Source organism: Panulirus ornatus, chromosome 10 (assembly GCF_036320965.1).
Source record: "Panulirus ornatus isolate Po-2019 chromosome 10, ASM3632096v1, whole genome shotgun sequence".
Lineage (NCBI taxonomy): Eukaryota > Metazoa > Arthropoda > Malacostraca > Decapoda > Palinuridae > Panulirus > Panulirus ornatus.
The window spans coordinates 63,085,622-63,157,710 of NC_092233.1; the positions used below are offsets into that span (position 1 = coordinate 63,085,622).

A 72,089-nucleotide genomic window follows, 5' to 3' on the forward strand; every position below is an offset into this window, starting at 1 on the left:
TTACAAACATATTAGTAGAGTTCATTGTTTATATGCTGTATTGCTAACTAACCACATTTCTCCCTCCTCCACATAACACTTCACACTTTACAAGTATTTCATATAAAAGTAATAAAATGTACAAGTGGAACAAAAAACCTACACTGTTAAATCATTATCTAAAGAAAATAATAAATCCATACGAGTAAAACAAAGCCACTAAACAAAGAAAAGTTGTCTTGTCTTTATGATAATCTCAGTTACAAGAGACCTGGCCAGTAGGGTTGGGCCAGCCTGTCCGAAATTCTACTACTCCCTATTTAAATACTATCCTACGGCCACAAAGATGCAATTGCCCTACAATATAATGCGGAGAACAATGAACATGTAAATGTACACTTGAAGACTCACTTTTCTGACATTTAAAATCAAAATCCTGCGGCCGACCCCTGGGCAAGTCCATGTTTTCCCGAGTGTAATGCCTCGTTACCTACCTTCCAGGGTCAGAGTATCTGGGTCCTTCTTGTCACCTTCACTATCTTTATCTTTATCAGCGTTCACAACTTCCATGGCCTCGACTGTCATTGTGGTGTTGGATTTTCGTAATTCTAAGCGACTCAAGAAATTCTCCAGCGGTGAAATGACAACATGAGACGCGGGACGTCGACTTGCTAGGATGATTACTGCAAGGTTTTCACTCCTAAACTCATTATCAATGGCAAAAAATAGAAAGACATATATACAAATTTATACCTCAAAAATAATGTGATTATTTTCTACCGTACGAATTAACTAATTTTTTTTTTTACTTTTACTTTCAACCTTTTATTTATCATATTTCGTAATCGTACCTAAAACTTATTATCTTCTCTGAAAAGTATGCTTTAAATATATCAAGGATATAAGAATAATCAGTCAATATATGATTCAAGTTCAAAATCTCAACAAAGTCAAGATTCTAACAAAACTTCGTATTTTTTTTCACAGTGTAAGCAATGACCAGCTCACTGTACGACATACGTAAAAATAATAAAGTTATCATGATAAATTAATAAACTCTCTCTCTCTCTCTCTCTCTCTCTCTCTCTCTCTATATATATATATATATATATATATATATATATATATATATATATATATATATATATATATATATATATCAAATGGTGAAGTGAGACAAAGTGAGACAAAGTAGTATCAAGATGGGCATGAAAAAAAAGCAAAGAAGGTTGAATGGAAATGGTCTAGACATTTGAAGATGAATAAGGGGAGGCTAGCGGAAGTGGAGGGAATAAGGAGTAAGGGGAGACCGAGGGTGAGTTGGAAGGATGGAGTGAGAGAAACTTTGAGTGATCGAGGCTTGAACATGCAGTTAGGCGTTAGTCGTGCCTGATATAGAACAAATGAAAGGGTTGTGGTATACGGGGGATATGTGCTTCCACTAGGTTGAACTTGGGTAGATGAAACAGGGCTTTCTGTGGACCGGGGGCATTGGTTTCAGTGCTTATTACAATGAAATTAAGGGAGGATGTGAGCAAATAAAGACGCTCTCCATCTGTTCCTGGCGCTGCCTCTGTAGGACACGGTGAACAAGACTCTGTTACACTCAGCTTATATCCGTTATTTACGTCCCTTTGATCTATTCTTTGACACACATCTTCACTTGTCCATGTTGGCAAGTTTGTAATCCTGCGTGACTACGTCTTGGCTACACAACTCCATAATACTGAAAGTTATCATTGTTAGTCGTTCCTGTCTTGGTTGCATATAGCAATTCTCTTTGTTTCTTTATCTCATGACATACATTCTGTATTTCATACATCCTCTGATATTTTTCTTATCTGTATTTTTGATTCCCTGCTCTATCTGCTATGTTTGCTGAAATGTGGTCTTCAAATCCGGACGTCTTAATGATATTCATTTCTCTACCTTCCATTTCATTCCCATTTCGGAGCTGGACGTTTGTCCACTAAGCTCTGTTGAATTAATTCGTCTACTTTCATGTCTTTGGTTCTTTCTAAAATCTCTATTTCAGCTTTCGTGCACTGATCCTGAACACTCAGAACTTTATAACAAAACTTTCGTCGAACTCTCCATAAATTCCAAACTAATATATGTCACCATATGATATTGTCGTCTTCATAGTTTCAATTCGTATTTCATTGTCATATTAATCTACCCAGATCCCTTTTCCCCAAGTCATAGTCAATTCCCCCCCCCCCTCCCCTCCCTCTCAGCCCCAGGATTAACTTGTATATTCTACCTTCAACTGTCTCTTATTTCCATTTGATGGACATTTCAGTGATAGTCTCAGTCTTCCGCTAAATGCACCTTCATTCCTCAGGCCACGTCTCTGAACTCCCCTTATTTGTTTTTATAATCATACCTTTTGGTGATATTTCTTACTTTCGTAACTTGTTAACCTACTTGGTGACACTTTTCATGATCTTTCATTACATTTCCCAGTTTCTAAATTTCTTCAATCAATTTTTTAACTATTCATGTTTCTCGTACACTGATGATATTCTTTTTTTTTTCTACGTTTCTGGTCCCAACTGATTCATCTAATAATTATTCTGTACTACTAATTTTCAGCTTCGCCTTCAAAACCCTCGAAATCTCCTTCATCCATCCTCCAATCTAACCTGATAAAAACTGTGGTACAAATGATCTACCTTGCCTTTGATTCCTAATTTTTTTCTAGCCTCCTTCTGTGTGTGTATAATATATATATATATATATATATATATATATATATATATATATATATATATATACATATATATATATATATAAATAATAAGCAAGACATATGGCCTTTAAATATCTCATAACATTCCATACTTTACTCTCCATCTCTCATGATGTTCTTGCTGTCAAACAAAATCATTCTTCATGCAGATTTATTCTCTGTTGTCCATTATCCTCTTGTTATATGTCTCATAATTCTCCTTAAAACTGATCTATCACCTAACCATTGAATCCCACCGCGTTTTTTCTTCGTTTTAGCAACACCTTATTTTCATATCACGTTCCCGTGGGTATATATATATATATATATATATATATATATATATATATATATATATATATATATATATATATATATATATATATATATATCATGGGTCTGCCACACTTTAGCTTCTTTTTTTGTAGATCTTTGCTGAAATCCGGCATCCATTTATCCCTATTTTGAGCATTCACTTTCAGAGTAGAGCAGAGATTCCATAAAATCCTTCCCCTTCACAAGGATCATATTTAGCAATTTGTTTCTCCTTTGGATTAAATGGTCAACTCAATCATTGCTACAAGGATGTGTTTCCATCACCAATCGCCATCAAAGATAATAACCTATGCCTCTGCCTAATATTTTTTTAAACAACTTGAAAATTAGGATGTGTTGAGCCATCGGTTACATAACAGCCTAGTTATCCTGGTGAGGTCATGGTGATTTACCTGGACGTACCCCTCACAATCCTTAGCTTGTCAGTTTGAGCTGATAAGAGTGTAAACGCAATTTGTGAGGAAGGAATGGTTATGTCACCCCAATGCTATGGCCTGCGAAGCATGGCAGACATTTAAGGGTTGTTATAACTTCTGTACATCGTCTGGGGTTAACTTCAAAAATTTATTTCACATATGTAAGATGATATATTCACTGCATCTTAACTGAATGGTATAGGACCTATAACTCTGGATTTTGCCGAGCTAAATCTGAGGAACATAAAGTAAAACAGCTTAACTCGTAACCTGAAGAAAATTCTTACCTGGCCACGAAAGTAAACTTTTCTTTTTTATGTATTTCTCAGAAAATACTCCACATTTCGTTAAGTATACTGCACTAGGGGGCCACACTGGTATTCAATGGAACATCTTTCGAGTTACCTGTTCTAGATCAAGAAGAATAACGTCTGTACCAGTTTAAGAAATGACAATTTAATCTCAACTAACATAACAAGCTTTGGGTAAGCAGGTAATATACCTGCTGGTAGCGTCGTCACACCTTACATAAAGCACCGGGACTACGGGATAACGGGTATTAATTCTGTGATACCAACCACCACCAACTATGTGTGTAACTCGTGTTTCAACACCTCGCCAACTGGGAGGACTAATGACCATTGGTCTAAGTTTATCTTAAATTTCCAAGAACATCAACCGTATATATTTTTTAGCTGATAAAGTCAACAGAAAGTTTTGTCCTCGAGATATCAGGCAGGCCATGGTTAGACTGCAGTTAATTTCTACACATTCATCAGGTTAAAACTGCACAGTTTTGACCTGCACAGATAACACTCAGTGGTCAACTGATCGTGTAGCAAGCAGCCTTAAACAATCGTGAAGAACTTTATATATCCCCAAAGGAGCCCAGCCCACCTTACCTTGTTCTTGCTTGGATTGCAGCCTCGAAACTGCGAGAGCCCCATAATAGGGTATCTAGGGCTACGTAATGATAGTAAAAATAATGATAATGGTAATAATGATAATGGTAATGTAAATGTACAATTACACACGCCTTTTCTGCTTTAACAAGGTTGCGCGAACAGGCGACAGAGCCTTCGAGGTAGAAATCACTCCTTTTTTCTCTCCTTCTTTTCCTACTTTTAGAGTGTGATAATACAGAATGGTCGGTTGGGGAAGATTTCCCACCTCCTGATGCAGCGGCCAAGTGAGCTAGCGCCTCAGTGGCTAAGTTCCCCTTCCTAACTCAGGTTGCTGTCTTTACCTTCCTGCCTCATATAAACGTGGGTAGCTGGTACTCAGTTCACAGACAGAGACAGACCCTGGCTTACACATAACACTCGACCTTACAGAAGAAACTTCAGTATTATCCCTACATTTTCCTGCGGTGAATGCTACGCGTTAAACCCGACCGATGACAAAATATCGGCCTTGGTAATGAGGATTTGAGAGATGGGGAACCACACATGCATAGGTTAACACAGTTAACACCACCAAAATTACCTCCACCACAATCAACCATCGTTACCACAATAATTTTCATCACTACCACAAATGTGCCACCACCACCAGCTTTTCTTTCTACTTCTAATATGATTGTAATGGATCCGGAAGACTTATAGATTTTAAAAGTTGAATCTGAATTAAGTGCTACAGTTAGTGTACTTCAAAAGTAGTGTAGCGATACGTTTATACATATGTAAAATATGTAGTATGATGCACACTACGCTAGTCTAAATATCATTTTCTTCATAATGTCATGCATGGACTAAAGATATTAATAATAGAGACTGTACTGAAGATAATTATAACATAGATTCCGTGTAAATGGTGCCTAAGGAAAGGGTCCTTATGTACTCTGTCTTTTGTAATTAGTTACGTAACAGAAGTATTTGATGAACAGCTTGACGATGAACAACACTCCCTCTATCGCTCCAGGTGATACCAGGAATATTACGAGTTCGTTTACATAAAGGAGTTCAGGTGAGGCGTTAACCACGGCTTTACCGTCACAAACATTTTAAATCACATTGTCACGTTCCATTGATAAGGTTCACCAGTGACGTCATTCTAGGATAATTCTAGGATTGGTCAAAGTTTGGTTTACATAAACCGATGATTTTGGGAGGGAGTGAGAGGGAATTATATATGTAATTGGTGTCCATCTTATTGAGTTCTGGAGGGATTTTCATCATTCTTTCCCATACTCGATCGCAGTTTCCTGCTTTAACGAGGAGCGCCAAGAACAGACGGAGGCCACATACCTGTTCTCTCTCGTCTCATGATACACTAATGACATCCCATCTTTATCATGCCACAAGAAAACTAATACAAGATTTAGACTTGTGGGTTAGTGTCTCTCATGGACGTCCTCACAATCCAGGGTTTTTCAGGATTTATCATGATATTTTTCAATTTACTCTTTTTATCTCCACGGGGATAAGTGAATATCATAATCTCTTATATCCTTCCCCGATTTGTGTGGCTTTTCCTAATCACAGGTTTCGCCCGTTTACATCGCCTTACCTCAACACTTAGCTATAAACTTGCATTTCTCTAAAGCGAGACAGGCTTTCGTTGAACTAAAAGCTAGACCTTTGCGAAAAATCAGTCTCCTTTGTGTCATAGTACTGAACTATAGCTAGATTGAGCCCTTATATTGTTTTTTTTTCAAGAGAGAAATCAGATGATATGTCTCCAGGAGACGACGTGGCATTGATAAGAAAGACTGAGTAAGGAAGGTATATAATGCTCGGCGACCTGGAGTGGGTCGCACTGCCATCGAGCTCGAGACACAGTCGCCACCTTCACTCCAGCTGTGTCTTGGGTACTTCAAGTACCAGAACAGCATTTTTTTGTTTCCTTTACAACGTGAAGAATATCCCGGAGGTCCTTGACTACATCATCTCGGCAGTAAGAGAACAGCTCGGGAAGACACTATGGCGGGCACAGACCAGGTCTCCCGATATCTTTGGCTCTTGTTGGTAGGAACAGCTTGCCTCTCTCATGGGGCATTGGCAAGTGAGTTATCTTATTTGAATATCATTATCGTTCTTGTCAATAACTATCTACTGCCTGATGGTCGTGAAGCCAACGTCCACACACACACACACACACACAGTTGTTATGTTCTATGAATCATGAAATCAAAACTGACGTTTTTTTTTTTTTTAATTCATTCTTTCATGAATCGTGTCAAAAATCTCATGGCCAAACTTACGGTGGTGTTCCAGGAACGCCGCTGAACACTTTGAACGACAGTGTGTGCCTCACCCTCAAGTGTGGCGAGACCGATGCCTTCTACGCTCATCCGTCATACTGCAGCCTATACGTCCATTGCGTCAGCGGCGTACCTCACATCAAGGTAGGAGTGGACACAAGGCAAGGACAACAACGTGGGGAGAGAGAGAGAGAGAGAGAGAGAGAGAGAGAGAGAGAGAGAGAGAATTAATAAGGGGAAGATGAGCTTGAATTGTCTGGGAAAGTGTAAGAGACTACATGGGTGTTAAATGTAAAATATGAAACCTTTCTAGGTACAGACAAACTTAGATTAACTACACAAAATTGGAGTATAATAGGACATTTCTTTTGTGGATGATGATGTAAACATCAGGATAAATGTCTCCTAACATCAAAATCTAGCAGGGTTTACTAAATACAAAGTTACTTATGATCATTAATTGATCGACCCTATCCAGAGGTGTCCGTCCAACCTGCACTACAATGCGAAGCTGGGCTCATGTGACCTACCTGAAGCAGCTCACTGCGTCCCTTTCAAGAAGCCGTGTGAGTTGGATCACCCTTATGTAGCAGGTGGTCAAGAAGACAGGAAGGTGTCCTGTGACTGTGTGGGCACCTGTACTAAACCGCATCCCCACAGCTGTCATGACTACTATCACTGTGACATTGTGAGTCTGCCCGTCTTGGGTTACAGTATCCGTTAAACATTATCATAAATTGAAGATTACAAATTTCTGAGCTTATGGGTGAGTGAAATCGACTCAATCGAAATTAAAACATTCAAACAAGCTTACTTTCCGTGGTCACTGCTGAGTCTTGAGTTCACCTTGTTTTTCCAACTTTATGATTTTTTTTTCTACCTTTCGTCTGTGCTTTGCTTCTATTCCCCCTCAGCTATTAACATTGAAGTTTATCTTATATAACAAAATAAACACACGATGAAATGAGTGTCCTCGCTTCCCCTTTTCCATTGGTAACAGATATACATGCTTGTTTATGAGACCTCTGGAAGCAGACCTACGACATTTCTTTAAAACATTTTGGGAAGAAAATTAATTAAATGAAGTGATATAACGAGTTAGATACATCACACATGAAGTCGGAACATGCAAAAAATTATTAATTTCATTGCAATAATATAGTCCGTTCTGGCAATTTAATGTCTACTCTTGCATCTACAGTTCACTCATTCTTCTTGAATACCGATTATCTGTTTTTCAGATAACAGTCATATATTCAGTATGATTTATATCAGCTGTCAGAACAGAAATGTATGTGTCATGATATTTACTGGTTCATTCCGTCGACTCATATGTTCATTCAAGCATTTATAGTCCATTCCAGTCCTTGCCACCTGTCGATATAACCTGATGACCTTCCTGAGGAATGATCTCCCCTCTTACCCAAACTTCTTCCTCGACTAATCTCCCTTTCAGCCCACATCTCCCTCATGGTCAGAGGTCTACCCTCCCTTATGGTCAGTGGTCCACGCCTTTACGGCCATTGGCCTATACCTCCCTTAAAGTCAGAGTCCAGTGTGACTCATACCTACTCTGTCAATCTCATGCGGCCCACATTTTACGTCAATCTTCCCTGTAGCCCACACTTCCATCAGGGTCAGTCTCCCGTGAGATCCATACTTCCCTCATGGTCAGTCTAACCTGAAACCCATACCTTCCATAGGGTAAGTCTTCCTTGTGACACACACTTCCCTCAAGGTCAGTCTCCCTTATGATCCCACACTTCCTTCAGGGCCAGTCTTTCTTGTGGCCCACAATTCCCTTAGGTTCTGACTCCCTTGTAGCCCACACCTTCCTCAGGGTCAGTCTCTTGTGGCCCACACTTCCCTTAAGGTCAGTCTCCTTTGTGACCCACACTTCCTTCAGCGTCAGTCTCCCTTGTGGCCTACACTTCCCTCAGGTTCTGTCTCCCTTGTGGCTCACACCTCCCTCACGGTCAGTCTTTCTTGTGACCCACACTTCCCTCAGGGTCAGTCTTCCTTATGGGCCACACTTCCCTCAGGTTCAGTCTCCCTTGTGGCCCACACCTCCCTCAGGGTCAGTCTCCTTTGTGACCCACACTTCCTTCAGGGTCAGTCTCCCTTGTGGTCCACACTTCCCTCAGGGCCAGTCTCCCCTGTGGCCCAGACCTCCCTTAAGGTGAGTTTCCCTTGTGAACCACACTTCCCACATGGCCAGTCTCCCCTGTGGCCCACAATTTATGTCAGTTTTCCCTTTAACCCATACTTCCCTCAGGGTCGGTCTCCCCTGTGACCCACAGTTCCATTTAGGTCAGTCTCTTGAGGCCCATATCTTTCTAGTACTCAGTCTTCCATGTGGCCCTAATCTTCCATTGGGGTCAATCCCCCCGGTGGCACCACACTTCCCTCAGACAGTCTCCCCTGTGGCCCACAGCTTCCTCAGACTTAGTCTCTCCTGTGGCCCACAGCTTCCTCAGACTTAGTCTGTCCTGTGGCCCACAACTTCCTCAGACTCAAGTCTCCTTCGTGGACCACACCTCCATAAGGGTCATTCTCCCTTTAGGCCACAGTTTCATTTAGGTCAGTCTCTTGAGGCCCATATCTTTCTAGTACTCAGTCTTCCATGTGGCCCTAATCTTCCATTGGGGTCAATCCCCCCGGTGGCACCACACTTCCCTCAGACAGTCTCCCCTGTGGCCCACAGCTTCCTCAGACTTAGTCTCTCCTGTGGCCCACAGCTTCCTCAGACTTAGTCTCTCCTGTGGCCCACAACTTCCTCAGACTCAAGTCTCCTTCGTGGACCACACCTCCATAAGGGTCATTCTCCCTTTAGGCTGGCCCAAAGCTCCTGTAAGTCCAGTCTTCCCTGTGGCCCACATTTCTCACAAAGTCTCCCCTGTTACCCAATCTTCCCATAAGTTCAGTCTCTCCATGTGATTCATACCTCCCACAGTGATTCCTAACCTTTCATTGTTTATCCATCACATCAAAGAGACATCAATCATTAAATACACTGTTATTCAACTGCAAGACGTTGTTTGCGTGTATTGATGGCTTTGGACATAGAATGTTTACATTCAAATATCAGCATATGTTTCTAAGGTGAAATAACCTGACAGTGTCATAAACAATGACATGAGAGTGGTCTATCCCTCAGTATCCCACACTGGGCATAGCCATGCTTCACTTATCACACAGCTAACCCTGTTCTCCTTATCTTTGGTACCTCACACTGTTGTCTGGATTCTTAAAATCTTCCATTTTTAAGATATTCTACTATTTTTCACACAGGATACCAAACAAATGCCTATTTCATTTTGATTACACATTCATTTTCCTTGTCTCATACATCACATCACCTGAAAACTGTGAGTGCCTCAGCCACTGATGGAATACTTCTCATTGACAAACAAAATGTTACCAAAATATGTCTAACTTAGTCATATAAGCTTTATTGGCATTGCCAGAGGGTTTTAATAATTTTTCTTCCTACTTGACACCAACCCCATGGTATCCTGGCTCAACCACTTCTTCCTTTGGTAATGCTCTCAGTCTACGCATGGCTCACATGTTTGATAAACTTCATATCAAGGAGTCTTCTCATTTCATTCACTGGTCTCAGCTCAAGAATCTTTAGTTCAAAGATTTCAGAATTATATCATAATCGGCAGAAAATTCAAGTAGGCCTATTGATTGGAAAAAATACTGCCTACTTAGCATGCATCCAGCAGATCAAATCTTTCTTTCTTGGAGGGACTGTATCACTGCAGCAAATTCATAGTGGAGCAAAATGTTTAAACCAATAATCCAGGTCAATCTGCTGCTCTTCCTAAATGCAAGATACAAGCTCCTCACTTATCAATCATACTGGCAAACGTAAAGTCCCCTCCTTCCCACTCCCCTTTCAGTTGATTTAAGGCATCAGTTGCCAGTGCTGTTTCAGCTAACATAAAAGAGTCTTCATAAGTAGAAAAATAAAAATCTGATAAATGATTTTTAGAATATGGACATGTATTCCCGCCTCCAAGGTTTGGACCTGTGGCATGTTTGGCTGCTGCTTCACACAGTCTCTTTGTTGAGACTAGCTGTTCAGGGAGTGGCTGTTATGATGGCTTGTTCTTCCCTTGAATAGCTAAGCTGTGAAATTCTCTTCCTTCTTTAGTTTTTCCCTCTTCATGTACAAACACCTTTAAAGCCTTGATCAATTTCCTACCCAAGAAGGCTTTGACTAAGACATGTTTTGCCCATGTCATTTTGGGTACTGAAGATAATATCAAGTGAATCTCTAAATGTAAAACAATTAATATATTTAATTTCTTCATATATCAGCAATCTACTATATAAATCAATTATTTCATAATTCTTCAGTTGTCTCTTTACTATCTGTTTACCGGTATATAGAATGATTTGTCATTATCCCTTCCTTGATAATGAACAGATTCATCTATGAGAATGTAAAAGTTAAGTGAACCTCCTGCAGGTAGGGCTGGCGCACTTGACAGAATGTCCCAGTCATCTGGTGTACAATGCCAGGCTGGAGCAATGTGATAAACCTGAAAACACCAAGTGCCATCAGGCTTCTTCCTGCTCCTGTGACAACTGCCGCTACCCAGCAGCAGATCAGTGTTCCTCCTTCTGGCAATGTAAGTACAGTTGCACAGATCTTAATGTGTTGTCACTATGCACTAGTAATGTTATGTATGTATGTTAGCCCTTAAAGACATCACCTATACAAAGAGTAAGGTCTGATTGTGCTATCTTTCCAAGTCATTCTGGTTACTATAACATGGTCTGGTAGTGACGTAACCAAATCTCAGGCAGTCTGTAAGAGTGCATATACAAATGCATGATACATCTCCAGCTCGAAGTCTAAGTTTAGTGCAAATGAAATCTCTCCAAGTGTGATCACAGTCCAAGATTTAGCAAAGCCAGTGTTTGGACACTAAACTTTGAAAGCTACAAGGCAAACATTTGTATAGATATATGAAATAGCCTCACTTTTGACTATGACCTAACTGATGAAACTAATAGTATCACCAATCATATTATCAAAGGGGATTCAGATAAACTAATGATCTCTAAGTACAGCATGATCATGTGTATTACAAGCATGTACAGATTGCAATGCCAACCTCAAATCTGAGTTGTGGGTGAGCAAAATTACAAATCTATACACCTTACAACTTTCATAAAATCCAGCGTTTTGCAGGAGTAAAAACTAATAAATATATATATGAAGGTTTAGGACCTACATTAAAAAGAATGCATGACACTAATATTTCAGATATAGTCCATTTCTGAATTTTAAATTCTAGCAAACACATAGTTTAAGTTCTTTCCTTAACCTAATATAAAAATCTGTGATATTCGTAATCTCTACAACATTTATCAAAAATTTAACGGTCCATAATGCCTGATAAACAGAATATAAATGTTAGGATATATGCACACATATATCTGAAGATGAAAGCCAGCAAAGTGGCAGGTTTGGAATTTATCAAAAAAGAGAGTAACTGTGTTGGTGATTGGTTGTTAAGGATATTCAATGTATGTATGGATCATGGTGAAGTGCCCTAGAATTGGCAGAATGCATCCATAGTGCCATTGTACAAAGACAAAGGGGATAAAGGTGACTGTTCAAATTACATAGCCATAAGTTTCTTGAGTATTCCTGGGAAATTATATTGGAGGGTATTGATTGCGAGGGTGAAGGCATGTACAGAGCATCAGATTGAGGAAGTTCAGTGTGGTTTCATAAGTGGTAGAGGATGTGTGGATCAGGTGTTTGTATGTAGAAATACTTAGAAAAACAGATGAATTTGTATGTAGCATTTATGGATCTAGAGAAGGCATATGATAGGGTTGATAGAGATGCTTTGTGGAAGGTTTTAAGAGTGTATAGTGTGGGAGGTAAGTTGCTAGAAGCAGTGAAAAGTTTTTACCAAGGATGTAAGGCATGTGTACAAGTAGGAAGAGAGGAAAGTGATTGGTTCCCACTGAATACTGGTTTGTGGCAGGGGTGCATGATGTCTCCATGGTTGTTTAATTTGTCTGTGGATGGGGTGGTTAGGGAGGTGAATGCAAGGGTTTTGGAGAGAGGGGCAAGTATGCAGTCTGTTGAAGATGAGAGGGCTTGGGAAGTGAGTCAGTTTTTGTTCACTGATGATACAACGCTGGTGGCTGATTCAGGTGAGAAACTGCAGAAGTTGGTGACTGAGTTTGGTAAAATGAGTGAAAGAAGAAAGTTGAGAATAAATGTGAATAAGAGCAAGGTTATTAGGTTCAGTAGTGGTGAGGGACAAGTTAATTGGGAGGTAAGTTTGAATGGAGAAAAACTGGAGGAAGTGAAGTGTTTTAGGTATCTGGGAGTGGACTTAGCAGCGAATGGAACCATGGAAGTGGAAGTGAGTTGCACGATGGGGGAAGGGGCAAAGGTTCTGGGAACGATGAAGAATGTGTGGAAGGTGAGAAAGTTATCTCAGGGAGCAAAAATGTGTATGTTTGAAGGAATAGTGGTTCCAGTTATGTTATATGGTTGCAAGGCATGGGCTATAGACAGGGGGTGCAGAGGAGGGTGGATGTGTTGGAAATGAAATGTTTGAGGACAATATGTGGTGTGAGGTGGTTTGATGAGTAAGTAATGAAAGGGTAAGAGAGATGTGTGGTAATAAAAAGAGTGTGGTTGAGAGATCGGAAGAGTGAGTGTTGAAATGGTTTGAACACATGGAGAAAATGAGTGAAGAAAGATGACAAAGAGGATATATGTGTCAGAGGTGGAGGGAAGAAGGAGAAGTGGGAGACTAAATGGAGGTGGAAGGATGGAATGAAAAAGATCTTGAGCAATCAGGGCCTGAACTTACAGGAGTATGAAAGATGTGCAAGGAACAGAGTAAATTGGAATGATGTGGTATACCAGGGTCGATGTGCTGTCAGTGCATTGAACCAGGGCATGTGAAGCATCTTGGGTAAACCATGGAAAGTTCTGTGGGGCCTGGATGTGGAAAGGGAGCTATGGTTTCGGTGCATTACAAATGAAAGCGAGGGACTGAGTGTGAACGAATCATGGCCTTTTTCATCTTTTCCTGGTGCTGCCTCTCTGGAGGGGGGAGGGGGCAATGCTATTTCATGTGTGGCGGGGTGGCAATGAGAGTGGGTGAAGGCAGCAAGTATGAATATGTACATGTGTATGTATGTATATGTCTGTGTATGTACATGTATGTATACATTGAAATGTTTATGTATGTTTGCTTTGAAGAATGTATGTGAGAAATACTTAGAAAAGCAAATGGATTTGTATGTAGCATTTATGGATCTGGAGAAGGCATATGATAGAGTTGATAGAGATGCTCTGTGGAAGGTATTAAGAATATATGGTGTGGAAGGCAAGTTGTTAGAAGCAGTGAAAAGTTTTTATCGAGGATGTAAGGCATGTGTACGTGTAGGAAGAGAGGAAAGTGATTGGTTCTCAGTGAATGTAGGTTTGCGGCAGGGGTGTGTGATGTCTCCATGGTTGTTTAATTTGTTTATGGATGGGGTTGTAAGGGAGGTAAATGCAAGAGTCCTGGAAAGAGGGGCAAGTATGAAGTCTGTTGGGGATGAGAGAGCTTGGGAAGTGAGTCAGTTGTTGTTCGCTGATGATACAGCGCTGGTGGCTGATTCATGTGAGAAACTGCAGAAGCTGGTGACTGAGTTTGGTAAAGTGTGTGGAAGAAGAAAGTTGAGAGTAAATGTGAATAAGAGCAAGGTTATTAGGTACAGTAGGGGTGAGGGTCAAGTCAATTGGGAGGTGAGTTTGAATGGAGAAAAACTGGAGGAAGTGAAGTGTTTTAGATATCTGGGAGTGGATCTGTCAGCGGATGGAACCATGGAAGCGGAAGTGGATCATAGGGTGGGGGAGGGGGCGAAAATTTTGGGAGCCTTGAAAAATGTGTGGAAGTCGAGAACATTATCTCGGAAAGCAAAAATGGGTATGTTTGAGGGAATAGTGGTTCCAACAATGTTGTATGGTTGCGAGGCGTGGGCTATGGATAGAGATGTGCGCAGGAGGATGGATGTGCTGGAAATGAGATGTTTGAGGACAATGTGTGGTGTGAGGTGGTTTGATCGAGTAAGTAACGTAAGGGTAAGAGAGATGTGTGGAAATAAAATGAGCGTGGTTGAGAGAGCAGAAGAGGGTGTTTTGAAATGGTTTGGGCACATGGAGAGAATGAGTGAGGAGAGATTGACCAAGAGGATATATGTGTCGGAGGTGGAGGGAACGAGGAGAAGAGGGAGACCAAATTGGAGGTGGAAAGATGGAGTGAAAAAGATTTTGTGTGATCGGGGCCTGAACATGCAGGAGGGTGAAAGGAGGGCAAGAAATAGAGTGAATTGGAGTCATGTGGTATACAGGGGTTGACGTGCTGTCAGTGGATTGAAGCAAGGCATGTGAAGCGTCTGGGGTAAACCATGGAAAGCTGTGTAGGTATGTATATTTGCGTGTGTGGACGTGTGTATGTACATGTGTATGGGGGGGGGGGGTTGGGCCATTTCTTTCGTCTGTTTCCTTGCGCTACCTCGCAAACGCGGGAGACAGCGACAAAGTATAAAAAAAAAAAAAAAAAAAAAAAATTTTTTCCAAAAGAAAGAACAGAGAAGGGGGCCAGGTGAGGATATTTCCTCAAAGGCTCAGTCCTCTGTTCTTAACGCTACCTCGCTAACGCGGGAAATGGCGAATAGTGTGAAAGAAAAGAAAAAGAAATGTGCATGTATGGGTGATAATGTATATATATATACATGTATATGTGGGTGGGTTGGGCCATTCCTCATCTGTTTCCTTGCACTATCTCGCTGATGCAGGAGGCGGTGATTAAGTATAATAAATAAATAAATCAATATATGCACACATATACACGTGGGATGCACTTTGATTCTCACACCTGGCTGAGACCCAAAAAATAAGTACAATTCTGAAATACTACTAAGTTTGATAAAAATTTAACAATCAAGATGAGGTTGTGATTAAACATTACAGTTCAAGTCTCATATAGAAACTTACGTAAAAATGTGTGAATGTACTCCACCTTCAAACCCAAATAGAAGGTCTGTGATGTTATCAACTTTAGTAACCAGAACAACTCGTCTCAATGTGATATAGTAAAGCTACTCACCATAAACTAATTCTTTTTTTTCTACAAATACAAATTTGCTCCACATTTGAACCTGAATTCCCTAAAATCTAACACTATTTGTAAAGAAAGTGATTCACATCTTATGTTTAGGACACATAGAAAGAGTTACGGTTAAATAGTTTAACCACATATTCATAGTAAAGCATAATTACAACAAATAATATTACCACTCATATGAAATGACAACATAACTTGGTAAACCTTGGAAATAGGTTTTATAGTCTGAGATGCAATTATATGTGGATGTATAAATATGTTACCTGGCTCCACCTTCACCATCTTCATACCGGTATTAGTTATCCCCCTGAGAAACACAAATGAAAAAATTAATTTTATGAAGCCTTCAGTTAGACAAACTAACAAAAAATATCTACAGACAGACAGCAGACAATAGCCTGACAGCCAAGAGTGTCATGACTTTATGTATTTCCCCTTGATTTAGGGAATATCAATATTACAGGATGGTAGAGGGCATTAAGCCATGTCTTTCACTACTAACCTATAAAAGTGATGGCGAACATTTATTCTTCAGGTGAAAAGGGTAAAGCAGCCAAACACTCCTGCAGCAATGGCCTCCTCTTCAATCGAGACACTGGCCTGTGTGACTATGCCATCAATGTGGACTGCACCTCTGGAGCATGGGATGTGGGCTCGTTCGTGGAGTCCAGCTGCATAGACCGCCGCAGGGACTGTGATACCTTTGTTCAAGAGGGTGGATGTGACTGTCACAAAGATAACTGTGACTGGCAGACATTTGTTCTGACAAACTGTCCCAGATCATGTGGCAAATGCAAAGAGGGCACAACCATGGTAAAGAGAAAGAGAGGCAGTAGTGAATCTAGTAGCAGTGAATCAAACGAATCTGGTAGTAGTGAATCTAACAGCAGTGAATCTGGAGGTGATGGAAGTGGAGAAGGTGGTGATAGTGAAAGTGGAGAAGGTGGTAATGGTGGAAGTGGAGAGGGTGGAAGTGGAGAAGGTGGTAATGGTGGAAGTGGAGAGGGTGGTCATGGTGGAAGTGGAGAAGGCAGTAATGGTGGAAGTGGAGAAGGTGGTAATGGTGGAAGTGGAGAAGGTGGTGCTGGTGGAAGTGGTGAAGGTGGTGATGGTGAAGATGGAGGCAGTGGTGATGGTGGAAGTGGAGGAGGTGATGGCAGTGGTGATGGAGGTAATGGAGGTGGTAGTCAGTGTAAGGATGCAGTGCATGACTGTAGTCTCTGGGCAGCCAATAATGACTGTGTCTGTAAAGCAACTGATGGTGATTGCTCATGGCAAGTCTATGTTGCCTCAGCCTGCCCCAAGAGTTGTGGCTTGTGTGAAGGACCTTCTGGTGGTGGTGATGGAGGTGATGGTAGTAATGGAGGTGGTGATGGTAACAATGGTGGAGATAGTGGCAATGGAGGCACCATTGATGGTTGCGTTATTGACTGTTCAACAGGCCATTACTTCCCTCACCCAAATGACTGTCGTAAGTTCATCCAGTGTGCACCCTATGGACCACAAGAAATGCCATGTGCCCTAGGTACTGTCTGGGATCAAAATAAACTCACCTGTAACCATGAACTGATAACACCTTGTGTTATTGGAAATTACTCAACTCCTGATGGCAAACCATGTGGAGGAGGGGTTGGTGAAGCTAGTGGTCAGAGCTGAATGGAGATAGAAATGGTGCCATAAGTATCGTAGGTAGATATTGAGGTTGATATGATGATGGTACCAATGATAATTGTGGCTACAGTGGCAGCAGAAATGATGTTGGAAGTAAGGGTAGTAGTAATGGTGACTATCATAAATCTAGAAAATGCAGATGAAAAATTATACATTTCTAAAAGAAATCTGTGCACACAAAGGAGAAGAATCTTATGATAAAGAGAGGTGGGGTCATGATAGACATTCAACAACAGAACATTAATAGGAAATAAAAAAAAGACACCCAAAACTAGGATGGTGGTACGGTCAGGTAATTAGATACATATACAACTTATGATCCCATATGCTATAAAGTGAATATAACCATCTCCAAATTACCACATTGCAGATTCTTCCTCAGATCAAACATTGATATACACTGGCCATATTTCTCCAATTTTCAGGAGAATAAGATTTTCTTGATTCTACAGTTGTGTTTTACATCAGTATTACAAAATGAATCCTGGTCACCCCATGTGAGAGCAGTAGCTGATGTTTTCCTGAAAAAAATTGCATTTGTAAAGCAGATTGACAAATATAATAAAATACTAAATATTATTCATATGATTTCCTACCAAATTTGCTGACCTATGTGAATCTTACTTCTGTGTTTGAAGTGTTATATGATACCGTGTCATTCACAGAATGCTTGACATTTTCAGGCACACCTGACAAACCATTCTTAACTCTCACCTATCTCAAAACTTTATAACAATCTTAATGAGTGATTTTTAGTAATGAAGTAGTAATAGCACATGTATTTTGAGATAAAACTGAAAAAATTATTGAAAAAATTACAAGTACAGGATAATTGTACTGATGCCAATCCTACTTAGTGGGCATAAGACACAACAGAAGTGTTTTCATGTTCTCATGGCAAATGTTGTGAGTCTGATGTATTAAATTGATCTATCATTATGATTTTCATACTTTTTTTTTTTTTTGGCAACTTTAGATGATATTCTCAGGACAATAGCATCTACAAAAAAAAAACTCTTTCAGACATACTTTGAGTTATATGACCAGTTATTAATCTACTACATTTCTACAGCAGGGATTTACAACCATCATTCAATAATGGGAGTTAAAAGTTAAGTTACAAACTATCTAAGTTTGTATAGATATGGTGAGAAAGAAAAATTATCTGAAACAGTTAACATATATCTAATTTTGGGTATATTTCATACTCATGATAAATGGAGAAGAAAAGTCATATACATTGGGTCACTGATTTATAATTCATCCATATATACAGAGTGTGTTTTTTAATGTGCCATTATGTATTTATGCTTACAGGGAAGAAATTTTACATTTATGGGACCCCATCTCATAACTTCTTTCCTGTTGCCATGACAATGAATTTGTCATGGGACTTATGTGGACACAACACAGTTTTTTTTTAAGTATTACATTTACATAAGTATCAATCCTTCTTCTATTAGAAACCAGCTTTTGGGAGCAAAGACGAAAGTAATACCTACAGAAGAGGAAAAGTAAACCAACATTGCAGTGTAGGGTAAGTGGGTCAAGTTTTGAGGTTAGCCTGGGATAGTTGATAAGTCTGACCACTTTAGACTCAACTCTGTCAAGTAAAGATGCAATGCTAGAGCCACCCCACCCCAAATATGAGAGCAGTACTCCATACAAGGACAGTTCAATCCTTAGAATAGATGGAGCAACTGATCAGGACAGAAATTTCAACATCTAAACAGGTCTCCCAGTTTCTTGGAGGTTTCCAAGAGAGTGTGGTTGTTACAGTAATTACAAGCACATTTCTCGAGTCGAGGTGGAAATACAGGTCTATCAAAGGAGAGAGGAAAGTTGAGAAATTTTTGATAAAAGGTCAAAAACTAGGTCTTGGATGCATTAAACTTAACCAAATTTTGTCTAGCTATTCTGTTCTGTTCTATATCTCTGATGTTTCTTCCCTTCTGGAACTCCCTCACAGGGGGTGGCCGTAGCAATTGAGTCTCCATAACTAGAGAACTGCAGAGCCGCTTCTTACCCTTTAATAACTCACCCTTAACAGGGCACTGGCAGAGGGATAGTCTAGTGCAGTGTTTGCAGAGGCTCCTAATTAATGTTCCTACTGACTACTTCTACCTAATGCTCCTGCCTCATGTTCCTACCAACTACTTCTACCTAATGTTTCCACCTAAAGCTCCTACCAGCTGCTTCTATCTATCGCTCCTACCATTTTGCCAAAAGGCAGGGCTAGCACACAGTGCTCACCACATGAAAATCTAGAATTATGAAGAATGACTCTGTGAATTAAAGCTTTGTCAAGTATTATGTGTAAAAAGGAGAGATTGTATGTTCATGGAAAGAATGCCAGTAGTCCACATATATTTCATGTTGGGCAAACTGGTGAGGATCTTTATGTTAGACTTAAGTGACACATAGTATAAGAACAGGAAAAGAATCAAATGCTTTGTTTAATCAAGTTAAAAATTATGACCATTGTATTTACTGGAGGAAAGCCAAGTCAATTATTAACTGTAACACCATTATCACAAGAAATATCACTGAACCTTCTATTATCAAATACACAAAGAATTGTAACAATATTAGTGAAGGTCTATATACACTTAGCTTTGTCATATGCAAAATTTCTAAACTTCTCTTTCCTGCCTACATAATAAAAAAATTTTGACATGCACAATGCCAAACCTGAACACCTATGGTGTCATAACTATGTCTCTTCTTTGTATATCAACTGATTGTTCTACATCTTCAATCTCATTCTTGTATCTCCCTAGGTGAACTTATCGCGTTTCTTTTTCCTTGTGGTTATATGCATATATATATATATATATATATATATATATTTTGAGTGATCGGGGCCTGAACATGCAGGAGGGTGAAAGGCGTACAACAAACAGAGTGAATTGGAATGATGTGGTATACTGGGGTATACCACACATATCTCTAAGCCTTTCATTTCTTACTCGATCAAACTGCCTCACACCACATATTATCCTCAAACATTTTATTACCAACACATCCTCCCTCCTCTGTACAACCCTATCTATGGCCCATGCCTTGCATCCACATAATATTGTTGGCACCACCATTCCTTCAAACATACCCATTTTTGCTCTACTCCCACACATTCTTCATTGCTCTAAGAACCTTCGCCCCCTTCCCCACCTTGTAACTTACTTCCGCTTCCATGGTTCCATCCACTGCGAGGTCCACTCCCAGATAGCTGAAACACTTCACTTCCTACAATTTTTCTCCATTCAAACTTAAATCCCAATTAACTTGTTCCTCAACCCTACTGAGCCTATTGACCTTGCTCTTATTCACATTTGCACTCAATTTCTCCTTTCACACACATTTCCAAACTCAGTCACCAACCTCTGCAGTTTCTCACTCAAGTCAGCCATGAGCACCATATCATCAGCGAACAACAACTGACTCTTTTCCCAAGCCCTCTCATCCACAACAGACTGCATACGTGCCCCTCTCTCCAAAACTCTTGCATTCACCTCCCTAACCACACCATCCATAAACAAATTATTCAACCATAGAGACATCATGCACCCCTGCTGCAAACTCAACTGAAAATATCTAAAAATGTTAATCAAGATGATGACCCAGCAAAATTACTTATCATAAAGAAACAGTGCATGTGGTCTTGGAATTATCTTTAATGCCTGGAGAAGGTCTAAAATTATCTTAGTGTTGGTTACTACTTGACTTTGTTGGCCTCAATGACCCTGGCAGTTGATAGGCCATATGTCCAAAAACCAACCAGCCAGCAACTCATACGTTAGGTAAAACATAATGCTTAAACCTCATGAATCATTTAGAAATATGGCCTTGATTTATCCTACTAATATCCATAGCAGGTAATAACTTTTAGAGGTGTATTAACCACAATTATGTTCCTAATGTACAAATACCAATTCTATTCCCTTATGAAAGTTCCCTGGAAATGATAAATCTAAACTTACAAAACAAATCTGAGCATCTGCATTCTTTATACTTAAAGTATGCTTACCATAGCGAGCAAGAATTACTCATTTAATGATACTCAAGTAAGGTAAAAGGTGAACACTTTATTAAAATAACTTCTCAACTTACATGATCATCGCTATACAATACATGATTGAAATAAATTATCCAACCAAAACTTGCATACTGAGCCAGCACTTCACTAATTGTCATACTGAATTCCTCTAACCTAGATATCTATCTCTTCTTTCTGCCCAACCCACACATGGACTGCTGGCATTCTGTCCACAAACACACAGTCTTAGTCTTTCCTTGTCACAAAAATAACAGTTAAAGACAATCAACTCCCACAACTCATTCTTTGCAACTCTAGGTTTTTCTAAAATAGAGCACTATGCACTAGCCCTGCATTTTTGCATAATGGTAAGAGCATTAATAGAAGTAGTAGGTATGAATATTCATAGGAGCACTAGGTATAAACATCAGGTAAAAGTATTAGGTAGGAACATTAGGTGGAAGCATTAGGTAAAAGTAGTAGGCTGAAACATTAGGCAAGAACATCAGGTAGACACATAGGTAAAAATAGTCAGCAGGAGTATTAGACAGACACATTGGTAAAAGTAGTTGGTAGGAAAATTAGGTAGGAGCCTCTGAAAATGCTGCGCTGGAGTTACCCTTTGTCAGAGGCCTGTTAAGGGTGAGGCACTAAAGGATAAGAAGTGGCACAGGAGTTAACCAATTATGAAGTCTCTATTGCCTTGGTCACCCCCTTGGGGAAGTCCCTGAAAGCAACAGGCATCAGAGATACAGACAGAACTACAATTTTAATATCAGAATCTATCACACAGAAAGCATCTGAGTAGACAAAAATACTAAATCATCTCTACATTTTCTCTAAACTACTCTATAATATGTAAAATCCTGCAGAAAGTCTTTAATGAAAATCTATCTATCAATCTACTGTCAGCATTACAATCATTATTCAGTGGGGGTGATCAGGTACACAGATCCTCGGCAATATCATTTATATAATTTTTTCCCTTTCTAATCATCAACCCATATCCATGAATGTCTGCACTTACAAATGCTTCTCCTACTTCTCATTTTACATAATAAACTGATGTGCCAACTGAGACTAAGGTCTCCATTTACATCACTTTCACACAAAATAATTCCATATGCATTCCATCCCCAGCCACACCACTAACATCTTCTGCAGGAATATCTACAGCCTTAATCAAACAATACAGTGTATCTATCTATCCATCACTATTCCTCTTTCACGGCTGCACACCTTAAAATCTAGACACAAATTAACATTTCTAACATAGAAAATTCTGTAGACCTTTTAGCAAACAGATAACAGCTTGCTTTTTGTATTTCAAGAAAGAAAATTAGAAAAATAAGCAACACTTATGTAAGGCAAATTTCATCACTGAAGGATAAAATCCATAAAAGGTAACAGAAAAAGAATATATTTACCCAAGCAAGATGACTTTTTCATTTCCTACATAGTTATGCTAACGTGACTCCTCTTCAAGCAGAAGTCACAGAAACTACAGTGAAAAAAAAATCTGCAACTTTACACACAAGATCGATTATCCACAGATGTCACTAGGAACGTAATCATGTAGCTATAAATAAGATTGTACTTCATAGTCACCCATAAATAGTGAAGGTGAAATAGCAACATCATAGTGGAAACCTAGATTTAAGCAGCAATTATTAATCATTTTCACATTAAAAGAAACAATTACAATTGTATTACTAATAAAATTTTTGTTGAAAATAAAGTTATGTTTTTCATTTATTCATATAAACAATGCACTATCAGTGTAAATGATGAGTAAATACATCAATAATGAATATAGATATATGAATTACTTACATGTAAAAAATATGTATGTCATATACATGGGATACATGAAATCACACCTGGTGAAAAAAATAAGTATGTCAAGTGTTTACATGTATGTATACTGATTTCACACCTAAAAAAAGATAATCATTATACATTTACATGAATATGGATGACCTATGCTGCCATCAAGAATATTACTGTATACTACTTTCTTGGCATTTTCTTCAGTGATATACAATATAAAGACATTTTTTGGGGGAAAAATTTATTTTTGGAATCTTATTTTTCTTTCTTTTGCATATGGGGCAATAAACTTTGCAGAAGGAGTGTATGATGAACGAGTCAAGCTTTGTACATGTCTCTATCTTGAGTTGGTAAGTAAGGTAACAAACAATCCATATTCAATCATGTCTGATGTAGAGAACAAGTGGACCTGTGCAGGGAGTGGAAAGATTCTTATTCTTCAGAATGGGTTTGATTAAGTTATGCTGTGTGGCTGCACACACAGTAAACTGGGGAAAGATTCTTATGCTTCAGAATGGGTTTGATTAACTTATGCTGTGTGGCTGCACACACAGTAAACTGGGAAGTCTAAAAATGGAGTGGTGACAAGACTTTACAAAGGGAATCATCTACCTGGAGTAGCTGTAAACCCAATACAAAAAAGACACTTGTCATTGTGGGCCCAGCTTTACATATTTCTAAAGATGATGGACCTTAAGTGTCTTGCAACATCAAAAGTTGTGGGCGATTATACATGAGTAATTGCAGGGTATAATTGTTATCAAGTAGAAAAATAATCCAATAACGACAAAGCCTGTGTGTTTTTGTGAAATGGCTATACCTATGAGCTTAACTGCCATTCAGGAAGACCACTACCATGCACAAGAGGTGAACAAAGGGAATGCAGTCATGCTAACACAACAGGAAAACAGAAAAGTAATCGACAAGAAGAAGCAACTGACTGTTAAATTACACTACATATACGTAATGTACTGCAAGCAAGATTTTTATATGGTTGCGCTTAAAGTGAAAAATCAGTAAGGGATAAAGAAAATAATACTGAAACTGTCCTGTCAATAATACCGCATTTGTCTCTCACCAAGGGAAGCTCATAAGGTGAACTACTTCTGATTTATCTCTATCCTCAAGAAATGTGAAGAAAAAGCCTCCAAAATGTGTCAGCAGTAGCTGTAATCTATATAGTACCATTCCTCAATAAATGGTTTAGTAGCAACTGGTACTTCCAATGAAAATTTGCCAAAAATCTTTCTTCTGTATTTTCACTCCCATTGTTACTAAAATATTTACTGTTAAAGATTACCTCACAACTGTAAAGATTACTATTTTGAAATGTACCAGATGCACATTGGTTATTCATCAATGTCAAATTCTTCTTCATTAATATACCATTAAAGGAAATTTGATTTTCTTTTTAATTCAGTAGTAATTTGAGGCCTTAGCTATATGTGACAATTTACATTATCAATCAATAACAACCTTTTCATGTTCAACAGGAAGACATATAGGAAAACATGAAATAATGATGGGATATCTCTTCTGATCACTTGCCCTTCTAAATGTATCTCTGTTATCATGAGGTAATCCTGTGTTCTATATCTTTTCAACATATACATTAAAAAATATCTTAGTTTATGATTTCTTGTTTCATAATGATATACCTACACATACATAATACACTTTTAATAATGAAGGAAGTACACTTTTAATACAATTAAGTCATGTAAATAACAACCATGTGGTACTGTACTCTCAAAGTAAGTCAATGCAAATATAACAGATATGCTTGGCCAAATCAAACTTTTTTGAGAAAACAATTCTACTCCACAGCAATGCTTCACAAATCTAAACAGAAAAATCATCTGCTGATTAGGGGCTTCCTGGTGGCCAGCTCCAAAACCACAGGATATTCTTTAGGTACTTTCCATACTTACTTCTTGATGGCATTTAAATTTTCAGCTATGCCTGCAGAGAAAAAGACATTCGTTAACAAAAGAAAAGGGAAAAGCAATAACAGAACAACAGTAAGGTACAATGCCTTTCTTTTGCCACTATCAAAATTTAAAACCATTTTCTGATCTGCCATACTCTCATGTTTCAAAATAACTTTCAAAGAAAAATATTTGCCATCTCAAATTTTACAATAATTTCTCTTAACTACTATATTTTTCTATTCTTTTCTGCTTGTTTAATTGCTTGGGAAATCCTTAGTACTTTATGTTATCTATGAGGCACCCTTACATTCTAGAGGGACTCTGTTACACTTCATTTTGACTTATACTAGGCCTACTCTATGCAACATAACACTAGTACATTTCTGGTAGTTCTCTGGTAGTTTTCCAACATTTTCTGGACTATCTTTCTAAAGGTGGTGATCTGAAAATCACATCATCCCTCAATAAGTTCCCTCCTCATTTTGTGCTGCCTTTCTGTTGTTACCCTAATACAAAGATTATCTTCTTGTATTCATTAGGTCCAGAAAAATGATAAAACTGAGAGGGAAAAACTCTTGTAAACAGAGCCTTCAGACAGACAAAACATGTTGCTCCATACATTACTTGTTGGTTTATCCACCTAATATCCTGCATGGCCTCCGAGTTGGTGCCCAAGAAATTTCATTACATACAACTGCTCTGGGTAAACAATGAGTAAGCATATTAAATGAAAGTATACTTCTTGCTCACATGCTTCCAGAAATGTTCCATCTACTCTGAACACTGTTGTGACTTTCCACATCAACTCGTATTTCCATTTGGTGATAACAGTAATAACTAACACAAACACAGACTCTATCACATGCTTCACCAGCCTAACAAGAGAGATTAATTTTCCTGCAACACAAATTAGGTAAGTTATGGACAATATAACACTGAAATGAGCTCTGTGAATGCCTATTGTACACAGTAATACTCTACACAACAAAATATGTTGCAGTATTTCTTGAAGATATTTTAAGGCATTTATTTACTGCATATGGCTGTCCATTTAAGTTTCCCCTGCTTATTTCTTTAATTTTTTTCCCATTCTTTACAGAATGCTATGGAGCACAGCAGGAAATGGTAAACTGATGAGGAACTTGAGACCGAACCGACAGCCTTAGACTCATAAGAGATCAAAATTTTGAATAATTCTTAACTACTGAGGTATAAATGAGATTGGTGCACAAGCCCACCTTGGCTGACTATTTCCAGGGTTGAGACAGTACTTAAAAGGAAATGACACCCGCTGTTTTTAGCTGTTTTTCATCAACTTTTCATTTTCAGGTAATAACACAGATAAAAGTGGACAGATTAACCAAAATTAGGTCTATACTAATATTACACATCATTTATGATTTGTACTCATCATCAAAATTAGAATTTAACTATCCAAAACTGCCTTTTTTTACCTGGAAACAGGTCAAGACAAATTTAACATCCAGACTAACCTAATTTAGACTCTAATCCATACCAAATTTTGATGAATCTTCACCTAATTGGACGACATAAAATGTCACTATTTTGAATTACAATGCTAGGAATAATTCTTTATAACATAACTATGCTTCTAAATTAGTTCTGGCCTTTTAGTAATAGAATTGGGCAATTATCATTAGTATTTTTTACTTCTTTCTGTATTTTTATTATAGAAACCTGTATTTTCAGTATCTAACACAAAACCCCTAAAGTTTAAATATCAAATATGGAAACCTCATTCGTTTTGTCTTTCTACAGCTCTGATGCCTGTTCCCTCTGGGAAGTTGCCATCAAGGGAGCAACCTTGGCAAAAGAGTCAACACTTATCACTGTCCTTCCTTGCCTCCCTTGCATACACCATTCCACTAATTCTTCCATCATTTCTCTCCCTCCAGTACCCTTCTCCTACATTTGACTATATCACAAGTGGTCCTCCTCTCAAACCAACCCCTTAACTGTAATATCATAAACTCTCCATGTAAACTCGCCCTCTTGCATTTTTTCACATGTCCAAACCAATTCAAAGTATTACATTACACCTACTCTACCACTCCACTATTCATTTCCTTTGCATTCCCTACCATACCACATACCTCATAAACTCTTCATTTCTTTCTTCATTCCATCTAGTTATACTGCATGCTCCTCTCAAATAGCTCATTTCTACAGCCTGGATTCTTGACTTCTGTGATTCATTCCGTATCCAAGTTTCAGCAGCATAGGTTAGGGATGGGAGGGCTATGCTGTCCCATAATCTTTTCTTCACTTCCATACTTTTACCTCTACTCTTTAATATCTTATTAAGGGACCCAATAACTCTTTTAAACTGTACTGCTCTCTCCCTTATCTCTCCTTTCATATCATCAAACTCACCCAAGATACTTACTAAACACTGTAAGTCTTTCACTTCTTCCAGTCTTCCTCCTCCCATATCTATAACACAGTTTAGTTCACTTTCTTCTTTCGCTCTACAGGGTTTTGCAAAATCCATACTTTCAATCTGTTTAACTTAACACACCATTATCATATTTTTACTTGCATTTACCTTCAAATGCCTATCTAACACACATCACAAAACACACTTACAATACGCTACTCCTCTTCACTCTCAGCAAACAACACAGTCTCATGCCTCACCATCACACTCGCACATTTGCACCTCCTTTCCCTCCTTTAGTTTCACCTCTCTTGTCAGTACATCCATATATGTGTTAAAAAGCCATGGTGACATCAAACAGCCCTGCCTCATACCCACATGTATACCGAAACTTTTGCTGAACTCTCCACCCACTGTTACACATGCTTTTGTTACTCTATAGAAGATATTCACACCAACTAACAGTTATCCCCTTACCCCATACATCCTTAACACATCTCATAAAGCATTCCACTTGACTGTCATATGCTTTCTCCAGATCTATAAAAGCTACATGCAGTTTCTTACCTTTCATTGACACTTTTCTACAGTCATTCTCACCACAAAAATCAGATGCACACATCCCTTGCCTTTCCTAAAATCCCCTTGCATTCAGTCACTTCCATCACTCTATCAATCAACACTCTTGGATACAATTTTCCTGGTATACTTAACATACTTGTTCTCCTATAACTGCTACATACATCCTAAACAAGTTTTCCTTAGAATAAAAAAATTGCTTTCACTTAATTCTCTGGCACAACCTTTTGTTCTCATGCTAAATCACAAATGAAATGCATCCACTCTATCACACTTTTGCTCTATACTTCAGCAATGCAGCCATAATTCCGTCCACTCCAGGTGCCTGTCCTACCTACACCCTTGCTATTGCCCTCATTACCTCCCTTCCTGCTAGAGGCCCAGGCACTTGTATCCTTTCCCATCCAACCTCCATACCCATGCATGTAATAACTGCTGCCTCATTTTCTCCCTCATTCATCAGTTCTTCAAAATACTCTTTCCATTTTCTTTTCACTTTCTCCTTTTGATTTTGCAACTCCCCATCCTTGTTTTTCACCGGGGTTGACGTGCTGTCAGTGGATTGAATCAGGACATGTGAAGCGTCTGGGGTAAACCATGGAAAGCTGTGTAGGTATGTATATTTGCGTGTGTGGACGTATGTATATACATGTGTATGGGGGGGGGGGTTGGGCCATTTCTTTCGTCTGTTTCCTTGTGCTACCTCACAAACGCGGGAGACAGCGACAAAGTATAAAAAAAAAAAAAAAAAAAAAAAAAAAAAAAAAAAAAAAAAAATTCACTCTTGTGTCCAATTCTATCCTTTTTCACTTCCTGCCCGTACAATTTCCGATTTTCCTTAAACCTTTCACTCACCTTGCTTCCAAATCTTCACATCCCATTTCTTTGCTTTCCTCCATCAGCTTCTCAACATTCCACATACAGATATTACATTCTTCCCTCCTTTGCTGAACATCCACTGGTACATTCCTTTCAAGCAATCTACCATATGCCTTTTTCTTCTCTTCCACAGCATTTCTAGTCTCACCAGTCCATCATGCATTTCCTTTTTTATTCCTATATCTCACAGCCTTGCATCTAACTACTAATTCTACAACCCTTAACAGTCTTTCTCCTAACATTATAAACATCTTATTCACACATGATAGCATTCCTGCATTTACTGCACCATCATCTAAAATTGTGGTTCACCTTCCTTTCATACTCCTTTGCATTCTTTCTGATTCATCTTCTTCCTTGCCAACTCTTTTATCTCTCCAATCTTCCTCACACTTTCATTTTCACCCACATCAGTATCGGGCTCACATCCTCGCACTCTTTTACACATCCCTACAATTCCTCCTTCTGCATAAGTGCGATCCCCCTGTATGCTTATGCCCTCACAATAACCCAACATTTTACCTGTAAGTCATTCCAAAACTATTAAAGTACTTTACCTTATCATTTCCATCCATTATAAGCAGGATTGTAAGCAGGTGGTGCAGTGTTATCTGTTGTCTCATCATTGGAGGACAATGGTGACATGTAAGGGTTTAATGGGTAGGGAGTCTCATGTGTGTTTAGTGGATGAGGAGAGGCATGTGGATTGGATGGATAGGCACTTTCAGATGGGTTTGATGGGAAGGCAGTAGCATGTGGGCTTGATGGGAAAGGAGTGGCAGATGGGCTAGATGGGTATGGATCAACCAGCATGGGATTACTGTTTAATGGATCTCGTGAGTTCAGTGGATAAGGTGGCACTGGGGCAGAGAAGGAAGCTTGAGGGGGATCTATGGAGTATGGGAGAGAAGGAGCAGATCCACACTCTGAATATGGAGGAGGGTGTTGTGAAGAGTCAACTGGGTAAGGGTTAGTGCCTGTTTGACTGACAGGACCTGTAGGTCCTACCATTGGATTGACAGGATATAGCATATCTGGTTGGCTAGTAAAACTAGGATCTGTTTTAGTAGGCAGGGGTTCTGCTTCTGGTAGGAACACTGATGACTGCCTCCCATTATGTGATGAGGATGCTGGATTGTCATATGTGTTTTGAGATGTTGACGGCAACTGTATGGGGTTTAGGGCATATGAATTATGGCCTGAAGTTTCATGAGGAACTGTTGAAAATGATGATGTCTGTTCAGCTTTTTTATCTTGTAGTCTGAAAGAGTAGGAAAAACAGTATTAAACCAGATAACTTCATACCCAATATGTAAGATAATGACATTACAATGGTTTTGTGAATTCACCTGCATTTTCATTCTAAAAATCTGTTTGACTATTGATGCCTTTTATCATGCACTATTTAAAGATGTATATAAAACATAACTATGCTAACTATCAAAAGCAATACATATAACAGTAGTCTGATTGTTACCTTGTCAGTCAGACATTATCTATCATTTCATCAATCAGTCTATCTTTTTCTTTTCTTTATCATATTTTGGTTTGGATCCATGAGGCTTGAGTTAACTGTATAAGATGAAATATGGGAGATAAAGGGAAGCTTCAGGGTTGGGAGGCTGCAATTTGTAACTCGGAGAGAAAGAGGAAATAATAAACTGTAAAAGGTGATACTAATACAAAGTGTTCTTTTACTTCCTTATTCAAGCAAAGAACAGTTCATGCTTAAACAGGATATGATGCTGACTGTAGATATGAAGGGCTTCTGTATTATAAAAGGTGGACAGTGTCAGCATGAAAATTAGCCCTAAAAGAGACCTACTAGCTTAATATTGAGTAAATGTATCCAGAGGGAACACTAGGAATGCTATGAAAATGGAAGTGATGAACGATGTTACATGGTATAGTCCACAGAGACAGGCAGGCTAAACAATAGGGCACTGAGTGCATGGCTCAGTAAACTGCAAGTTTCAGAGTATGGGGAAAAGATGAAATGTGGGAAAATCCAAGGACATATTATGATTATCATGAACAAAGCAAAATAATTATGTAGGAGACAAATGGAAGAGTTGGCAATGATGAGTGTGGCAAAATGAAACAGTGAATAAAGCAAATCTGTGAAAGAAAAATGCATATCATGTGATGCCAAAACAGGAAGGATCACTTAACCCTTTACATGAAGGGTTGTTTGCAAGTACATGTCCCTCAGGATAGAAATAGCTTTGAATATCTTAATTTTCCTTTTTGATAAAAAGTAATTCATTGCTGTCATTGGAAAAAATACAGACATGACCAACAAAATATAAGTTTCGCAGTATGAACAATTATTTCTCTCTGGAAAAGTGTGCCTCGAACTATGAGAGATATCTTGGATCCCTAGAACTAGAAATGTTTAAACTTCTATCTTTCCGGTTAGGTGAATTCCTTTTACCACTTGTTATCCAAACTGCACTCCTCTGACCCCGGTAGCTTTTTTTCTTTTTGCATCACCCACATGTGGACTACTAGCATTCTGTCCATAAATGTACAATCTTTCTTTGTCATACATAAAACTTGACAACACTTCTTCATAACACTAGATTTTCCTGTGGTGAGCACTATGCGCTAGCCCTGCCTTTCGGCAAAATGGTAGGAACAACGGACAGAAGTAGTAGGTAGGAATACTTAGGCTGGAGCATTAGGTAGAAACGTTAGGCAGAACCATTTGGTGGTAGTAGTAGTAGTTGTCAGTATAAACATTAAGTAGGAGCCTCTGCAAACACTGCACCAGAGTTGCCCTCTGCCACTGGCCTATTAAGGGTGAGGCACAAAAAGGCTAGGAAGCAGCACTGGAGTTCGCTAGTTATGGAGACTATTGCTGTGGCTAAACCCTTCAGGGAATTCCATGTGGAACAGGAACAGAGATACAGACAGACAGATAGGTAAAAACAGACTCAGCTTAACTCAGTTTGCCCTACGTCCATTCAAAAACTATCATCATCCCCTAACTGCTAGTACCAGCCAGTCTCAAATTCTCAAAACACAGCTGTCAACCCAGTGGTGAAAAAAAATGCATCTCATGTGAAGCAGGCTCATTCTCCTCTGTAAACTCTTTTCGAAATGAGTCTCAAGTATACACTGAAGCATTACAGTAATACAATAAACATATGGACCTCTTGATTTACATGTGTTTGACATACAAAATTTTTAGATTAATAAGTATGGTCCATTTATCAGTACTTTTTAATTCATGTATATATGTGTGTGTGTGGGCATTTATGTATATACAAGTGTATGTGGGTGGGTTGGGCCATTCTTTCATCTGTTTCCTTGCGCTCTCACTAACGTGGGAGACAGCAACTAAGTATTATAATAATAATAATAATAATAATTTTTTTTTTTTTTTTTTTTAATACTTTGTCGCTGTCTCCCGCGTTTGCGAGGTAGCGCAAGGAAACAGACGAAAGAAATGGCCCAACCCCCCCCCATACACATGTACATACACACGCACGTCCACACACGCAAATATACATACCTACACAGCTTTCCATGGTTTACCCCAGACGCTTCACATGCCTTGATTCAATCCACTGACAGCACGTCAACCCCTGTATACCACATCGCTCCAATTCACTCTATTCCTTGCCCTCCTTTCACCCTCCTGCATGTTCAGGCCCCGATCACACAAAATCTTTTTCACTCCATCTTTCCACCTCCAATTTGGTCTCCCTCTTCTCCTCGTTCCCTCCACCTCCGACACATATATCCTCTTGGTCAATCTTTCCTCACTCATTCTCTCCATGTGCCCAAACCATTTCAAAACACCCTCTTCTGCTCTCTCAACCACGCTCTTTTTATTTCCACACATCTCTCTTACCCTTACGTTACTTACTCGATCAAACCACCTCACACCACACATTGTCCTCAAACATCTCATTTCCAGCACATCCATCCTCCTGCGCACAACTCTATCCATAGCCCACGCCTCGCAACCATACAACATTGTTGGAACCACTATTCCTTCAAACATACCCATTTTTGCTTTCCGAGATAATGTTCTCGACTTCCACACATTCTTCAAGGCTCCCAAATAATAATAATAATAATAATAATATAACATTTTTGGAATAACGTGATCATCATTGGGCTGGCAGCGTGGTGGCATGGTATTGTCAGTACCACACAAGAAGTGGGTGCATGTGTGGCATTCAGATGTAGCTTCCCACTTTGCAGTCCCCAGTGCATGGATACAGTTTATAGTCGTGAAGTACTGTAGTATTTTGTGCTGTAGCATAATATATATTGCATATGCTTTGCACTTTGCATCATGCCACCAAGGTTTCTTTTAAATTCTGAAACCAGTGGTAATAAGAAGTGTAAGGTCATCAACAATGAGGTTAAGATGGGTGTGCTCAAACGTTTCGAGAGAGGTGAACGATCAGCTGATATCTACTTTGCCCTTGGTCTTGGTGAATCTACTTTAACGACTATTCATGATAGTGCATAATGTAGCATAATGTATATTGCATGTGCTTTGCACTTTGCATCATGCCACCAAGGTTTCTTTTAAATTCTGAAACCAGTGGTAATAAGAAGTGTAGGGTCATCAACAATGAGGTTAAGATGGGTGTGCTCAAATGTTTCGAGAGAGGTGAACGATCAACTGATATCTACTTTGCCCTTGGTTTTGGTGAATCTACTTTAACGACTATTCATGATAGTGCAGAGAAGATCAAAGAGAATGCTATGAGTTGAATACTGATCAGTGTATCTAAAATTTCATAATCCTGAAGCTTGATTATGGAAAGAACATAACGAATGTTGAGAACATGGAATGAACACCATACTCATGAAAATGTTCCTGTCAGTATGCTTGTGATATACGCAAAGATCTGCCATTCATATGAAGATTTGGCAGTGGAAAAAAGAGCAGCAAAGACATTTCAAGCAAGTTCTGGTAGTCTGCAAATTTCAGGAGTCACTACAATTACCACAACATCAAGATGACTGGTTATAGTTTTAGGAGAGGCATAGTGTGTGTGTGGATTAGGTGTGTTTCCTTTAAAGAATGGGTTTGTGGGATAAATGGAGAAAGACAGTGATTTCTATGTTGAATTACTTGACCTGTTGAATGGATAAGAGTTATACAATTGCCTTATAAAAATACTATAGACATATGAGGGTAACTGCAAGGTCACTAGGCACAATGCAAACTTTACCAGGAGGGTAAGGTTTGTCTACAAGGTGGTAGGGAGAAGGATGAGCAGTTGTCAATGAAGGGAGGTCTGCATCAAGGATGTTTGATGCCACTATGGACATAATCTTTTCATGCTTAGGGTTGTGAGGAAAGTAAATGCGAGGGTCTTGGAGTATGGAGCAGTGCTGAAGTTAGCTGGGGGTTGGAAAGCATGAAAGGTGGATTGCCTGGTGTTTGCAGATAACAAAGCTCTGGTGGCAAACTTCACAAAGATACTCCAGAAGCTACTGCACATTGGAAGTGTATCTAAAAGGAAAAAAAGCTGAAAGTAAACATGAAATTGGTAAGATAATGAGGTACAGCATAAGTGTGAGACAGAAGAAAACGAGATGGAGGAATGAAGTGAAGGAGGGTTTGAGTATCAGGGTCTAAGTACCCAAGAAGGCAAATGACATGCACTGGATAGAATGAAACTGGAATGATGTATAAGGGTGATGAGATGTTGCCAGTGGGATAAACTTGAGCATAAAGTATTCTGCAGGGCCTGAGTGTGAATGAAAGTCTATGATTTAGGTACATCATACATGACAGCTAAAAACTGGACATGTGTATATGAGGCCTGTTAGTTCCTAAATCAGGTGGGACAATTAGGTAAAAAAATAAAATATTCATTAAAACTGAATGCTTAGAAAATGTTATTATGAAACTTTTCAAAACTCAAAAACACTTACTCTCTGTTTAACCTTTCACATCATGCCTTTACCATGACACTGAAACTATCTCCCTTTTCAATAACCACCAAGATCTTTTCTTTGTGATGGCTTGGTACTGAAGAGGTATGCATACCAAGCCATTACTGTTAAATTACAAAATGTCTGTACAAGCAAAACAACAAGTATATCAAATGCAGAATCTGTACATATGCATTACCTACTGATAGTTTTGATGATTCTGGAGTACCAGAAGATGACGATGAGTATACCCAGAACTATACCCAAGGCTATGGGTCCTGCTGGAGTATCCTCTGGGGGTACTTCTCCACAGTCACACACCTCTTTAGCACTGTCATATGAACAATCACTGGAAATATAAAAATGTTTAGAAAAATCTACGGTATAAATTTGGATACAAAACAGAGTTTATAATTCTATAGTACATGAAAAAGCATTCTATTTCAAGCAAACTAGTCAAGTTCAAGATTTAGTCATTTTATTGCAGATTCTGATGCTTGCATAGATGACTCAGACCCATTGGTGCCTTCAAACAGTCTTTATCAAATCTCATCTTTCTTATAAAAGAAACAATCATATGTCAAGGTTAACCAAAGATGCATTACTGTGGTGGAAGTACTTGTAGTCTTTTGCTTAGCCACATTTACTCTTATCACATGGTAGTCTGCCATACATTTCTATATTCCACTATACTTCAAACACTGCTGCTTTCCATTTCTATACATTCTATTGCCTCCACTTCAAAGATTTCTTATCTTTTCCTGGATTACCTAACTTTTCCTTTATCACAAATACTTTATGTGCATACCAGCTGTGAGAGAAGGTGAGGTAGCAGTTGTTACATACATGGGTATGGAGGATAAAGGAAAGAGGATACAAGTGTAGGGGCCTATAACATGGAGGTAAAAAGGGTAATAATGAGATTAAAGTTAAGAAAGGCACCTACAGTGGATGAGATTACAGCTGAAATATTGAAGTATAAATGAAAAAGTGTGGTAGAGTAGATGCATTTTATTTGTGATTTAGCATGGAAGCACAAGATTGTGCTTAAGGGTTGGGTGAAAGCTATAATTTCTCCTTTATACAAAGGAAAAGGTGCTAAGGATGTATGTAATGATGAAAGGGGAATAAGTCTGTTAAGTATACCAAGACAAGTGCATACAAGAGTGGTCAGCGACAGAGTGATGGAGGTGGCTGAATGCAGAAAAAAAAGAGGAGCAAGGGGGTTATGGGAAAGGTAAGGGATGAATAGATCTGAGTTTTGTGGTGAGAATGACTATGGAAAAGTATCTGGCAAAAGGTAAGAAGCTGTATGCAGCTTTTTAGATCTGGAGAAAGCAAATGACAACTGAGTAAAATGCTTTATAGGATGTGTTAAGGGTATACAGGCTAGTGGAACAAATGTTGGATGGAGTGAAAGCCTTCTACAGAGTAGCAAATGTAACTGTAAGATTGGATGGAGAGTTGAGCAAAAGTTTCACTATCCATGTGGGTGTGAGGTAGGTTTGTGTAATGTTGCTATGGCTTTTTAAAACAAATATGGATGGAGTTCCTGGATGACAATGTGTTGTCTGCTGAGAGAGAAAAGTAGTTGCAGAAAACTGTAAGTGTGTTTTATGATGTGTGTAAGCATATGCAATTGAAGGTAAATGCAAGTAAAATCTAAGTATTGGTTTCTAAGAGGAAACAGAGAACGTTTAGATTTTGCAAAGCCCTATAGAGTTGGAGAAGAAAGTGTACTAACATATGTGGCAGGTAAAGCAAATAGAATGAATTGTGGAGTGGTAGAGTGGGTGAAACAATACTATGAAGTGGTTTGAGCATGAGGAAAGAATGCAAGATGAGGAGTTTCAAGGAGAGTGTATGAAAGTACTATTAAAGGGGCTGGTGTGAGAGGAAGACCACCTGTGACATGGGAAAAAAGTGGAAAAATATTGCAGTGACAGAAATTGGGGAAGAATTTGAGGAATGGTGTATGTGAGGAAGGCATTTAAGGACAGGGATAAGTGGACACTCAATGGGAGTTCCAGGAGGGAATGGGCATCAGAAACATGGATAGATTGACAGACAGACCTCCCATTTCGCATATCTATCAACCCTATCATATGCTTTCTCCAGATCCATAAATGCCACATACAAAATTCTTCTGTTTCTCTATTTCTCATGTACATCTTTTAAAGCATACACCTGATTCACATATCCTCTATCACTCCTGAAACCACTTTGTTCCTCCCAAGTCTCATGCTCTGTACAAGCCTTCACCCTCTCAATCACAATGCAACCATAGAGCTTACCAGGTACACTCTATCTATATTTCTGAAAATAAGAATCTGTACTAGAAGGGTAAGAAAAAAGAAAGAGATGGATGAAAGAGTGGAAATGTTACTGTGAGAAATAAGGATGGAGAGTTGCCAAATCAAAAGGAAAAAGTGAAAGGAAGATGGAAAGAGTATCTTGACCTGATAAATGTGGGAGGTGAGTCAGCACTTTTACATGCATGGGTTTGCATGGAGGAAAAGGATACAAGTGCATAGCCCTATAGCAAGAAGGGAGGTAATAGAGTGATAATGAGGTTAAAGGTAGAAACGGCACCTGGATTATGGCTGACATTATGAAGTATGTAGGAGAAAGTGTGAGAGAGTGGATGCATTTGATATGTAAATTTAGCCTAAACACAGGAGGTAATGACAAAGGATAGGGGGAAAGCTATTATGGTCCCTTTATTCAAAAGAAAAGGTGCTTACGATGTATGGTAAGTACAACAGGAAAAGTGTATGCATGAATGTTGATTGATACAGTGATGGAAGTGACTGAATGTAGAATGAGTGAAAAGCAGGGGGATTTTAGGAAAGGTTGGGAGCTACACAAGGGAATAGGCATCAAAGATATAGATGGATAAATCGATAGAAAGATTGATAGATAGATAGAAAGACAGATAAAAATAGGAAATGTGTGGATCAGAGTTTTGAGGTGATTAATATTCTAAAATTTACAGGTTACCTCTGATAAAGCTCACCTCTCAACTTAAGAACAGAGCAAAGGTTACATGGTACAAACCGACAGATGCAAAACTTACCTAGGGCAAGAGCACTTAAAGTTCACGCACTTCAGACCAGAGATGCAATGACTCTCCTTTTTGCAATAAACCCCTGGCTTCACCTGATACTCTACAAACAGAAATAGCTATGAACACCTGAATATCACAAAAACAAAACATTCATTTATCACTTTAGGATTTCAGAAAGTTATGATGAAAGAAATGATGCACGGTAAAGTTCAAACCAACTCTTCTACAGTACAAGGAATTTGGACTTAAATTCACTCATTTATACTTGAAAGGGAATATTTCACTTCATTCTAAGAAAAAAATCATAAAACAAATATGAAATATAAAATCTTGAAGCCCACCTGCGAGATTATGAAGTTTCATGTATGAAGACTGATGTTCACAATTCCCACTGGTAATGTTGTGAAAGTATTTGCTGTAAACAATGAATTAATTGGAGTATTATCAAATAGATACATAACTGATTCATGGGATTATAAAAGTACAACACTAATTCTTATAAAGTAGAATGAAAATTATAAAATTTTTCACATCTTTACATCTATTCTCAACAGTAAAATAGGCTCCAATTTACAATACACATATGTTCATACACAATCAAGATCTTCCTTTATGAGATATATTCAAGGATAATACTTATCAGTCGATAAATAACTTACTCAAAGCAAACGCACTTGCCAGACTTGCAAATGCTATATTTCCTAATATCACAAATGAATGCATCACCATCACGTTCTCGATAGCAGGACTGGAGAACCTTTTGGTGATTCGCTGAGAAGAAAGGTAATATGTTACAAACTTGAGAGTAAGTTCTTCCCAATAACTTCACCGAACAAAAGGTACAGAGGCTTACTGATCTAAATTCAATAAATGCATCTTTCCCATCTTTCTTCCTACCCTCATGGATAAATCAATACATAAAGATTTTTCAAGATGAACTGCAGAAGTATTGCCCACATACAGGAGTGCATATACCCAGCATGATGATGTATTTTAGTTAGAAATGGGGTCACTGCTTTCAAAACCAACCAACACTAACAGCTTCCTAAAAACTATACAAAGAGATGTAGAAATAATTCATTGAATATATCTACACACTTTCAAGTGCACTCCATTTCAAGGAAATTTAAATTCTCAATCTGCCCTTCCAACCTACTTTCTGTTTTGCCATCTAACAATACCCACTCACTAACATCTTGATATTTCCTAACATTAAGTCTCTAAATGTATTCATAGTACCTCAACTCTTTACTCACTTTTTTGTTTCTTCACAATTCTAAACATTCCCTGAATGTCCTGTCTCTGTCTAAACTTATCTCGTTCAGTCTTAAAAAATTCCTTAGACTGCATCTGCCTTATGCTGTTGTATTATTAAAATGCATTATTTCTTTCTTTCAAACACTTATACATTAACGTACTGTGAGCCTTGCATAACTTTCTAAGTCTTTCTAAACTTGTAAATATTTCTCATCCCTAAATTTGTCTACCTACATCTATGATATTCTAAAGAAGTCATAATGTACTATAAAACTTTTACTAATTTTGCTTCATTCACCTACCATCTTCCCATTTTTGCATAATGAACTTACATGTCCATCATTTCCTTCCTCTCATTACAAAAAACAAAAGATTTTGATCAGTTCACAAAGTCTGATTCATACTTCATCAAAATCACAATTACAAAATTTGTACCTTATTTCAGGTATAAAAAATATAAATATCTAATTCACTGTTTTTCAATCAAAACATGGCTCAAACAGATGTAAACAGGCACTACATGGAGGCCTAAATATGTCCAATTTACACTACGACAGTAACATTTGCAGTTTTGCTTATGTCTACTCAGTGGGTATCTATAAAAGCACTGTCAAGCAAATAATAATCTATGTTCAGAGTTTTCTGGAAAAGCAGTAGGCCCCAGTCACCTTTCATAATAATTATTTCAAAAGCAGACACTAACAATGTTAGCAGTTTCTGTCAAATCTTTTGTCTGTAATGTATTTCTCTATAGTTCTCAGCAGATACATTTCCAAAAATATCAAAAGTAGACACTTAAGCATAATTCTTTTTATTTCAATTAAAATATCTTTAATTATGGCAAGGGAGGAGAATTTCTAAGTTCCAGAACTTGATGTTTTCATTTGAATTCTAATCAAATGTACTTGATTTTCAGCTTGTTCATGAGGAATTCATGTATGGAGGAATTCTGTATCTACTGATTTTCTACACACAACAAAACTTGAAAAACAAAAGCCATGCAGACCTGTTCCAACAAGAGCGATAGATCAAAACAAATAGTCAAGCCACCCTAATGAAGTGTCCAACATTCTTGACATAACCATCTGACAATGGGCAGCCAATCACAGCTCTTAAAAAATGATGACACATTAAATAGATAGTTACATTTAACAACGTCACACAGCTTGTGGTATAAACACTGGCCAGCTGACAATTAAACATATGCAGAAATGAACAAGGGCAAACAATCATAAGTTATCAAGAAATCATTCTCATTCAAAATCATTATTCACTCAGGCTTTGTATCATAAATACTCCCATCTATACACCATCATTAACTCCACTCCAATTCATATATGGATCAGAATCATACAGCTTCTGTACAATCTATGTCCATGGTGATACAGGTAAAATACAGACTTCCACACCGAGAAAAGTGCTTCTTAACATTTCACTTTGCCTTCAAAGTCGATTAATCAAGTGAGACAATATTTCCATTAACACCACTTCTTTGCACAAAATACTTCAAAAGCATCTGAATGTGAAGTATCTCTTACCCTCATCAATTTTCTCATTACCTCTATCCATTTAGCTATATGGCTTGGCACTGATTGATCATATTAGAAAATTATGAACCTTAATGGTAAAGAACAAGGTGAGTTTGAGATGGCATGTAAGCCAAATTTCTGCACATACAGAAAATAGCGGTTAATATCTAAATGGGTATGTTTGAAGGAATAGTGGTTCCAACAATGTTATATGGTTGTGAGGCGTGGGCTATGGATAGAGTTGTGCGCAGGAGGGTGGATGTGCTGGAAATGAGATGTTTGAGGACAATAAGTGGTGTGAGGTGGTTTGATCGAGTAAGTAATAAAAGGGTAAGAGAGATGTGTGGTAATAAAAAGAGTGTGGTTGAGAGAGCAGAAGAGGGTGTTTTGAAATGGTTTGGTCACATGGAGAGAATAAATGAGGAAAGATTGACCAAGAGAATATGTGTCAGAGGTGGAGGGAACGAGGAGAAGTGGGAGACCAAATTGGAGGTGGAAAGATGGAGTGAAAAAGATTTGAGTGATTGGGGCCTGAACATGCAGGAGGGTGAAAGGCGTGAAAGGAATAGAGTAAATTGGAACGATGTGGTATACAGGGGTCGACGTGCTGTCAATGGATTGAACCAGGGCATGTGAAGCGTCTGGGGTAAACCATGGAAAGTTCTGTGGGGCCTGGATGTGGAAAGGGAGCTGTGGTTTCGGTGCATTATTACATGACAGCTAGAGACTGAGTGTGAACGAATGGGGCCTTTGGTGTCTTTTCCTAGCGCTACCTCGCACACATGAGGGGGGAGGGGGTTGTTATTCCATGTGTGGCGAGGTGGCGATGGGAATGAATAAAGGCAGACAGTATGAATTATGTACATGTGTATATATGTATATGTCTGTGTGTGTATATATCTGTGTACATTGAGATGTATATGTATGTATATTTGCATGTGTGGACGTGTATGTATATACATGTGTATGTAGGCGGGTTGGGCCATTCTTTCGTCTGTTTCCTTGTGCTACCTCTTTTTATTTCCACACATCTCTCTTACCCTTACATTACTTACTCGATCAAACCACCTCACACCACATATTGTCCTCAAACATCTCATTCCCAGCACATCCACCCTCCTGCGCACAACTCTAACCATAGCCAATGCCTCGCAACCATACAACATTGTTGGAACCACTATTCCTTCAAACATACCCATTTTTGCTTTCCAAGATAATGTTCTCGACTTCCACACATTCTTCAAGGCTCCCAGGATTTTTGCCCCCTCCCCCACCCTATGATTCACTTCCGCTTCCATGGTTCCTTCCGCTGCCAGATTCACTCCAAGACATCTAAAACACTTTACTTCCTCCAGTTTTTCTCCATTCAAACTTACCTCCCAATTGACCTGACCCTCAACCCTACTGTACCTAATAACCTTGCTCTTATTCACATTTACTCTTAACTTTTTTCTTTCACACACTTTACCAATCTCAGTCACCAGCTTCTGCAGTTTCTCACATGAATCAGCAACCAGCGCTGTATCATCAGCGAACAACAACTGACTCACTTCCCAAGCTCTCTCATCCACAACAGACTGCATATTTGCCCCTCTTTCCAAAACTCTTGCATCCACCTCCCTAACAACCCCATCCATAAACAAATTAAACAACCATGGAGACATCACACACCCCTGCCACAACCCTTCATTCACTGAGAACCAATCACTTTCCTCTCTTCCTACACGTACACATGCCTTACATCCTCAATAAAAACTTTTCACTGCTTCTAACAACTTGCCTCCCACACCATATACTCTTAGTACCTTCCACAGAGCATCTCTATCAACTCTATCATATGCCTTCTCCAGAACCATAAATGCTACATACAAATCCATATATATATAGTGCCATTGTATAAAGGGAAAAAGGCATTAAAGTAAGGTAAGTTGCATGGGAGAATGTTGACTGACAAAGTGAAGGCACATACAAAGCAACAGAGTAAGGAGGAACACTGTGGTTTCAGGAGTGATAGAGGATATGTGAATCAGATGTTTGCTTAGAATATGTGTGAGAACTACTTAGGGAAAAAAAAAAAAGGATATATATGTGGCATTCATGGATCTACTGAAAGCATGTTACAGAGTTGACAGAGATGCCTTATGCAAGGTCTTCTGAATATATGGTGTGGGAGGAATGATTGAAAGCATAAAGAAAATTTTTTTGAGTGAAGTGTGTCCAGAAGTTTGTGACTGAGTCTGAGACAGCATATGAAAGTAGTTGAAAATAAATGAGGGACAGGTTATTAGGCATGTGAGTTTGAATGGAGAAAATAAGGAAAAAGTTAAATGCTTTAGAAAACTGAGATAGGACATGGCAGTAAATGGAAACATGGAAGTGGAAGTAGATTTTGGGGCAGGTAAAGGGACAAAGGTTCTGGGAGCATTAAGGAATGCATTGATTGAAAGGGCGAAAAGGGGCATGCCTGAAGGTATAGCAGTCCCAACAATAATGTATGGAAAGGAGGCATAAGCCACAGATAATGCACTGGACTGAAATAAATCTAAATGTTAGAGTGGAGTTCTCCCAAACACCACTTTCCTGCTACAGCCCGGGATCAAGGTATAACTGCCACCTTCAAGGGTTAGTTTCAAAGGACACTCCACCATCTCCTCACTGGTACAAATCAGAAGAGTAAGTTTCAGTCAAGGATGGTGGAAATGTTATAATATCCTAGATGCAGTGAACAATACTGCCAAGTCATGGGAAAAAATAAACCCACAACAAGGAATGGTTTTTGAAGTAAGCTATGGCATGAGTGTGTGCATGAATGTTCAGATTTTGGGTAAGAAGATACAATGCTAAAAAAATAGACAATTGGCTCTCTTGCCAACAGTGACACTGCCTTCATTAATGACAAGGATACCAACTGTAAATTTGCCTAAGTGTTCTACAGAATGATTACAGATGCTTCATATGCCTATAATCATACAGACAATAAAAAGGCAAGCCACACAAGTAATACTGGACAGCTTTTTTAAAAGACCAAAGCAAACTTCTCAGCCCTCTACTTGAAATACCTGCTGAAAATGATAATTCTGGAGAGTTATAAATTAGACAAGCCAAACTCATCCTCCAAGTAACCATTCCCCCACCTACATCATGCTCCATCACCACCTCATGCCCTCACTGCCATCATTCTTAGTATCATTAAATTTTGTCTCATTTACCAATGATAAAGCAACAGCTGTCGGATCAGATAGTCTAAATTACATCATGAAAGAAAGGAAGGTTGATGGTAAGCTGTTTCGAGCATAGTCCATAAATAAGATTTAGATGGGGGAAATTTTCCTCACCAACATAATCCTCCTTATACCATGGTAGTCTGATACAAAAGAGTGTTAGGTTTCACTTGATTGCTATATTTTTACACTGTTACTATAACTACATTTTCACTCAAAATTGATATCATTCAAGGGGATTCCACATATTTAGTAATAAAAATCAAACTGGTATGAGGGGTATCAATGATTAAGGGTTCATCATTATGCAAAGATGGAAAATTAATTCTAGAATGTGTAAGTTAATTACAAAGACCTGAACAAATCAATGTGCAAAGGAAACATATACAGGACTTACCTTTTACACATTCATCTCCAATCATCACATAGCCTTCATGACACTGACAAGTAAAGTCCTCTGTACAAGATGAATTGGATGGGCAAGAATAGTTTGAGCACACAGTACCAAAACCTGTATGACAGTTCAAGTGTCAATGTTAGTCTTCATTCTAAAAGCATAGAGAATACAAAAAAAAAAAAAATATATGCATAATAACATTCCAGCCAGCAACCTTAAGAGGCCACACTGTTATGCCACAAGCCCCTATTATGCAACAGAATTAGATTCCTGGAAACCCTGTCCTTAGTCAAGAAATGTAACCTGAACAAACAAAGCCCACTGTAAAAGAGGAATTACATTCCTAACTTTTAAAGATGGAATATACTTGACACAACTTCAGTTCAATATGCCATACTCTCCTCATCCATCTTAGATGATTTCTTTTGAACACTAACCAGGCAATGTGGTAATGAGGGCTTGAGATAGTGGTAAAGTGGAACACAGTGGAGCAGTGGTTGCAAGGAAGGGAATGAAGGAAGTATTCTAGGCTATTCTACTTCACCCCCTGAATTATCCGATTTAGTCCTACATCACCCCCTGAATTATTTGATTTAAGTTCTACCTCACCCTATGAATTATCTGATTTTGAAAATATTTCAACTGGTAATGGAGAAGTTTCCTGAAGCCTTTTGAAAAACCATCCAGAGGTAAATTATTCATATTTCTGTGAGTGTGTCTGTGTGTGTATTTTTTTGTAATACCTGCCATTTCCCATGTCAGTGAGGAAAAATCAAAAACAGATGACTGAATCTTAGATAGAAAAAAATGCTCACTTGGGCCCCTCTCTGTTCCTTCTTTTGGAAAGTAAAAACAGAAGGGGAGAATTTCCAGCCCTCTGCTACCATCCCTTTTACTCACTTATTACAACATGCAGAGAATACATGGGTGATACTTACAAGGAAGGAGTGCAAATGACTAGGAGATATATAAAAGAAAGCAACAGGAGGTCAAAGGGAAGGTGCAAGGGTTGAAAAAGAGGGCAAATGAAAGTTGGGGTGAGAGAGTATCATCAAACTTTAGGGAGAATAAAAAGATGCTTTGGAAGGAGGAAAATAATGTGCGTAGGACAAGAGAACAAATGGGAACATCAGTGAAGGGGGGATGGGTGGAAGTAATAACATATAGTGATGAAGTGAGAAGGAGATGGAGTGAGTATTTTGAAGGTTTGCTGAATGCGTATGATGATATGAGTGGCAGATGTAGGGTGTTTTGGTCGGGGCAGTGTGCGAAGTGAGAGGGTCACAAAAAAGGTAGTGAAAGCTTTGCAGAAGATGTAATCTGGCAAGGTGGTGACTGCATTGTTGATTGGTTGGTAAGAATATTCAATATATGTATGGATCATGATGAAGTGCATGAGGATTGGCAGAGTGCATACATAATGCCACTGTACAAAGGCAAATGGGATAAAGGTAAATGTTCAAACTACGGAGGCATAAGTTTGTTGAGCATTCCTGGGAAATTGTATGGGAGGGTACTGATTGAGAAGGTGAAGGCATGTACAGAACATCAGATTGGGGAAAAACAGTGTGGTTTCAGAAGTGGTAGAGGATATGTGGATCAAGTGTTTGCTTTGAAGAATGTGTGAGAAATACTTAGAAAAACAGATGGATTTGTATGAAGCATTATGGATCTGGAGAAGGCATATGAAAGGGTGGATAGAGATGCTCTGTGGAAAGTCTTAAGAGTATATGATATCAGAGGTAAGCTGCTAGAAGCAGTGAAAAGTTTTTACCAAGGATGTAAGGCATGTGTACGAGTAGGAAGAGAGGAGAGTGACTGGTTCCCAGAGAAGGTCGGTCTGTGGCAGGGGTGTATGATGTCCCCATGGTTGTTTAATGTGTTTATAGATGGGGTGGTTGGGGAGGTAAATGCAAGAGTTTTGGAGAGAAGGGTGAGTATGCAGTCTGTTAGGGATGGCAGGCCTGGGAAGTATGTCAGCTGTTGTTTACTTATGATACAGCTCTGGTGGCTGATTCAAGAGAGAAACAGCAAAAGTTGGTGACTTGAGTTTGGAAAAGTGTGAGAAACAAGAAAGTTGAGAGTAAATGTGAATAAATGCAAGGTTTTTAGGTTCAGTAGGGTTGAGGGACAAGTTGATTAGGATGTAAGTTTGAATGAGAAAAATTGGAGGAAGTGAAGTGTTTTAGATATCTAGGAGTGGACTTAGCAGCAAATGGAACCATGGAAGCAGAGGTGATTCATAGGGTGGGGGAGGGGGGTGAAAGTCCTGGGAAAGATGAAGAATGTGTAGAAGGTGATAATGTTATCTCAGAGAGCAAAAATGGGTATGGTTGTGAGGCATGGGCTATAGATAGGGTTGTACAGGAGAGTGGATGTGTTGGAAATGAAATATTTGAGGACAGTATGTGGTGTGAAGTGGTTTGATCGAGTAAGTAATGAAAGGGTAAGAGAGATGCTTGGAAATAAAAAGACCGTGGTTGAAAGAGCAGAAAAGGGTGTGTTGAAATGGTCTGGATATATGGAAAGAATGATAAAGTGGGTATATGTGTCAGAGGTGGAGGGAGGAAGGAGAAGCGGGAGACCAAATTGGAGATGGAAGGATGAAGTGAAAAAGATTTTGAGTGATCGGGGCCTGAACATGCAGGAGGGTGAAAGGCAGGCAAGGAATAGAGTGAATTGGATCGATGTGGTATACCGGGGTCAACGTGCTGTCAATAGATTAAATCAGGGCATGTGAAGCGTCTGGGGTAAACCATGGAAAGTTGTGTGGGGCCTGGATGTGGAAAGGGAGCTGTGGTTTCGGGCATTATTGCATGACAGCTAGAGACTGTGAACGAATGGGGCCCTTGTTGTCTTTTCCTAGCGCTACCTCACACACATGAGGGGGGAGGGGGATGTTATTCCATGTGTGGCGAGGTGGCAATGGGAATGAATAAAGGCAGACAGTGTGAATTGTGTGCATGTGTATATATGTGTGTGTCTGTGTGTGTATATATATGTGTACATTGAGATGTATGGGTATGTATATTTGCATGTGTGGACGTGTATGTATATACATGTGTAGGGGGGTGGGTTGGGCCATTTCTTTCGTCTGTTTCCTTGCGCTACCTCGCAAATGCGGGAGACAGCGACAAAGCAAAATAAAATAAAATATAATATGGGCATTTATGTGTATATATGTATATATGAGTGGATGATTCATTCTTTGTCTGTTTTCTGGCACTACCTCACTGACAATGGAAACGGTATCGGAGTTTTCTAGTTGTGGAGACTCTATTGCAGTGGCCAACCCCTTGAGGGGGTTCCAGCTGGAACAAGCATCAGAGACATAAATAGTTTTGACAGGGTGGATACAGATGTCTTGGGGAACATATGGCATGGGAGGAAAGCAACTAGCAGCAGTGATAAGTTTTTACCAAGAGTGTAAGGTGAGTGCACAAGCAGGTAGGAATGATCAGTGGTTCCAGATGAAGTTGGGTCTGCAGCAGGGGTGTGTGATATCAACATGGATGTTTAATTTGTATATGGATGGGATGGTGTGGGAGGATAATGTTAGGGTGTGGAGAGAGGGACAAGTACATGGTCTGCAAGAGGTTAGCTGAGCCTAGCAAATGAGTCAATTGTTGCTTGATGATGACACAGCACTGGCAGCAGATTTGTGCGATAAACTGCAAAGGATGGTGATTGGGTTTGGGAGAGAATGTGAAAGGACGAAGATGAAGGTAAATGTGACTAAAAGCAAGGTTACTGGGTATGGAAGGGGAGAATGGTATATCAGCTGGGGTGTGAGTTAAGTTTGTGTGAAAAGATGCTGAGGACTTTCACCTTTGTAGTTTTCTAATAACTTTCTTACAATACAAACCTTCAATTCTATTCACAACCATGTCCATTCTTTTCATCCCTAAATAATTATTCATGTTTCATAGACACATGCAGTTAATACCAAATGTGTATCCAGACATCATACATTAATTCTGTAATTTGTCTTGAAAAGTTCCATTTGTTTATCTGCTGTGTAAGTCACATAAATATTCAAAGTCATACCTTTATAGAACTGAAAAACTGAATACAAAATAAACTCATGCATAACCACTATCAAATATGCTCAGCTAGAGCAGCATAAAATAAATAAATGTTACTTACTTAAAGGAGAAAATGTACATTCTTCAGTGACGGTCTTCTTATCATAACGCAAATAATCTGGTCTCTTGCAAATACAATGACCATTTTCGCATTTATGGTAAAAATAATATAAACCACAACTAATCTTTGATGAGCAAGCATCACCAACATCACACTCTGAAAAAAAAATTAGAGTCTATAAATTTCAAGAAGCATCTTTACTGTTTTGTGAAGAGGTATTTCCCATTATTGCTTTGAGATCAACAAACAAAGGTTAAATGGAATATACTTTCTACTTATTGAAGACTCATTCCTTAAAACCTTACACACTTAACAAACTATCAGTCCTATCATTCAATCATGCATTTCAAGGATGATATAATTCTTAGCATCATGTCCACCACGTCTCATGAATAAAACAATTTCTTAGCATTATGCCTGCCAAATAGAAAATGGAATGTGGCCCCTTTGGACAGCCCATCCTTTCACAGTAAAGAAATTAAAGCTTATTTTCTGTATAGAAAAATTATTTCTCCCTTGGCTAACATTGTGCTGGCATGGAGACTATGAGGAGGTAACTCATACAATCATTTCTTTATCATGACTGAGAGTAAATGAATGTATGAATGTGTGTCGGGGCTATGCAAGTTTAAAGACTTGCCTGCATGGAGTTATACCATGAGTTATAAGTCTCTTTTGATGTGGCTGCATCTTTGCGTGTACAGTCTCGTCAAAGAATTTCTCCCTCCAGAGGATTCCTTTTCCTGCTAAAGGGAGTAGTGCAGCCTTAGAATTGCAAGAGGTACTGGAAAGGAGTTGAATAAAATGGCAGATTATATGAAAGTGCATACAAGTATAAGCAATATTTTCTTATAACAATGTGTAGTCATAATATAACATCAACCTATGTGTAACATTTTATGACTTTAAATGAATCAAACAAATCAAACAGAAAAGATACACATTTCCAGTATCAGAAGACATGAGGTAGGCTATGCAAAAGAATATATTACCAACAAAAAGAATAAAGATAATTGCTGCTGAGCATGGAACTTAAACTAAAGTCACTATCAACAGGAAATGTGAAAATAACAAATTTGAGAAAGGGAATGAAAATGAGCCAAAAAGAGAGATGACCTTGAAGTTTTAACTACAAATGCTGGAAATGCTTTCAAACCTGAATCTGGTAAAAGTAATACATAAAGTACAACAGTATAAAGCCAGGGCAAACTGATAGGATAGCTGCAAGTGCAAATGAAGTAACCTAGGATTAAGCTAGAGAGAAATGTAATGAAAAATCTCATTTGAAAAAAAACGTGTGGGAATGCCCCAAGCAATGTCAAGAATATCGTATCTGAGCAAGAAACTATTGCCAAAAGTGAAGTAAATGGCTTGTGGGAAAGAGAGCTTAATGTATGAACTGAAAAATATCACAGAAAGTCAGTGGAAGATTTTAGGACATTTTTTAGGGGTGCTTCAAGCTTAATGAAGTGTGGGGAATTAGTTAACAAGTATATTTATCTTTATCTATTTTGCTTTGTCACTGTCTCCCGCGTTAGCGAGGTAGTGCAAGGAAACAGACGAGGCCCAACCCACCCACATACACATGTATATACATACACGTCCACACACGCAAATATACATACCTATACATCTCAATGTATACATATATATACACACACAGACATATATACACATGTATATAATTCATACTGTCTGCCTTTACTCATTCCCATCGCCACCTTGCCACACATGAAATAACAACCCCCTCCCCCCTCATGTGTGCGAGGTAGCACTAGAGGAGACAACAAAGGCTCCATTCGTTCACACTCAGTTTCTAGATATCATGTAATAATGCACCAAAACCACAGCTCCCTTTCCACATCCAGGCCCCACAGAACTTTCCATGGTTTACCCCAGACGCTTCACATGCCCTGGTTCAATCCATTGACAGCACGTCGACCCCAGTATACCACATCGTTCCAATTCACTATTCCTTGCACGCCTTTCAACCTCCTGCATGTTCAGGCCCTGATCACTCAAAATCTTTTTCACTTCATCTTTCCACCTCCAATTTGGTCTCCCACTTCTCGTTCCCTCCACCTCTGACATATATATCCTCTTGGTCAATCTTTCCTCACTCATTCTCTCCATGTGACCAAACCATTTCAAAACACCCTCTTCTGCTCTCTCAACCACACTCTTTTTATTACCACACATCTCTCTTACCCTTACATTACTTACTCGATCAAACCACCTCACACCACATATTGTCCTCAAACATCTCATTTCCAGCACATCCACCCTCCTGCGCACAACTCTATCCATAGCCAACGCCTCGCAACCATGCAACATTGTTGGAACCACTATTCCTTCAAACATACCCATTTTTGCTTTCCGAGATAATGTTTTTGACTTCCACACATTCTTCAAGGCTCCCAGAATTTTTGCCCCCTCCCCCACCCTATGATTCACTTCCGCTTCCATGGTTCCATCCGCTGCCAGATCCACTCCCAGATATCTAAAACACTTTACTTCCTCCAGTTTTTCTCCATTCAAACTTACCTCCCAATTGACTTGACCCTCAACCCTACTGTACCTAATAACCTTGCTCTTATTCACATTTACTCTCAACTTTCTTCTTTAACACACTTTACCAATCTCAGTCACCAGCTTATGCAGTTTCTCACCCAAATCAGCCACCAGAGCTGTATCATCAGCGAACAACAACTGACTCTTTTCCCAAGCTCTCTCATTCACAACAGACTGCATACTTGCCCCTCTTTCCAAAACTCTTGCATTCACCTCCCTAACAACCCCATCCATAAACAAATTAAACAACAAAAGAGACATCACACACCCCTGCCGCAAACCTACATTCACTGAGAACCAATCACTTTCCTCTCTTCCTACACATAAACATGCCTTACATCCTCGATAAAAACTTTTCACTGCTTCTAACAACTTGCCTCCCACACCATATAATCTTAATACCTTCCACAAAGCATTTCTATCAACTCTATCATATGCCTTCTCCAGATCCATAAATGCTACATACAAATCCATTTGCTTTTCTAAGTATTTCTCACATACATTCTTCAAAGCAAACACCTGATCCACACATCCTCTACCACTTCTGAAACCACACTGCTCTTCCCCAATCTGATGTTCTGTACATGCCTTCACCCTCTCAATCAATGCCCTTCCATATAATTTCCCAGGAATACTCAACAAACTTATACCTCTGTAACTTAAGCACTCACCTTTGTCCCCTTTGCCTTTGTACAATGGCACTATGCAAGCATTCCGCCAATCCTCAGGCACCTCACCATGAATCATACATACATTAAATAACCTTACCAACCAGTCAACAATACAGTCACCCCCTTTTTTAATAAATTCCACTGCAATACCATCCAAACCTGCAGCCTTGCCGGCTTTCATCTTCCACAACGCTTTTACTACCTCTTCTCTGTTTACCAAATCATTTTCCCTAACCCTCTCACTTTGCCCACCACCTTGACCAAAACACCCTATATCTGCCACTCTATCATCAAACACATTCAACAAACCTTCAAAAGACTCACTCTATCTCCTCATATCACCACTACTTGTTATCACCTCTCCATTTGCCCCCTTCACTGAAGTTCCCATTTGTTCCCTTGTCTTATGCACTTTATTTACCTCCTTCCAAAACATCTTTTTATGCTCCCTAAAATTTAATGATACTCTCTCACCCCAACTCTCATTTGCCCTCTTTTTCACCTTTCTCTTGACCTCCTGCCTCTTTCTTTTATACATCTTCCACTCATTTGCATTATTTCCCTGCAAAAATCGTCCAAATGCCTGTCTCTTCTCTTTCACTAATAATCTTACTTCTTCATCCCATCACTCACTGCCCTTTCTAATCTGCCCACCTCCCACACTTCACATGCCACAAGCATCTTTCGTGCAAGCCATCACTGCTTCCCTAAATACATCCCATTCCTCCCCCACTCCCCTTACCTCCTTTGTTCTCACCTTTTTCCATTCTGTACTCAGTCTCTTCTGGTACTTTCTCACACAAGTCTCCTTCCCAAGCTCACTTACTCTCTCCACTCTCTTCACCCCAACATTCTCTCTTCTTTTCTGAAAACCTCTACAAATCTTCACCTTCGCCTCCACAAGATAATGATCAGACATCCCTCCAGTTGCACCTCTCAGCACATTAACATCCAAAAGTCTCTCTTTCGCACGCCTATCAACTAACATGTAATCCAATAATACCCTCTGGCCATCTCTCCTACTTACATACTTATGTATATCTCTCTTTTTAAACCAGGTATTCCCAATCACTAGTCCTTTTTCAGCACATAAATCTACAAGCTCTTCACCATTTCCATTTACAACACTGAACACCCCATGTATACCAATCATTCCCTCAACTGCCAACAGGTAAAAACAACATATACCTTAACATGATGCCTCGAGATGGATACTTTTGTGAGCCAGCTAATATCCCTTGGTAGATATGTAAATGGGATTTTGTGCTTCAATTTCAAGGCTATGCAACAAGCTTGGGTGAAGGCTTAAGCAGCCATGCACAATATTTTTTCCCAAAAGTTATCTTCCAGCCATATCAATGGGAGCATATTTTTGTGAATTTTATTGGAGGGAAATTTAGTGGCTTTGACTAAACTTAAAGGACCAGGCAGAGGAAGATCCTGAATCATTTGACAATGATGGTCTGTCCTCCAATCTTGTGAAGAATGCTTTTATGGAAACTTACTCTTTCAGGGTTATAGGCTAACAAGAATGAGGAAGGTAAAGGTTTTCAAGCAAAAGTGTTGTCAGCATGTCCTCGGCAACAATGCATCTGACTGATAAGGGTGGTAATTTTACAAACTTTTATAATTTGGTGAAAAAATTCTGTAAATGACATTGATTACGACAAGAGATTTATCATTCAAAACACAATAACAGTCTGTAATCTATATTTCAAAATTGGTAACATAAACAATAAATCATGTGCAATGGCAATGCACTCAACACTTAGGCCTTAAAGTCACACTTTTTAGTGAATTGTGCTGAAACATCCATGAGACTTCTACACATTATATGATTATCAAAGAGAAATAAGTGGATGAAAAATACTTTCGATGTGATTCTTTTTCACTGCTATATGATTATCTTTCAATATGTAAGGCTAGATACAGTTTCTAAACAACATGAAAAACATGAATCTTGAGGGTTGGAAAGGTGGACATTTTACTGGGAAGTCAAGGGTTCAATAACAAAATACTTAAGGAGACTGGAAAAAAATATACAACTAAGAATTACCAATAAAACAGTATGTGAAGTGGAAAGACAAAGATCAGTCATATCATGTTTTAATTTGGTATAGAGGAGGAACATCGAGAATCCAGGAAGAAGTATTTCAAAAAAAGAAAAAAAAAGAGGAAGACAAAAGGGTTACAGAAACTATTTGTTTCATGGAATAAACGGAATGAGTACAGAGACAGAAAAATCAGGAAGAATCAGGATACACTGTAAGTGAAGATACAAATGCTAATGGAAGGTTACAGTTAAGGTGAGGGAAAAAGTATGGAAATACAAACACAGGCCTACAAGCTAAAAGATATAATTTCAATAAAGTTCTCTGACGAAAGAATATAATAGGATTCTGCAGCTATAACAACATAAAGAAGGAACAAACAAAAGAAAAAGTAGAAAAAACTATGGAAAATCACAAACAGCAAAATAAATGAAGGATAACAAGAGGAATGTAAAAAGTATTGTTTTCCTTGTCAAAAAATTTATCACAAAATGGATGAACATCACAAAAGAATGATAAGACGACTAATTCTACATGATATTCTGTCAAACCATTTGTACATTATATACTGTCATTCTATGAGAAATTTATTTCACTTCCTGAAAAACATCCATTTTTCAGAAAGTCCAAGAAGTGAGGTATCGACACTTGGGTGGGAGATTGTACAATGAAATAAAGAAAATATAAAAAAATGATAAGCTGTTTATATAAACTCAAATTTCCTCATTTCATTAAAGGATAACAAGGCGAGATGCAGCAATACAAGCTTCCCAGTGTATAATCTCATGTTCAAATTGTTTGGCAACAGGCACAATGCTGGAATCATGGAGTTGTCTGGTATATCATTAAGACTATAACACTGAAAATTATGACAGACTTTGGCAGCTTGGTTAAGTCAGGTGAGGCTTTTTAAGGTTTTCTTTATTATTGCAAGTCTATCACACTGTTCCATACAACCTTACAATTTACCTGGATTTCATGGCCCTCCCCACAATCAGACAATTCTTCCAGATATAGGTAAAAATGTAAAAATATAGAAAATATATCATGCAGCACCACTCAAAATCACACCTGAGAATATAAGTTAGGTATTATTACCCTTCCGGGAATGATCCAGCCTCAGTTAGGTTAGCATTGTAAGGATTGTTAGGTTAGGTTTGCGTTTGCTTGATGTTCATGCAAATATCTTTTGATGTCGTTTGAACGATTCTAACCATTTTCATCACAAATTACCACTTCTTGTGATAACCCCCAACCTAAATCCCTAGTACCCACGTTGGGGGGGGGGGGGGTCATTATCGTTAAATATAGGCGGGGTGGATGGAACATCTATCTCAAAAAGGTACTGATCTGCGATAGATATGAAGGTCAGAATCGTGCAACACACGTCAAAAACCATCAGAATGAACATAATTTCAACTTCTAAACGATAATCTTTACAATGAGGAGCATGTCACGGTTTTTTGTATTTGTGGTGCCACGAGAGGCACCTTTATACTAAAATTAGAACATATATCTTCTTACAGTATATGTCTGACATAATATAACCGGAAATCCTGGACGACTAATAGTCGTGAGATAATTCAAATTTAATGCATTTACGTAAAAAGACCACAAAAAACATAGCATGACCATAAAGGAAATTTAGAAGCAAATTCTTTATTTTTGGGGTTGTTTAAATATTAAAAGGAGGCTGTTCTCTGCACCACTCACCTGATATGATAACAAATGTCATAATTACAGTGAGTAAGGCAAATATCTTGAACTTCGCGTCCATATTAACCGCTGCTCAGGGAAGGGACTAACCCACGCCCACGTTTGTACCTACTACTACGTTTTAATGCCAACTCAAGGCGCCTCAGGACCCGGGGCCTGGCTGGGCCTGGCGTATTTCCCATGATTATGAAATCAGAAGTCCTAAGACGTGAAGTTAGACTAAGTGTAAGATAATACGCGTTTCCATATGCTTATACATGATTATATGTATACGTACATTTACATTCGACTTCGTTTCTAATGCCTTAGGAGGGACCACAAAATATACTTGTATATGTAATGCCATGGGAGGGATATACATATATATGTAATGCCATAGGAGGGATTACATATACATGTATACGGCTTCTTTCTTCACTATGGTGTATACACAGTATCATTTTCAAATGTTTGAATTTTGGAAAATACAAGATATCTATGTCAAGTAATGATATTTTAATGGCAGTACCGTGGTAAATTCAGGTGTTCTTCCACTGTCATGCTAGAAGAACTATATGCATGATAATCAACACCATTTTTATCATAATAACGAACCTGTCAACACACACACACTAACACACACATAGGTGTAAAACTCTCTCCCCATCCAGTACAAAAAGGTTATTGAAATAGGTATAATGGGTGTAAAACTCTCCCCATACAGTACAAATAGGTTATTGCAAATAGGTAATTACACACATATGGGTGTACTCTCTCCCCATCCAGTACAAATAGTTTATTGCAAATAGGTAATTACACACACATGGTTGTAAAAATCTCTCCCCATACAGAACAAAAAGGTTATTGCAAATAGTAAACTACAACACACACATGGGCATAAACCTCTCCCCCCATCCAGTACAAAACAGGTTATTGCAAATAGGTAATTACACACACATGGGAGTAAAACTGTCTCCTCATCCAGTAGAACAGGTTATCACCAACAGGTACTTACAACACACACATGGGTGTAAAACTCTCTCCCCGTTCAATGACAATAGGTAATTAAAAAACAAAACCTACACGGGTGTAAAAACCGTGTCCCCATTCAGTCCAAATAAGTAACTATACACACACACACACACACACACACACACACACACACATGGGTGTTAAACTCTACATTCATTACAGGGGGGGAAAAAAGTTATGGAGGAGGACGTAAGGATATGCCAGGAACTGATTGACATTTTAAAAAATGTTTTCACAGTGGAAAACATAATGAGCCCATCACCAGTGAGATAGAGCTGGGGTATTGTAATTCAGTGAAATGTATCTGTCTCATGATCCTTATTGAAATTTCTCTATAGGTACTGAAGGCGTATTGCAGATGTTGCTAATTCGAGGGGAGGCTGGGAAAAAGCCGAATTGCCAAAGAAATGGAAACGGGAATATAGTTACCTGTTTGTTTGGAGACCTAAAGAAGGCGCTGGACCATTATCCACTTTCCTCTTACAGTTGTGGTCTGTAAGGTTATGGAATAAATAACCAGAAAACTAATTACTTACTGCAGAGCGTAGGAGTGGGATACATATTGGGAAGGAGGTATGAACTATTCTAGGGAGTTCAAATAACTAGTTTCTACTAACTTAATGTCACACATTGAAAATGATTACGTAACAATCTCTAGATATCTTATTTACTAACTTAGAGAATTAGATGACTCGTGAGCACCATCTTCATAATGATGCAATAGTAATTCAACATGTAAGGCTTAAATTGAGTGGACAATACAGTTTACCAATGCGTTACTTGTTCGGAATGACGATGACTTATTGATCTCTTGTGTCTCCTGTGGTGATTATTAACGGAAGTGAAACTTTAGTTTTCTGTCCCGTGAAATCATTTATATTACACATATCATTATATAAAAGTAGTTGAATATATATTATATAGTATAAACTAAATCTATAATGGAGGCATGAGGAGGGAAGTTAAACAACTTACTCCGTGATTCAGAAGTGTTGAAACGCTGGAAAACCTTCGAAGCACGTGATGACGACCTGTGGAAATAATGAAGGAGAAATACGTTTTAGGAATGGTAGGCTTGAATGAGGACCAGACACTGATCCAACATGGGTCTTTGTCAACTATTGCAGGAATATCACTGCTAAATATCTACTCTTGATCGCGCCTGAGATTTTTTATTTTGAGAGAAAGGACGTTCGGAATCTTTGTGTTTCAATATCCGTGGACCAACTAAAATTTTTACAAATGATACAGACGTAAATATATATATAATTGACAAGAAAAATAGGAAAAGGTAAGCTGAATTTATCAAATACAGTTAGCTACTTATTCTCTCATAAAAATGAATTGATATACAAATTATTATAGTACAGATATTAACATAAATAACTAGAAATATTATATATCATGAAACAATAGTTACAAAGTTACATGTCTCATTTTAGATAGTAGTTTGGTTTCTTTACTATACCACTCAGTCCCCGAAGGTGAGATAAGGAAGAAAGCAAGGGCCTCCCCAAAGCCATGGCCCAACCCCCCGAAGTAACAGTACAAAGACTATTTTGACAGAACTATGTCCTAGAACTTTGCATGGTATCCGCAGAATGCTGCTACATTGCCCATTCTCCCACCAACTGTCCCCCTTTTCCAAAAACCCCTAAATTCCTCACAGTAATGCCTCCTCCTACATTATACCACCGCTGCGTTCTAGAATGTCTTCCATAAATAAATCTTTTCATTCGAATTTTCCACCTTGACATTAGGGACTCTCATCGATTCCATCCACACTCACAGGTCTACACATATATCGAATCTTGCTCAAATCTTATTTTTGCTGTAAACTCCTGCAGTCTTCGAAACCATTTCAAACTCCTTCTCTGTTTCTCAAAATGTTTTTTGATTTCCACACTCTTTCCCTTACGCGTAATATCGTCTCCCCTCACCACACATTGTCCTCAAACATCTCATTTCCAGCACATCCATCCTCCTGCGCACAACTCTATCCATAGCCCACGCCTCGCAACCATACAACATTGTTGGAACCACTATTCCTTCAAACATACCCATTTTTGCTTTCCGAGATAATGTTCTCGACTTCCACACATTTTTCAAGGCTCCCAAAATTTTCGCCCCCTCCCCCACCCTATGATCCACTTCCGCTTCTATGGTTCCATCCGCTGACAGATCCACTCCCAGATATCTAAAACACTTCACTTCCTCCAGTTTTTCTCCATTCAAACTCACCTCCCAATTGACTTGACCCTCAACCCTACTGTACCTAATAACCTTGCTCTTATTCACATTTACTCTTAACTTTCTTCTTCCACACACTTTACCAAACTCCGTCACCAGCTTCTGCAGTTTCTCACATGAATCCGCCACCAGCGCTGTATCATCAGCGAACAACAACTGACTCACTTCCCAAGCTCTCTCATCCCCAACAGACTTCATACTTGCCCCTCTTTCCAAGACTCTTGCATTTACCTCCCTAACAACCCCATCCATAAACAAATTAAACAACCATGGAGACATCACACACCCCTGCCGCAAACCTACATTCACTGAGAACCAATCACTTTCCTCTCTTCCTACACGTACACATGCCTTATATATATATATATATATATATATATATATATATATATATATATATATATATATATATATATATATATATGGAGGCAAGGAGGAGGGGCTGAAGTACAGACTGGTCTCCCTGACGCGTGTGGTCCGTAAAACGCTGGAAAAGATCATTCAGAAAGCAAGTGGATGACGACCTGAGATGGGGAAACTACCTGAAGGAGAAATATAACGGTTTTAGGGAGGTGGTCTTGATGCTGCGCACCAGAGACCCGAGGACACTGAAGGAGTACATGGAGAGTTGTCAACTAAAGTTGTCCAGGGAATTATATGCACTGCTAAATACGAACTGATCAGGGCGAGATTTTTTTTTTTTTGAGAGAGAGAGCGTTCAGAATCAGTTATTGTTATCACAGATAAGTGTGTGACACCAAGACTAGAAAGATTTTTGAAGCAGGAAGATGACAGACGTAAATTGTTGATATAAGATCTGGACCAAGAGAAAAACAGGGGAAAAAGGTGAAAAGGACTGAATGTTCATCAAAAGGCTACAAGAGTATATAGGCATGCTAAACTTAGTTTCTCTCATGAAAGAACTTAGGAGAATTGGTGGATATAATCAATAATGGTTACGTTTAGTCATGTAGCCAGGGACTACTTAAACAGGCTAAATAACCTAGAAACATATTATAGATCATGGGAAACAAGTGAGTTACAAAGATACACAGACCACACAGACCCAAGATAGGTAGTCTGGTCTTAACACTACTAACACTCAGTCCCCTGAAAAGGAGTAGAAAAGGATAGCAAGGCAAGGGCTCCCTCCCCATCCACCGGCAATATGCCGGAAGGTAAGCAGGTAGAAGAGATATTTTGCAGGACTATTGTGCCTGAAGGAACTATTGTATGGGAAAGTCGGCAGAGAATGCTGACTTACTTTCACCACTCTCTTCCCACCCATATCTTGTCCTCTTTTCCAAAAACCCCTAGAATTCTTCACAGTAAGCCTCCATCAGCTAATGATTAGATATCTCACCAGCTGTCCGTCTAAGATTTTAATGTCATTTCCTAAATTTAATTATTTCCATTTGAAATTTTGCCTCAACTTTGACGATAGAGGGACTTCAGACAGATTCCATCAACACTACAAGGATCTATCATGCATATGATACGAAATCTTTGCTACAAATCTTGATGTTTTGCTGTAAAACTGCCCTGCAAGTCTTCGATTATATTTGCATATCTGTCTGTGCTCTGTGTTTCTCAAAATGTTCTTTTGATTTCATCTGGAGCATTGTGACACTGGCGGGTAATATCAGTCTTCCTGTCATTCGTCTGTGAAATCAAACATGCTTTGGACTAAATCAGATAACTTGTATTTCCTTTGCAAATCCCACATCTACTTTGTGTTAAATGGAACAACGTGTCTGCTTGATAAGTCAAATCTATAACCCATCCCCAGGGTATGTTCTGTGCTTAACATTTGTAAAAGATGACACTGGTTCCAAAAGCTCCAAAAAACAACTAAAGAACAAGTTATAACTTTGTCTCGCCAGAAGCCAATGAACTGAGCAGTGCAGGGGAGGAAATCAGTTGGGAAAACTTCATTTCATTCAGTCATGAAGTTTATCATCTCCACCATCACAAGCCTCTAGTCCCTCACCATCATTAGCCTCGTGGTTCCTCAACATCACCCTCACCAAGATTCCCACCTTTCCCCTGCCTCTGTCTCCACCACATCCCCACCAATCTGGTGCCGAGCCACTCACAACCACCCCACCTTTCATGCGGCAGGAATCTGAAAAACAAGTCCTCCCTGGTGAGGTCTCTGTGGGAAGAAAATATCCCTCGTCTGTATCTGCCGAAGGCCTTGCTATAGTCCCTCTTCCCTGCTGGAGAAGAGCGCCCCCTCGTCTGTATCTGCCGAAGGCCTTGCCAAAGACCCTCTTCCCGGCAGGAAAGGAGCGCCCTCCTCTCGGCCACCGCCGGGACTCCTGCTGCCATAAACTTCCTCCATTGGCTGGTCGACAGATGGAAGGCTGGCCAGTTGGGTCGTCCAGTGCGTCAGATCAGTGGATGTCGTGTTTCATTATCCCCACACATGGCCAAAGTTATTGTTTCGTGGATGTGTTCATATGTTTGTTTTGTACTGTGTCTGTAGGGATGCATGTGTATATGTAGTGTAAGTATTTATACATAGAGATAAGTGAATTTATGAATGTATGCGTTCTACATTTGTAATTACTGAATAACCCTAAAACTCCTTCGACGCGTATCCTGCAGTAACAAGATTGCGCTACGATCAGCAGCAGGAGAGAGAATCGACTCTCTTGGTGGGGGTTAGTTCAGCTATGGTGATTACTGGTGGTCTGGGAGGGGGGGGGGGTTGGCCGCTGACTGCCTGCCTAACTACCACTGGTCCAGCTATTGTGATAACTGGTGGTCCAGGGGGCCCAGCCGCACGTCGAACAACCTCCTCTGAATATTGTTTCATACCCCTGTTTCTTGTTCCTTTCTCATGGTCCTAATCCACGGTCCATTCCCCCGTTCCTGTTCCATTTTCATTCTTTACTGCTAATGTCGCGCACTTGTCTTCTTGGAGGCTCTGTTGTAACAGGCTCTTTTCCCAGAGTTAGTGTTGGGTGTTCAAAGGATCTACCATGAAGGCGTCTCTCACGTCGAACCTTACGATAGGAGGAGATAAGAAAGGTTCGAGGTCGGGCGGGAGATAAGTCTGGAAGAGATAGATCTGGATCTTCCAGAGTAAAAAAAAAAAGAAATGGAAGAGTGTTTGTCTCTGTCAACAGCTGTGGTGTTTATCAGGACGAAGGGGGATGTTAGGATATAAGGTTGGATCTGCAGGAGTTGTTAAAGAGAATATTGGCTCAGGACGAGAGTTGTGTCAGTGGACCAGAGGAGAGGTCAACACTATTTTTGTGGTATCAAGAAATGTTTGTCTTCATTGACTTCTCAGCAAAGAAAAGCTTCTCAGCGACTCCTACCGGAAGAGAAGGAAAACTTGATGCAAGTCAGACGAGGGAAAGTCTTTTTTCAACATAGTCTCTTCCCACATCACTAAGGATTCCGGATATTCTTTTGGATGTCTCGTTCATGTTTGTCCATATGTGATGGAAGCCTTACACATATACACTTTGAGAGATGCTAACAGATTTACGAAAGCCTTTTATGATGACGTAAGTAATATCTTACACTTAGATTGTTATATGAGGAGGGAACAAAGCCCTTACAGTATAAGAGCTGGATTTTGCCTCAAGTAACTTTAAAGTTACTATTCTACCATGTAACTGTCAATGAGTAACGAAGTGGTCGTCCACGTCACACCAGTCTCCAGCGTCTGAGGGCCATCATCAAAGGCCAATCACCGTTCAACTTGGCGTTAACGATCGTTTGTGACACACAACCCCCACCATTACCAGGCCTGCAGGTTTCCGTTGGCCAGCTATGTTGGAGAATCATAGTTTAAGATTCTCTCCTGACCTTCAACCTATGTAGGGGTCGTACACCTATCTTCCTAGACGTGATGGCACGACCTTCTCTACATCAGGTACCATTTGGCTGCGGGTCGTTCAAGTTAGGGTCCTCCAGAGAACACGATTTCCTGCCAACGACTATATTGAAGACCAGAGTCGTCGCATGACGTCATGAAGGCTACGGTCGAAGTACGCCTCCGATCAAGCCGCAGCAGGTCGACTTCTGTCCGTGCACAGTCGTCCTCTCTTCTTCCTCCAGTTCCATATTCTATCATGGCGGATGGAGAAGCGGAAGCTGAGGTGGATTAATTCCACCTCAGACGCGGCAAGAAACGAGCGGAGGAGGATTGACGATGATGGGTGACCCAACCACTGAGGGGAGGGGAGGAAGGGAAGTGGGGAGCATATCTAACGAGAGAGAGAGAGAGAGAGAGAGAGAGAGAGAGAGAGAGAGAGAGAGAGAGAGAGAGAGAGAGAGAGAGAGAGAGAGAGAGAGAGAGAGAGAGAGAGAGTATTTACTTGTGGTTACGACGAGATTTTGATAAGATTCGCAGCTAATGCGTAGCGCTCACCATCAAGACAACACGAGTTACGAAGAACGAGTCATGTGAGTCTGGTATTGTCAAGTGTGATGTATGAGATGGAGAGACGGTATGATTGTGGTCTGACAGCCAGCAACGCTTGTGCAAACACAAGAGACAGCTACCTGAGCCCAAAAGGTGACATTTGACAGCCCACGAAGTGCTGGCTCACCTTCACTATACCCTCCCGATACCCAGGTGAACCGGGTACCTCCCTGGTCGACGGCTGCCTACCACCTACCTAAGACACACACACACACACACACAAACACACAGAACCTATTAGAAGAAAACGGAGTAAATTGATGATCCCTTGAGAGAGACGTGTAAACTAGCTCTCACTAGGGAGACAACACGACGCTGGGGAGAGGGGAGGGATGAAATGAGAGAGATCATCTGATGATGAGGAAAGGAGAGGTAAGGAATGCAGGAAGTAGAAGGCAGACTAGGGAGAAGAGGAGAACGAATTAGGGAGATAACAGAGAGAATGGGGAGAGACCGGTTGTGACCCTCCCTCCCGTCTCCCCGCTCCTCCTTCCTTCTATCTTTAGCTCTCCCTCACCTACCCGTGGCCTTCCGTCCCAATGTCCCTCAGCCATATCCCTCATTCCCAACTTCCCTTACCCGCATACCTTCCCACCTGTCCTCCCCTTACCCATATTTCTCCCTAATGCTCTCCCTCCCGACTGCTTCTTTTCCCCAAGTTTCTCAGACCAGTCCAGAGACAACCTCTCTCCCGTGCGTTCAGGGACATCCCTTGTCCTGTACGTCTAGGGACATCTCTTCTCCCATATACCACATAATGACACTCCATAACAGAATATTCATTTCCTTTTGCAACAGCTTCCTTCATCAACATCATTCACGTCCTTCAACTTCTTTCTTCTTTCTCCCTGCCATGATGATTCACGTCTCTCATCTCCCCTCGCTTCTTTCCTCTCACCTCCTTCCATTATTGCCATCTTTATCTCCCTCTACATCACCGCCTGACCCCGACCTTGCCCTTCACGACCGCTCGGAGTCGTATATTCCCGACAAACGTATTTGGGTCGTCCTCCAGACCTGAATATGAGTCTGGTCGTACGTCCGGCTGACCTCAGCCCTCCTGTCTTCTTTTCATCATGTTCGAGGGTCGTATCGTCGTTCTCTTGAAAGGGTCGTACCGTCGTCTCAGAGGCTTGCACCGTCATGCTCGAGGGTCGTACTGTCGTGTTCGAGAGTCGTGCTATCGAATTCGAAGGTCGTGCGCCGTGTTCGATGGTCGTACCGTCGTTATTAAGGGTTTTACCGTTGTCTTCAAAGGTCGTACTGTCGTGTTCGATGGTCGTGCCATCGTGTTTGATGGTCGTACCGTCGTGTGAACATCCTACACAACAGATGAAGGTCGTCCCTCCGTCTATGCGTCCACTGTCTCCCCGGCCTCTTCCTCCCCTACCCCTACTACAGCCCCTCTCAAAGGATCCCCACCACTCATCGACCACATTCCTCTCTCTCTCTCTCTCTCTCTCTCTATATATATATATATATGGCGTTGTCCACGTCCGGTCCCCGGGACGTAACCTTTCGTATCCGGACCACAGCGCCGGATTCGCTCATCCGATTTATTGTAGGTTTGGCCTTCGTGCAGAGGGCGCTAGTGGTGCCTCACCTTGAAAATATACACCTTGACGTCCCTTTGTTAACACAGTCTTCAACCAACCTTAGACAACTGAACCATTTCAATACGCCGGCACGACCTTGAATATGACGGTGACCCTTGAATACGACGGTACGACCCTTGGATATGACGGTTCGATCCTTAGATACGAAAGTACGACCCTTAGGCATAAAGGCACGACTCTTCATCACGAGGCAACGAACCAGGGGTATAATTGCTTGGAACAACATGTGAAACTAGTGGTTACGTTTGTTCAGGATCCTATCTGTACGTGGTGAGCGTCTGCTTTACTGTCATTATTATCATTATCATTTTTTCCTTTCATACTTATCATTAAATATTGTTATCATCATCATTATGATAATAATAATGATTATAATTATCAGTATACAACCCATGAGGCTCCTGCAGCTTCAAGGCTGCGCTGCAATCAGTAGCAGGGTTGGAGTAAGAGATTCCTTAATGAGGTTATACTGTAGTTCATTCACTGATAACGATAGTCTCACTCACAGTGTATTCACACTCAGTCTCTAGCTGTCATGTGTAATGCACCGAAAACACAGCTCCCCATCCACATCCAGGCCCCACAGACCTTCCATGGTTAACCTTGGCCACTTCACATTTCCTGGTTGTACACGTCGCACCCACCCTGTACACCATGTGGTTCCATTTCACTCTTTCCCGTGCACGCCTTTCATCCTCCTGCATATTCAGGTCCCAATTGTTCAAAATCTTTTTCACTTCATCCTTCCATCTCTAATTTGGTCTACTCGTTCCTCCTTGTTCCTTCCACCCCTGACACATATATCCTCTTTGTCAACCTTTCCTCACTCAGTCTCTCCATATGTCCAAACCATTTCAACACACCCTCTTCTGCTAACTCAACCACACTCTTTTCATTACCACATATCTCTCTTACCTTTTCATTATTTACTTGATCAAACCACCTCACACCACATATTGTTCTCAAACATATCAGTTCCAACACATCCACCCTCCTCCGTACGTCCTCATCTATAACCCATGCCTCGCATCCATGTGGCATTGTTGGGACTACTCTTCCCTCACACCCGCCCATCACAGAGGTAACGAGGTTAGTGAACTGCGACAATGTAAGGCCGTAGAGTCGGTATGGTCAGAGGGGGTAGCTCCGCAGCTGAGAGGGGATGATTCCCTCGACCTTACTGCTACTGCAGCGAGGGGGGCGCTAGTCTGTACTGGAGAGAGAGAGAGAGAGAGAGAGAGAGAGAGAGAGAGAGAGAGAGAGAGAGAGAGAGAGAGAGAGAGAGAGGATGCACCCAACCAACCCTATGAGTATTTACGATGAGATTTTGACAAAAGGTAGGGACTAACGCGTAGCGCGCACCACATGTCTAGTTTGATGATTAACACTATCATTTTGCCGCCTCGCTGAAAACTTCTGTAACATTTTCTTTTAAATGTTTGTGTAATTGTTCTACCCATGTTTCTTATTTCTTAGGTAGGTCACCTTCCCATCTTATAAACAAGGCATCTTATCTTATTGTGTCTATGTTTATGATAGATTCTATGGTATTCTTGAAGACTTTATAACTCAGGTTCGTTCTTTATGAGGGGCGACCAAGATATTGTCCTGTATTGTCAATCAGGTGTCATGCGTTATCACTCGATGTGCTTCATCTCCGAGGACGCCTTGCGGATGCTCCTTCATGAAGCATCCTTTGGATGCCCCTGGAAAGAATCCTCCAAGTACACGCCCTGAAGTAACGCCCATCAAGCGTCCTCCAAGAACCAGCAATTAGCAGTTTCTTCTCATGAGCGAGGTCATGGAAAGTGAAGGAAACGCTGAACGTCTAGTTCATAAGCAGGTGGTTGTGAGGTAAGCAGTGAGGAAAGTACTGATGACGTAGACTGAATGAAGACATAAGCGAAATATCAAGACCTTCTGGAGACTTAATCAATCAATGCGTTTTCCTCTGGGTGGCGAATTCAGCGTGTTTATGGCCCAGAGAATGTAATAACCCGTGAGATGCTGGGAGATTAATGATTGAAGATGTAATCAAACACAGACACCATCATTTCTTATGATAGCATTCGTACTTACCAGAATGTACACACTGCATACCTTTCTGGTTACGGGCTTTCCAGTTTGTTCCAGTGATTTTTTTTTTCTAAATTTTACCAAGATATTTGTTCAAGACCACTGGAGTGAATGCTGCTGAGCAATGCAGGAATATTGTACAGCACGTAGGCCATCCCAGACGTACACATGCCACGACTGATTGGGACGAATATAAAACTAAAGTTTTAATTACTTGGAGATTTTCTAATTTTCCTGATTTGAAGAACCGTATGATCATCTTGGAAACTTTATCTTAAATGCAGCCGAAGATAACATTTCGTAAAGTAAGAAGAAATGGCTACGACCATCAGTTCCATGGTGGCTGAACCAGTCTTGTGGTGCACAACGAAATACTGTGATATCTTACAGGAGTTCAATAGATAACAGCTTCTTTTATCTATCTGATTAATTCATAAAAGAAATTCCGGAAAAGAAAAAAGGAAAGATTTCGAAGGTAGTTATGAGGGCATCTTGCATAAAGTATGTGCAGGTTATCGGCTCCAATATCAAATCTGAAGAAGTTTGGAAGCGAATAAAGAAGTTGGTTGGAAAGTATTTTCCCTTTACCTTTATCTTAATGATCGAGGCGTTGAAGTAAACGACTCTTTTGCGGCGGGCGATATTCTCGCCCAAAGTTTCTCGTTAATGTCCAGTGTCTGCGAATATAGTCGTGGGAAGGTTTCCAAAACGTCACACGAAGAGAAACCTTTCCATTACCTGTTTCTTCCAATAGTGAAATGGACGATAATGAGCCATTTCGTATACAGGAAATTACATAAGGTCTACCAGGCTCTGAATCGACGGCTGCAGGGAAGGATGAACTACACTGATAGGCAAAGGCATCTCTCTGAGGCTTCCCAGGAATTCTCGTTAGATTAAGTTAACCCAACATGGACGCTGAACCTTCTCCAACATAGTCTGAAAGTATCTCCCATTCTTGTTATTCATTTGCCTCATAGAAATCTTCGTATTGCTACAATGTATAGCCTTACTGAACCGATTTGTTGTCTTTGTAAACTGATGGGAAAAGGACCAATGATAGGCTGGTGTCTTGATGGAAATGATTGCATTGTTCTCTTAACATATGTCTGGAGAAGGTTTCATATACCAAAGGCACTCGGATATATATATATATATATATATATATATATATATATATATATATATAATATATATATATATATATATATATATATATATATATATATCAAGTGACTCTGAGGAAGGATTTGTTAATCATCATCGTGCAAGAACAGATGACTGAGCCTCAGGGTAAAATCCTCACTTGGCACGTGTCTCTGTTCCTTAATTGGAAAAGGTAAAACAGGAGGGAAGGATTTCCAGTCCCCCGCTCTCACCCCTTTTAGTCGCCTCTATGACAGGCAGAGAATACGTAAGAAATATTTTTTCTCCCCTATCCCCAGATATCATATATATATATATATATATATATATATATATATATATATATATATATATATATATATATATATATATATATATATATAATGAGATAGCCTTAGTAAGGGTTCCAGTTGTCCGCTCCATCTCAACTACCATAAATAAAACCATACATAAATAATTTCAATTTCTTTCGCTACCAATATCATATAAAACCGAGCAGAATTACGAATAGGTTCCAAGACTTTACAAGTCCCACGGAAGTGAATCATCTCAAAACAGATAACTTCGAAAATAACAAAATCAAACACCTTTAAAAGAAAGGAAAAAAAAGAGGCACGTAGACAGAAGCCTTATATAGCCGAGAGAGAGAGAGAGAATATTGGATAATCAGAGAGTTAAGGGCAGAGGGAAAGAGAAGTTGTGGGAGGCAAGTGAAGTTACCAAGATAATGAACTTTAACTTCGTGTTAGGGGCACCAGGAAGGAGGAAGGGTCTTGTGTCTTGTATTTAACCTTGTAGGAATGGCCCTAATGGAAGTTACGTTGAGTTTATACCCTGATCTAGGTAATGGAGGGCAGGGTGTGTTTATATGTGCCCCAGATAATGGATGGGGTGCTTATGTGTGTCCCAGAGACTCGGGGGATTGTTACCAATCATGAAGGAGCTAGATTATTCTAGGTTATTGATGATGGGTTTAGTTTCGTTCAACGCAATGGGGTGGTTTAACCTCATTCACCGAGAGAGGGGGTTTGGATTAGGTTACAAGGAAGGGAGGTTTAACTTTGCTCATGGAAGGGGGGCGTTAACTTAATTCATGGGGGGGAGGGGAGTAGTTGAATGAGGTTACGAGGTGGGAGGGGTAAATTTTGTAGATGGAATGGGGTGGTTTAACTTCATTTATGAGGAGGGTTATGGGGTTTATATTTTGCTAATGAGAGGGCGTTGGTTTATTTTGCCTCTATACGGAAGCTGGTTTATTTGGTGATTAAGTTAAGTGGTCTCAAGTTTATGTAATAGCGAGTTGCTTTACATTATGTAACTACTGTGCACAAATGTGGAAGAAAACAGCAGTATAGAAAACAGCAATATAGAAGATAGCAGCATAGAAGATAGCATTACAGAGGACACAACAGTATAGAAGACAACAGTAAAGGTAGCAGCATAGAAGAAAGCAGTATAGAAGGCATCAGTATAGGAGTACAGGAAACATAACAGTATAGAAGATATAACAGCATAGGAGGCATCAGTATAGAAGACAGCAGCATAGGAGGGAGCAGTATAGAAGACATAACAGTGGCCAGTAGGCAGTGGCACAGTAGGCAACAGGGAAAGGCACAGTGGACAGGAGGGTGTAACACAGCAGACAGCAGGAATCTCCATAGCAGATACCATGATGTGGCAGAGTATCGAGTGGCACAGCAGACGATGGAGAAGGCATAACAAGATGCAACACAGCAGGGAGTGGAATAGGATATAGCATGGAGTGGCACAGCAGGAAGAGATACTCACGGGAAGGTGCACGGCAGGAAGTGGCACAGCAGCGGTGCTGTATCAGACACAAGATGGCACACCAGAGGCGACGTGCCATATAAAAACTACCATATCAATTCCTCTTGCAGGAGCTGTTACTGCTGTAGTGTCTTGTGCTGCTACTGTAGTTCCTCCAGCTGACGTTCATACTGCTGGAACAGCTTCTGCAGCTGTAGTTCCTCCTGTTGCAGTTGTGACTGTAGTCGCTCCTGCTGAAGCTGCTGCCCGATGCTGTGTTTTTATAGCTGTCTCAGCCAAGTAAGGGAGGAACGGGAGGACTGCTGCATCCTGCACCAACTGCGTAGAAAGAGTTTTCACAACACACATCTGAACTCCAAATTTATGCAGCATTTTAAGTCTCCCATGCAGCATAGAACCCCTGATTCCTTTAATCTGAGATGCAGTTGATCATATCCTGATATCCCATCCTAACCCTCTGGTCTGTCAATGATATCCTGACACCTGATTGGAGCAGTATCCTGTCTTCATCCGGTGGTATGGCAGTGATGTCCTAATTCTCTGTTCTTAAACCTCCTGCGTAAGGAAGATTTCATACTGTATTCCATCGAATCGCTGTTACTAACGGTGATATCGTGAACTCTAGACGTGGTTAAGACATTCCGATATCCTCTCCCGGACCTCTGGTGTAGCATTATCCCGACATCCTGTCTTGGACTACTTGAGAAGTGATATCCCCATATCTTCTTATCCTCTCTTACGTACAGAAGCCACAGCATATGCTATACCTTTTTTTCTTTTAAACAGCCGTAGCACCTAACATGAGCGTAGCAGAATGACTTGGCACAGCATCACAATGCTGACCCGATAAATTAGGGCATAGTTTTTGCAACGCTAACGTCAGTAAAAACATTTTTGTTGTTCTCTTTCCCGAGCGGGTTTTGCTGTTGATGTCAGAGGGCCCCTGGAGCATCTCTGGGTTTCCATAGGGCTTCTGGAACGTCGTGAGGTGTCCAGAGGGTTCCTGGAACGTCGTGAGGTTTCCAGAGGGTTTCTGAATCGTCTTGAAGTGTCCAGAGGGTTTTTGGAACATCTTGAGGTTTCCAGAGGGTTCCTGGAACGTCTTGAAGCGTTCAGAGGGTTTCTGGAACGTCTTGGTGTTCAAAGGATTGCTAGAACGTTTAAGGATCTTCCAGAGGGTCCTTGGAAAGACTTAAGGTGTCCAGAGTCCCTGAAACGTCTTAGAGATTCCAGAGTCCCCGCTACATCTTGTTTTTTTTAGAGTTCTTGAAACGTCTTAGGCCCATCCAGAGAGTCCTTGAAATTTCTTGGATCACACCGGCCGGCCTCTGGATTGTCTTGGGGGTTGTCTCTGAAGCATCTTGATGATTCCAGAGTTACTGGAAAGTTTTTTTTTCCTTTGTCGAGGGGGTCTTTGAAACGACTTGGATTCTTCCAGAGACTTAGCTCCTTCTAGATGGTTCCCATAATGTCTTGGGGATTGTCTATAGGGTCCCTGGAGCGTCGTAATGTTACCATATGTTCATGACGAAGTATGATGTATTTCCAGGGGTTCCCTTGAATATCTTGGATCTTTCCAGAGGGTACATCTTGGGTCTATCCAATTTGGTCTAAGGAACGTTTAAGGTTTCCTAAGGCTCCCTGTAACATCTTGGGCTTTGTCCAGATAGTGTTTGAAACGTCTTAGATCCCCCCAGAGGATCCATGGAATGTATCAGGGATTCCAGAATGTCCATGGAATGCCATGAGGTATCCAGAGGGCCTCTGGATGGCCAGCGAGGAGAGGCCTCTGTCACTATCGCTCTTAGATGTTCCTCCGGAACGGCCCTCAGTACCTGTCTGGAATGAGCTGAAATGGATCCTGGAATGTCAGGAATATTCTGGGACAGCTGCCTGAAATGTTCTATCATTACAGAAGAGGCTTATGAATATCTTCTAAAATGATAACCCATTTGCTTCTGTTATTTTCTGCTTTCCAGATGACCATAATTAAAGGTAATTTATCATTTCTTATCGCGCGAGATTTAGATTTTCGTTCAGAGCCCTTTCATGATATCTCGACCGTCA

At 39.8% G+C, this 72,089-nt stretch overlaps 3 protein-coding genes across 5 annotated transcripts in view; 1 reads left to right on the forward strand and 2 right to left on the reverse strand.

Annotated features, from left to right (window-relative positions):
* Rpn3 (regulatory particle non-ATPase 3) overlaps positions 1 to 662 on the reverse strand; it is a 23,332-nt gene extending 22,670 nt beyond the window's left edge. Inside the window, exon 1 of the mRNA XM_071666151.1 lies at positions 474 to 662. Coding sequence (XP_071522252.1) covers positions 474 to 564 — 91 coding nt within the window. The 5' untranslated portion in view covers positions 565 to 662. The remainder of the gene's footprint in view (positions 1 to 473) is intronic.
* A 5,541-nt stretch (positions 663 to 6,203) lies between these two features.
* LOC139751034 (uncharacterized) lies at positions 6,204 to 18,081 on the forward strand. Its single transcript, XM_071666152.1, has 5 exons — positions 6,204 to 6,465; positions 6,678 to 6,808; positions 7,143 to 7,352; positions 11,145 to 11,307; positions 16,367 to 18,081. The coding sequence occupies exons 1-5, from the start codon at positions 6,384 to 6,386 to the stop codon at positions 17,485 to 17,487; spliced, it is 1,707 nt and encodes a 568-aa protein (XP_071522253.1). The 5' UTR covers positions 6,204 to 6,383; the 3' UTR covers positions 17,488 to 18,081.
* A 659-nt stretch (positions 18,082 to 18,740) lies between these two features.
* LOC139751035 (uncharacterized) lies at positions 18,741 to 55,854 on the reverse strand. 3 transcript variants are annotated; one of them, XR_011713261.1, is made up of 9 exons: positions 55,689 to 55,854; positions 48,683 to 48,838; positions 44,537 to 44,650; positions 38,792 to 38,903; positions 38,474 to 38,547; positions 38,142 to 38,232; positions 35,269 to 35,414; positions 29,713 to 30,416; positions 18,741 to 25,330 (listed from the first exon to the last, which is right to left on the reverse strand). XR_011713261.1 is itself a non-coding variant. In XM_071666153.1 (9 exons), the coding sequence occupies exons 1-8, from the start codon at positions 55,750 to 55,752 to the stop codon at positions 29,717 to 29,719; spliced, it is 1,461 nt and encodes a 486-aa protein (XP_071522254.1). In that variant the 5' UTR covers positions 55,753 to 55,852; the 3' UTR covers positions 18,741 to 25,330; positions 29,713 to 29,716. The 3 variants fall into 3 exon arrangements, 2 of the variants coding, with proteins under 2 accessions (XP_071522254.1, XP_071522255.1); XM_071666153.1 differs by having other exon boundaries at positions 35,265 to 35,414; positions 55,689 to 55,852; XM_071666154.1 differs by lacking the exon at positions 44,537 to 44,650 and having other exon boundaries at positions 35,265 to 35,414.
* Positions 55,855 to 72,089: the final 16,235 nt, after the last annotated feature.

Excerpts from the sequence above, each read along its gene's own strand:
- LOC139751035 (XM_071666153.1), bottom strand. The coding sequence starts at position 55,752 with ATGGACGCGAAGTTCAAGATATTTGCCTTACTCACTGTAATTATGACA. Across the intron at positions 38,233-38,473 it reads GAAACTTCATAATCTCGCAG|AGTATCAGGTGAAGCCAGGG; the intron begins GTGGGCTTCAAG and ends TTCTGTTTGTAG. Across the intron at positions 35,415-38,141 it reads TTTAAGTGCTCTTGCCCTAG|TGATTGTTCATATGACAGTG; the intron begins GTAAGTTTTGCA and ends TTATATTTCCAG.
- LOC139751034 (XM_071666152.1), top strand. The coding sequence starts at position 6,384 with ATGGCGGGCACAGACCAGGTCTCCCGATATCTTTGGCTCTTGTTGGTA. Across the intron at positions 6,466-6,677 it reads CTCTCATGGGGCATTGGCAA|GAACGCCGCTGAACACTTTG; the intron begins GTGAGTTATCTT and ends GTGGTGTTCCAG. Across the intron at positions 7,353-11,144 it reads ACTACTATCACTGTGACATT|GTAGGGCTGGCGCACTTGAC; the intron begins GTGAGTCTGCCC and ends AACCTCCTGCAG.